Genomic DNA, 61,962 nt, shown 5'->3' with positions numbered 1-61,962 from the left:
AAATTCTCCTTGCAGCCATCCCCTTCTTCAACCTGCAGACCTCTTGGTCCTTGATCCCCAGATTTTCAGCTACTAGTTGCCAAGGATACTCATTCACTAAGCATCAGGTGCTTTGGTATCCAGATCCCTGATCTGGCTTTGTTTGGGTTGCAAAGAAAGAGAAGAAGGAGAGTGAACTATCAGGATGCTGCACTGATTCTGTTCCCTCTTAGTGGCCCTCCTCTGCTGTTTTCACGGCGCTTGCCAAATCTCTCTTTGAAGCTGCTCTCTGTCTCTCCGCACCAAATCCTCCAGCCTTTGATCACAGGCATCAGATGAATGGAAGAGTACATTTCATGGGCATAGCTGCCAGGGCAATTGCAATCTCTGAGTACAATTGCAACCAAGCCGAAAAAGAAACCTAACCCAATGCCGGGTACATTGTGCACTGAATTCTCAGAAAAGGAGGCCTCCAAAAGAAGGAACATTCACAAACAAAGCAATAACACAAACCTACATAATTCAACCGTCCCAGTTTGGCAGGGACTGTCCCAGTTAATCTTCGGTCATTCTTTCTCAGCTGCTTTTAAAATGTCCTAGGATGTTCGATTCCCAGTTCGACTATGAAATCCAGTGGGCTGACGTTGGACACTCTCTCAGCTTCAGGGGAAGGCAATGGCAAACCTTCTCTGAACAAATCTTGCCAAGAAAACCCCAGGATAAGATCACCTAGGGTCACCATAAGTCAGAAACGACTTGAAGGCACACAACCACAACAACAAAGGATTCATCTACACTGTAGAAACATAAATAATGCACATTGGCACCACTTTAACTGCCATGGCTTCATCCTACAAAATCTTGGGATTTGTGGCTTTTGTGAGGCACTAGAACTCTTTAGCATAAATGGCTAAAGGCCTTTTAAAACTACAGATCCAAGGATTCTATAGCATGGAGCTACAGCACTTAAAGTGGTATCAAACTGCATTATGTCTGCAGTGTACATGCAGCTGCTGCAGAAGTAATGCAGTTTGGTGCAAATTTGTGGCCCTATACCAATTGATGATGATGATGATGATGATGATGATGGCAGTGCTGAAAATGGAGAAGGTATCTAAGCTTTCCCTCTCCAGCTTCAGTCCTGAGGCAGATCCCTCACTTACAGCCAATATTTGCTTTTTCCAGGCGACATGGTGGAAAGTCCTCCATGCAAGGCAATGGAAAGTTTCTTTGCAGGGTAAACAACCTCAAGACTCTGGATGTGGGATCCTTTCTCACAACTCTTTGGGGTGGATTATGTGGGGAAGCAAAACTGGGCCAGGAGTTGCTGCTGTTTTATTTATTCCTCCAATTGCATTGTATTAGATATAGGGACAGACTATGCGGCAAGTTGGATTTTACATCCCTGGGTTTTAGAATGGTGTCCCATATATAAAATGGCAAAATCAAGGTTTGCCTTTTTGGTGTGTGTATATATATATATATATATATATATATATGGAATACTTTCAAGCCATGGATGATTGTATCCGTGGATAATTAAAACATCAATGGATAAAAGATCTGTGTATATAGAAAGTGCGATTGGGACCCTGGAGATGGAAGCAACAGCTGACAAAACCTGTCAAAACCCAAAGGGCTCTATACCTAGAAATCATGCTTCTTGAGATTGTGAAAGAGTCCAAAATCAGGGATTTGTCAGCTTCGCTCGCTTGGAAAGGCAAGATCTGGTAGATGCTGAGGACACCTGATGGCCTTTGCTGTGAATTGCTACTCAGCTGAGTAGATATGTGCATTTTCAGCCTCTTGTAATGGTTTGGATGTTGGACTAGGACACTGTGGGAGACCTGGGTTCGAATCAGTGCGCCAGTGGCCTTTGGCCTTTGTATGGGCATGGAATTCCTAAAAAGGATTTCCGATCCTTTTCAAAATGAAAGCATGGGCTTTGCATAAAACAAGATATGTCTGCACTTATGCATGCATTCATTACAATATTTCAATCCTGCCCCTCTGCTGTGAGATCAGCATATAAACAGTTTGAAACCTGTCCAGACAGAAGGAAAAGCGTATCTGAAATAGGATGAAAGCATATGAAATAAACCACCGGGTTACAATGACAGAAAAAGCTAAAACATTTAAAACCATGTGTACGAAACATATATGAATTTTGTGTTTAGACTTTAAATCTCTCTCTCCAGTCATCTTCCATGCCTGAAGTTCATTTGCTTTTCCATTCCAAGAGAATAACATTGGAGATCAAGCATTCTGTGCCCTTGGCTTCCAGAAGGACATTTTAAACATGAACTGCGTACAAAGAACCTCTGCAAAACATCAGGAGAACCACACTGAATTTCGACGCTTCGGCCAAATCCTGCCAGAAAATGAAGCTGTTAGATCCCTCAAGTCTTGGAGTAACGTCCATTCCTCCATCACGGTTCCTCCAGTTGTGTCATGGTTTCACTGGAAACACCAGACAAGTCTGCTCCTTGGCGGAAGTGCTGCCATCGATCAAAACCAAGGGATGCTCTGTGTAGTTCTGGATGATGCTGGCGACGCTGTCAAAGAGCTGTCAAAGGGGGAAAAGGAAAGAAGAAAGGAAGAGGAGATCAGTGTCTTTCCATTCTTTTGGCAACTCACTTTATCACTCTGAAGTCCAGTTTTCCTAAAACTAGAGGAGAAAACTGATAAGAAGAAAATCAACTCCTTTGAGATGTGGTTCTGGAGAAGAGTGTTGAGGATATCACGAAAAGCCAAAAAGACAAAGAAATGGGTCCTGGAACAGACGACGCTGGAAATTTCCCTGGATACCAAGATGATCAATTATTATTATTAAGCTTTATTTATATAGTGCTGTAAATTTACACAGCGCTGTACACAAAATCAGTTAATACAAATACAATTGATCAAGTCCTTTGGCCACATCATGAGAAAGAACAACTCACTGGTAAAGGCAATAATGCTAGGAATATTTTAAAATACTGACGCAACACTATAACATGGTGTAAAAACTGTAAAGTTATAAATACACACACATATACAGAGTGAGAGGGGAATGAATTGTTCAATTCTGGCTTGCAGCAACAGAAACTGATATTGAAGCAATTCAGAGAGTCAGTTAGTAAGGCTCTGGAACATATAAAGTACAGTAGTGGCAAGTGGTCAATTGGGCAGTGAATCCATGCCAGGTTCTGGGTAACTTTCAAGGAGTTGTCCAAGATGCTGAAGTTATTTGTGGGAAGGAGAGTTAAGCACCTTGGATAATTCCTTTAAAGCCTTGGTTAAAACCCAGAGTGGATTCATTATCCCACTGATATGGGCACTATTTATACTGTTGCAGATATAAAGTGAATGCATGGGGACACAGCTTCTGAGTTGTCCCTAGGGTGCCAGATATAGTTCTCCTGATGTGGCAGCTCAGCTCAGCACACACACACACACCAGAGACTACAGACACAGTTCCCATCAGAAAGGTCCCTCGTGGACCATGCTGGCCAAGGCGCCTACCTCCTCATGGCTCTTGCCATCCTTCCCAAGTGTGTACTGATGGCTGCTCTCTATGTAGCGGATGGGGATGTTGTAGACGTGGCTCTTGTAAAGGACAGCCAAAGTGAAGGGCTGGTTCCAGCCGTGTCGCGAGCTCCGTCTCACCAGGTAAGCGCTATCCTGCCATAAGGAGCAGAGAAGAGGGGCAGAAGATCAGGGCCAAAGAAAGGGTTTCCAGTTCATCAAACATGCTTTCTACACAGGAGAAAGAAAACCATTCTCTGCAAAGAAAAAACCCATACAGTTGGCCCTCCACATTTGCAGCTGTCACCTACTCTATGTGCTGCAGCTTCCATCTGCAAAACGTTGGAAGATATGATCTGATAGACCAACTGGCTCCAGAGAGTATAGGGATTTATAAATGCTTTCTGGGAAAAAGACATCAAATTCCATGGCATTTGGAGGGACATATACCCCTTTACCTTATTATAATGGAGAAGGGCAGCCTCAGCTGTATGTCGGTCACATCTGCCTGCATACCAGGCCTTGTTTTGCATGCCACAATCCTAAGGGAACACAACAGGGATGGATTCCTGTACAGTACACACACCTTTCTTCTGTTATTTGGGAAGTTAAAATGTTAACTGCAAACAAGGTGAAATTTGAAAGGTAGCGAACCACCTGGCATAATCCTCATACTTTACCTCTGGCAAGGATCCACTCTTTGGACAGCTCCCTGGAAAGAGACAGAACATTTCAGGATGTCCGGATTGTATTTTGGTCAGGCAAAGATTACCAAAGAACTACATTAGTGCGTAAATTGCAGACACATTCCCTTCATCAAGATCAGCACATCACTATGCATGTTAACTGTTGTATACTGATTCTGCAGAACAGCACAGCTATATCTTTGAATTCATAGTAATGCTCAAAATGGAGGACATCTTGGAATTCCTCCTGGACAGAAGGTTGAAATGGAGGACATGTCCTGGAAGTGGAGGAGGCCTGGTCACCCTCCTTAGGTGTCTCTGATGCCCCTTCAATTGCAATCTACTAAAATCACACCAATAGTGTGAAACGACAACCACAAACAGATGTTTCAGAGGGTGGCACTTACCATCGGGTGAGTTCTCTGTGAGTATCTAGACAGAGAGGGCACAGAGAGCTTTTGTTATTCACCTATTTGTATATTTATATTAGTATATTTTTATCGTATATGTACAGTTGGCCCTTGAAACTTGTGGGCTATCCTTTCTGGACACACACACGACTTTCAAAACTCACACATATTCAAGCCCCATAGGTTTTAATGGGGTGCGTACATGCGGAACATGTGTAGAAGTGAGCAGATTTCTGCCCATCCCAAGAGACTCTGGCAAAAGCAAGCTGCTGAAGCCTCTATTAGATTGTGTGCCCTTCCTCATTAATGCATCTTGCTATGCTAATTGCATGGTGATGTTACTCAACCCCATGCGTCTCATGTTCATGGATGTGCCACATGTACTCACCTGCTGGGCTCCAGGTGGGGAGATCTTTGGCCTAATGTGAAAGACAAAAACAGAATGAGGTTTGGGTGGAATGGGATGGGATGGACCAGCCCTGCAGTTTGTTGGGCATAGCAGCATAGTGTAGTGGTTTGAGTGTTGGATTACAGCTCTGGAGACCAGGGTTTCATTCCCAGCCATGAAATCTATCGTGCCGTTTTCTTAATTCTTGTATGAGGATGAATTGAATCACAATTTTCCTTCCTACTTTTGCTTTCCTAGGTTGGTGCTGTAAAAGTAATTGAATACAACAGTCCCTGTTGTGAAGCATTTAGAGACATGGGTTGGTTTCCTCCTTCCTTCCTTGTAATATGAATTAAAAAAATTAAAAGCAGTTAAATTCTGAATAAAAATCAAAAGAGACAACATAATTATTATGATTTTATTAAAGAAAGGATGCATTTATATTGCAGAATTAACGAAGAGTAACTCCGCTTTAGCTGCCATGGCTCCATGCTACAGAATCCTGGGGTCTGTAGCTTTGTGGTCTATTCCGCCTTCGCTGTCAGAGTGCTCTGATGCCACAACAAACTACAAATCCCAGGATTCCATGGGATGGAGCCATGACAGTTAAAGTGGTGTCAAAGTACATTAATTTTGCAGTGTTAATGGGTTAGTCCTTTCCCAGTAGTTTCCCCATGTCTTTTTTGGTCTACTATAGCTCTCTGGGGGGAAAAACACACTCACTTGAGTTTCTTCAAAGGGCGAGCCGGCGGAGTGGGAAATGCTCTGCAGGGCAGCGAGGCTGGAAAGAAACATGAAAGGAAGAAAAAGACCTAGGGAAAAAAGTGGCATCTCTCTTTCCTGGCCTTGGTATCAGTTACCTTCTGATACATGAATGAACCTAGCAACACTGATAAACAGAAGAGGTGCCTGCCATTATAACTGATAAGGCGACCCGTTCCTCCAATCCAGAATGGTCTATTCTGCATGGAAGCAACTCTGTAGGATTCCTGTCTCAGGTCCTTCCCATCCCATTCTATAACCCTTTAGCCTTGCACAACCAGCCCTCTGTATCCATGCATTCAACCATCCATAGTTTGAAAATACAGTTGTCCCTTTGCAATTTTACTTTTGCGGATTTGATTATTTGTGGGTTTGATTAATATATTCTCCTCCGGCGCAACTCTTCCAGATGTTGAACATAGAGTTGTGCTGGAGAGCCTAGAGAAAACACTTCTCTAGATTTTGGTATCTGCTGGAGGTCCTAGAACCAAACCCCAGCAGATACCAAGGGCCAATGTACTTGCAAAGCATATGCTCTACCACCGAGTCGTCATGCCCCTTTCCCTGTGAATCGGAGGATGTGGGGTACATAGGTGTCTCACCGGTGCTGGGCTCACACTCCACATAAATCGACTCTTCCTGGGACTCCTCCTGGCAGAAGGAGAGAAACCTTTGGATCAGCGAGAAGCATACAGTATTATGGTCATAGTCTTGCAGTGGATGAATGCAAGAAAGAGGGACTTTTCAGCCTCTGGTCTGTGAAATCGCCTGTCTAGAAAGGCCCTTCTGGTTCCTACATAAAGGTCTTCTCAACACCAGTTGAAAATCTCTTTATGCTCCCAGGCATTTCAAGCACTATTTTATTAATGTTAGATCTTAGCACCACTCTGTTTTGCTTCTGGTTTCACTTTCTTTCTCTCTGTCTTGATCCAGATTGACACCACTTTAACTGCGCTGGCTCAATGCTATCAAATTCCAGGAATTGTAGTTTGCTGTGGCTCCCGCTCTCTGACAGAGAAGGATAAATGTCACACAAAACTGCAGTTCCCATAAATCCATAGCATTGAGTTAAAGTGATCTCAATCCAGATTAGTTCTGATGTGTGAATGCAACCAGAGTATTTTACATTATGAGAGAACTATGATCATTCAATTGGCCTAGAAGTGCGACGAGTAAATGCGCAGCACCTCCTTCTGTTTCCAACCGGTGCAAATGTTGTGTTAACAAGGTGCAATTAAATTCATTTATTACAGTAAATAGCCAGCATAATAATAAACAGAATAAAAGCATTACAAGACGATCAGCTGGGTATGAAATATACAATTGAAAAGGTACAATAATCCCTGAAATGGCAAATGTTCTTGACAGGTGGAACACGTCTCCAGTTGGTAGGACTTTAGTTACCTTGTCGTCTTTCAGGGACAGAAAAGGATCTGCAAAGAGAAAAGATATAAATCAACACCCTCCAAAAATTCCTATTTCAGGGAGCAACACAATATTATGGGGAACTGAGGAAGAAAGAAATGCTAGGAGGGATAAGAAATATAGCAGCGGCTGGGGAACTATAGGGCTTGGAGCCACATCTGATCTTCTTTGGCACCAGACAGATGTGCCACTTTCCCACAACCCCATTGTTTTCTCATTTATGAGTTTCTGGTTGGGTTTTTAACCCATTCTACATTACACAGCTATAGCCTTTGATACCAGTTTAAGTGCCATGATGACTCCATTTGTTGGATAATTGTGATTTGTAGTTTGGTGAGGGACAGAACTGCCTGCTAGAGAGATCAAGTCCATACCAATAGAGCATTTAAAGACTCTCATTAAACTACAGATTCCGGGATGCCAAAGGACAGAGCCATGACAGTTAAAAGTGGTATCAAGTTGCTATAGTTATGCGGTGTAACTACAGTACATACTTAGATACTAGCAGTATGAGATGCAAGCAGAAATATGCTAGTGTTTTCAGTCTCATCCTTTAGACTTTGAGGCTTCCCAAGAACTAAAGCAACCTTTGGTCTGAAGGAGGTTTATCCCACTTTGCCATTGAGGTACAAATGCTGCCTTCAACAGATTAGATTGTTTGTCCATTTAGATCAGCATTGGCTCCTCTGTCATTGTGTAATGCTTTCTTACAGTCCCAGGCAAGTAAATGAATACCAAAGAGGAATTTTTAAAACCCTTTAAGGCTCATGGTTGGAGTCTGATAGGAGAGTGAACCCAGCGGTTTATTTAATGGCAGAGCAATGGTTTGCTTTGGAAGCATAGGGTTCCACCATGAACAAGCAATTTTTTTGCACATGTTTAACTTAACTGGAAACCACTTGGAGGGTATGACATTTTCTAGGTCTAAGCAGACAGCTTTCTTCAACATGGTTCTGTCTCCTTTAGGCCTCCTTTTGCCACTGATGTGCGGTCCATGGACCAAACCTGGCCACTAATTACACATACCTCTGTTTGCGGCAGCATTTGTTTGGGGTCCAGTGGCGGGTAGGACTGGGAGAGACACTCGGCGAGCTGAGATAGGAAGCGGCGGTCCCAGCGGGGCTTTCATCATCCCTTTTTTCAAAGCTGGGAAGAAAATAAACCCCAAAGTAACCTTTGGTCATCCATTATTGATCCAGATGGGATTGCGGAGGCCAGGCTTTGGAAGGGGGACATGATGCTGCTGGACCAAAGGACTAGGGAAAACAAAGTTGTAATGAAATGTTGCAGTATTAAGTAAGGAGTGCCCACCCTCCTGGCATTAGCCTCACCATCTTCCAGGGGCACAGAGACACTCCGGACATCATGGTTGAAACCTGGATATTTCATTTTGCAAGTTTCCCTTCCTCTGTCCCTTTGCCCTCAGCTTTTCCAGAGCCAGAAAAGGAGAAAAAATGAGTAGCAGTCTCTTTTCTTAGTCAATTTTAACATGTGCAAACCATCTCATGATAACACCTCATCCCCTACATTGACTCCTCCATCTCTCTCCAGCCTCTTTGTCTTACCTCTCTCTATAGCTTGGAAATTGAACGCTTCTTCATCATTGCCTCCATCGGCCCCAGAGTTTGACAGAAACTGCAAAAACAGGTTTTAAATTTTAGCACCCGCCTAGTGCAAAAGGTCTCTCTCTTGCTCTCTTTCTCTTGCACATATGCACACTCACTCACAGACACACACACAAAACTAGAGCCAATGTTTTACTTGTAAAGTCCCACTGCCTCAATTTCAGATACAAATTTCATCTTTATTTATTTCCCTGACTCCATAATGCAATCGAGAAGAGGGCAAGCCCTACAGCTTCCTATGTTTTTGCAGAATGGAACATACCTACAGAAATAATGCATTTGAGCTTCCATGCCTTCCAGCATTTCACAGATGAAAACTGGGACACATGCTGCCAAACACCATCAGCATATGCTTAGGATGGCAAGAGCACACTAAATACTTTTGCACTTTGGACCCAGTTCACAGCAATTTAAGAAAGCTGAGCACAAAGGGAGAAAGTGGTAGGAGAAGACAGAAACTGGGGCATTTTAGCAGCAGCGCAGAAAGTGGGACAGCAGAGAACTGATTTGGTTCCTCCCAAATCTGAACAGTTGGAAAGTTATGGACTTGCACCAAATGCTTCCCCATCTTGGGGGAATGTCTCCCAAGACAGAGGTCCAAAACACACTGCAGAAATAATCCAGTTTGGATCCCTTTCCCAAACTCAAATGCACCACTCACCATTTGGGTCCTAGGCTGCAGGAGGTTGTTTGGTTCAGAGAAGCGTCTTAGGGCCGGGCGATCTAAAGGCAGAGAAACAAGCAGAGTTGGCATCCAAACTGGAGCCTTGGTCACTAACAATGTTAGAGAGGGAACCAGCATACATGTGGCTGAGCAAAATGTGGGCAAGGTGGCAATTTGTATTAATGAGGAAGAACAGAGAAGCTAGTAGATGCTGCAACAGTTTGCTTTTGCCTGTGTCTACAGGGAAGGGGAAGACTTTCTCTCTTTCTCTCTTAGAAGCCCACAGATGAAAAGTGGGCTTCTAAGCATCAGGAAACCCTGACAAAGAGATGCCTGGACAGAAGGGCTTGAGTTCCTCCTATGTTCTTCTGGTAGAACTGACTTCAGGCATCCAAGGCCTGGAGAGATTTCTCTCCAGCATCCAACCGCTAGGATCATTCCCTCGCCAGATCCAGATCCAGGTCTCCCAATGGTCTTACCAAGATATAAGTTATCTGGAGTTTCTTGCTGCCTGGCAGAAGCCAATGTCTTGCCTTGTCCTTTACTTGGGGGGATTTCATAGGTATACTGGTCCTCCTCCTCCTCTTCTTCGGCGTCATCATTCCTGTGAACCTAAAGGAACGCTCTTATGGGGTGATGCTCTTGCACATTCTCATGCAAACGTTGTGGCAGGGGATCCTGGTTTGCATGGAGAAGTTCCCAAGTTTACCCTTGCTTTGCATGCAGAAGTTCCCAAGTCCAGTTCCTGGACTTTACAGATAAAGCTGGGAAAGACCTCTAGTTGGCATATTGGGAAAGTATATAGACCAACCCACTATGCAATGGTTGCACTAATACCAAATTACCTGTCAAGGTTGCATCCAAAAGAATACTGGGCTTTCTAGTTTGGGGAGGCACTAGGGTCCAAGACAGACTGCAGAAATAATCCAGTTTGAGACCACTTTAATTGCCCTGGCTCAATGCTAGGGAATCCTAGGAATTGTAGTTTCTTGTGGCACCAGAGCTTTCTGCCAGAGAAGGCTAAATGTGTCTCACAAAACTACAGCTCCCAGAATTCCCTAGCATTGAGCCAGGGCAGTTAAAGCGGCTCAAACTGGATTATTTCTGCATTGCATTTTGGACCTGCACTCTGACTGAAATTTCTAAATACCTTACAAAACTATGAAACCCAGGATTCCAAAGGATGGAAACATAGCATAAAATGTAGTATGAAAGTGCTATAGTTGTATTAGTGTGAAAAGATCTAGAGCCCATGGTCTCACATTGGTTGGGGATAATAGGAGTAGGAGTAGTTGCTGCTAACTGTGCCAGTCCACAGGCTATTGGCTTCTGCTCCACTTTCCAGGAGAGAAAGAAACACTTGTAATCAATGGGTACCAATAGAAAGGTTGGCCCTGGCATGTTGCAAAGAAGGACCCTGCCAGCCCCTCATGCCAGGTAACTTTAGAAGCACTGGCATGCATTACTTACCAGTGGCGGCTGCTTTTCTGGAACAGACAAAGAGATTGGTGTCAGTCAGATTTTTAGAGCAAATAGATCAGCCAAACTTCTAACATAAGGCCTTCAGTGGAGTGGGGCAAAACAACATAAGAAAGGGACTCTCAGGATCCCGACCCTGTCCCCCAGTTAGTCAAAAGGGATTTCATATAGGGTACATCCACACTGTAGAAAATATTGCAGTTTGACTCCACTTTAAGTGCTGTTGCTCCATCCTATGGCATCCTGGGATTTGCAGTTTTACAAGGCCTTTAGCCTTCCCTGCCAAAGAGTGCTGGTGCCTCATAAAACTGCAAACCCCAGGATTCTGAAAGATGGAGCCATGGCAGATAAAGTGGTATCAAGCCGTACTATTCCTACAGTGTAGATACAGCCGCATAGTCTGTGACAAAGAGAAGACATCACAGGCATGCAGTTGTGATACATTTTGTGGCTTACCTGGTCTCTTTGGAGGTATTGGTGGGACCTGAGACCTTGGAGAAGAAGAGAAGACGTTGGCAAATCTTAAGGTTTTATATTAATCCGGTGCAGTTTCCCAGCTCCCCTGGGAATATATTCTTTAAAAGCTTTCTGGAAAGCATAGGATGGTTGCTTATCTTCCAGGTTAATGGAGTGGTGCATCTGCTCTGGGTTCTAGTATGGTGAGCTACCCAAAGTACTGACCTTGCTTTGAATGATGGTAAGCCTCAGCACCTTGGATCATTGCTTTAAAACACAGGCTTAAATTTGGAAGGTTCCCCACTCCACCGATTTGGAAGAAAAGGCTAAAGGAATTTGTATTCCAAACTCCAAAATATTCCAGTATCCAAAGCTGTCCACATCGGTGGCTGAGATAGTGACACCTTTGCTTTCCGATGGTCCAATGCACACCAACTTTGTTGCATGCACAAAATTATCAAAAAGACTGTAAATAAAACTACCTGCAGGCTGTATGCGCAAGGTGCATATGAAGCATGAATTTCATGTTTAGACTTGCAAAGGGATCTTGTAGCACCTTTGAGACTAACTGAGCGAAAGAAGCTGGAAGCATGAGCTTTCGTAGACTTGAGCCTACTTTCTACTTCCCTCCTTGGCCCTGAGGCTCTGGGACTTTGCTAATGGACTTTAAACTATATTTCTTGGAGTTTAAACTATATTTCTTGGAGTTTAAAAGTATTGTGGATTTGGGTTGTTATTGTATTTTCTGAGCTTTTTATCACTTCCAAACCTTTCGATACTACCCACTTTACACACTGTACCCACTTTTCTGCTGGCATTTGTTACAAACCACAGAAGATCCAACACAACCGGCTACTCACGGGGTCTTATTCTTCCCAAAGATATTCTGCAAAGGAAATAAGTAACTTTGAGTAAAACGACAGCACTCTCTATCCAAAACCAGCTTTATTTGGTGATATCTGCCACTACCTTACTGACATGAATTTCCCTGATCAACATTGATTTCTGTACGGTTGGATATTATTCCTCCTCTTCCTAGCACTAAATCTAGAAACGTAGATGCCAAGTGGAGTTTGGGACATTGGCCGAGAGTTGATCCAGGTACAGCTTTGAAAAGCTGGGTACGCAATTTAGCACAAGGGGATAGACAACACGTTGAGTAAGCAATGCTTACTCAAACATAAGCTCCCCTGGGTTGAGATGGGCTCATCCCTGGCAAAACATGCCTAGAGAATTGAAAATGAATCCAGAATACAACGCAGCCCAGTTAGATTCATCCTCTCACCTCCAAATGTACTTGCATACAAAACGTGAACGCTAGGGACTACAATTGTAGTTATGGGATTCTGGGAACTGTAATGCAACATAAAACCCTAGGATTCTGCCACACTAGAATCAGTATACAGAGAGATCTCATAGACTAACTCAAAGAAAGAAGTGGCAGCATGAGCTTTCCTAGACTTCAGTATACTTCCTCAGATGCAATTGGCACATATGTGTCTGTCCCTGGTTTCCACTCCACTAAATGCATCTGAAGAAGTAGACTTTAGTCTAGGAAAGCTCATGCTGCCAACTTCTGTCTTTCAGTGAGTCTCAAAGGTGCTCCAAGATCTCTCTGCATACAAGGTATTCATGACAAAGAAGTGTCAAACTGCCTTACTTCAGTGGTGTGGCTACATATTCTCTTTCCCAATGAAAATGTTGACCTGCCTCTTTAGAAGTATTCTTCAGTCAGATATTCACCCCCAAAATAAAGGCCCAAAGCAACAAAACTGCCAGCTTACCATCCTGAAGGGCACACAGGTTCCTCTGCTCAGCTTGGTCTCTGGGTGCCACGCAAATGGGGATCCGGCTTCCCAAGGCAGACACAAAACTCTATTGTACTTTGGATTTGCATACGCCTTTATGGAAATAATGACATAAAAACGGCAACAGCACAGCTGGAGATTGTGAGCCAGCACTGTGTAGTGGTTTGAGCAGACTAACTACAAAGGCACATACAACCAGACTACTCCATTGTGTTTCCTTTGTGAATGTGTGCTTATCTTCATATAGATGTAGCTTTGGAGAGACAGGAATTTTTTACAAATTATGTTCGGCGCAAACTGTGAAAACCCTCAAAGAACCCTGCAGGAACCATCCCAAACAAGATATAATAGTGAATGAAAACATGGGTCGTTACAAGCTGTTTTGTTGAACCCTAGGCTTTGGGAATCTGTCACTTACCTACATATAATTCATATTCTTTGACCTTTACTTCTGGACCCTTTCATTGCCTTCCTTAATGTTGGTTGCTTACAATGCAAATTGGTGTGAAGGTATAGAGATCCTTGTAACAGCAACTGAGGTTGATAACACCCCAAAATGATAAAGGGACTTTGGCCCTGGTGCAATGTTGCAGCTTCCACAAGCAATGCTTGCGGTCTTATTCACTTCTCAGAATTGCAACGAGGCCTTGAAACTGGGATGGTAGGTCTTTTCAACCAGTATAAGAGAGAAGGAGCAATTCCCTGGCTTCTGACTTTCTGCATATGCAGAGCAAAGGCCAGCAGAGCAAATGCAAAAACGAGAGCATCTTTCCTAACAAACAAGTCCTTTATTCCATTTCTTTTCACAGTACTAAAGGAGAGAGACGCACAGTCAGGGCAACATAGCAGCTGCCAGAGCCACTATGGGCCAATTCTGTGGTTCCCAAACTTTGTTCCTCCAGATTTTTTGGTCTGTAGCTCTCAGACTTTATTGGCCAAGTTGGCTGGGACCTTCTGGGAATTGAAGTCCAAAGTACCTGCAGGACTGAAGTTTGGGAATCCCTGGGCTAACGGAAGCAAACCTTCTAAGTGGACAGTGGAGTTACAAGACACAACATTTGTGCAATAGTTTCAGCAAGAGAAAAAGGAGGCTATGACAAAGTTATTGTGCACAGATTAGTGACTAAACGGGGAAATGAATCCCTTTCCACATCCAGGGTAGGGCCAGAGAAGGAAAGAGAGGTAATCTTGCCCATCTGGCCATGGCACACCATTCAGAGCAAGGTTGGCATACTTCAAGTAGGACTGGCCTTCCCATGAGTTGGGATGAATTCCTACTGGATCAGGCACCACTTCAAATATGCCCCAAAACACTGCCAACTCAACCCTACCCCTGTGGTGAATGCATCCCACCAGATCACTAGAAATGTCTTGCTCCGAGGACTATTCAGGGTGAGATATTGGGTAAGATGGAGCACATGCCCTCCTGGCTCAGGCAGACTGGCATCTTGCATCTCTGCCGACTTGAAAGGTATAAGATCCAAGTTTTTCATGTGCATTTGTGTGTTGTTTTAATTGACCCCTACATTCATCAGTTGGAGAATGGTACGAAAGACACACACTTCAAATCAAAGAAGGTGGAACCCAGGAATTTGTTTCCAGTAGCAGGACTTAGCTGAACTCAGTGAGTCCATCCATGCAAAGACCTCAGTCCATATTGTTGTTGCTACTGTTCAAAGAATGGGCTTCAGAGGTCCTTGCAATTCCTCCAGAGATGCAGTAGATCCTGGTCTGTATTCTGCCTTGGAGTAGGAGGTCAGCAACTGATGCCTTTTGGGCCAGACCTGCCCCACCCTGAGAAGTGAAATTTGACCTGCTAATGGCCAGCCCCCATGAGAGGCAAATGAGAGGTATACGTGAGCCCCAAAATACAAGTCAGTGGAACTTGATATCTAGGATTTTTCATGGCAAAAGTGTATAGTGCGATGGTTCCCAGTCTGAATCCCCAGATCCTGTTGGATTACAAACAGTACAATCCCTGATCATTGGCTGCTGGGACCTGAAGTCCAACAACTTCTGGGGTCCCATATCTGGGAATCATTGCTCTAGAAACTTGGCATCCCATCTAATCCTTCTTCTCACTCTTTCGTCAACTTATCCCTCCCATCAAAAGTAGCTGGCGACCAGGGCATTAAAGTTGTGGGATCCAGGACATGAAAATCAGCCCAAGAGTGGAGAAAGGAGGAGGTGAGGCTGCGGTCATGGTGAGATCCAGACCAGACTCTTTGGGGTTCCTTGGCAGTCAGTGAGAAAGAGATGCCTCTGGGGTCCCTAGGATCGGCAGCTGGCGCCTGAACAAGCCTGGAACTTAATCAGCCTCTGGTTCATCTGCTCCAACAGCGAAGGGTCTACAGTTTTGGCCACATTAAGGAGCTGGTGTGGATCTGAAGTCAGATTGTAGACTTCTACGAAATCCTGAAACAGAAAAGAGGTGGTGTGGGAAGGGGAGAGAGGAAGAATCTTCCTCCTACATGGGGAAGAACAGGAGTCCACCCTAAAGAGTAGAAGACCAAATTGTCTGCAAATGATGCCCTGGGGCTGAAGGCTCCAGCCTCCCTGGATTGCCCCCTTTTCCTCACCCACCACCTCCTAAAAAGGTGAATTGCTTCTTGTAGAAGCCTCAAGGAGTAGCAATTTATCTTACAATGGGTACACTGTCCAACATTAAGAAAAAACTACCACATTTTGAGGGGCCTCACAGGCAGAGCAGAATGGGTCCAAACTTACCTGTGCATCAGCAAATTCACAGTACTGTAAATTGATGGGGTTCAATGTGCGCACGCAGGCATAGGTATTATTGAAGGCATCCTCACAAACACAGTCAGGGAAGCATTGCTGTCAAAAAAATAAAAAAGAAGTGGAGTAGAAGAGAGAAATTTATACACATGTACAGTGTGCATGCACCATACGCGAGCTCACCATACGCAGACTTGAGGTCACACGGATGGCAAGCCCTAATAAGGTGAATGGGGCATGCACCATGGGGGCGTACCCCATTCAAATGAATGGGGCATGAGCACACACAGGATTTGCCTTATGTGGAGTGGGGGTCCGGAACGAGGGCACACTGTATTATCAACCCAAGACTACATGCATCAATCCCTTTAGTAGTGAATGTCACTAGTAAGTGCCAACAACAAAATGGAGCAAAAGTGTGGCCACTGAGAAACAAGAGGACACACAGAAGTATCCAAGTTTTGCAAAAATAAAAAAAGATTAGGTCAAAAAAGCCCCTGTCCTTAGAAGCCAAAAGGACTAAATTTTGAGGCTATGGTATTTTGGACACATCATGAGATGACATGACTCTTTGGAAAAGATGATAATGCTCAAGAAAGTGGAAGCCACTGGGAAAATAGGAAGACCCCATAAAACATAAACTCCACTTTCTTCCCTACCAAACCCTTGAAAGTGTGTCTGATTAAGAGGGTAGATTTCACACCATCCCTCCTTTGAGTGCGTTGTTCTGGGGAAAAGATAGCATTTCTAAAACGCACAATGGCCATTATGAGCATGGCACCTGAGGTTGGGAGACCATCTGGATCAATGAGGAAGGAGAGTGAGAGCACGAAGGAGGGCCAAATACATGGCTTCCCTCCACTTTGCAGGAAGCTGTTTTGAGCCTGAATGGGCCTTTATGAAAAGGAAAATAACAAGAAGGGCTAAAAGCACATCCTCTTTGCATAGGCAAATACTGGACCCAACAAGTCTCAGAGCAAAATTCCCCCGCGGAGACAGACAGGAACAGAGGCGGCCACAACTTATGCATAATGCCTATCTGCAGTACTACATTTCTGACAACAGCAGAGGATGGCTGTGTGTTTCTGCTACAGAAAGCAGCCTCTGTTCAGAAGCCAAGCTGGGGCAATGTTTATTTATGACATTTTTATCTTAGTGTTCCTCCATGAAATCTTGGATGCGTATGGGGAACTGGGAGGCCAGGATGCTATCATTTGAAAAGCTGCCATCATCTTACCTCTTAAGTTGCAGTACTTATCTACTTGCATTTGCATGCTTTTGAACTGCTAGGTTGGCAGAAGCTGGTACTAGTGACAGGAGCTCACGCCCATCATGTGCCACCTGGGCCTCAAACTGCCAACCTTCTGATCTTCCGATCATCAGAAGTGGCGTCTTAATCATTAAGCCACTGAATCCCTCTGTTTGTTGAAGAACCTGAATATTTGTTAGAAGTGCAGAGGATGCACTCAGCTCTGGTCAGAGATGCCCCATGAAAGCACTTACTGACACTCCAGGTCCCAAGGCAGGACAATGTGGGTCTTTGCCACTGCACCCTTCTCCTGTGTATTGCACCAGGAAATCTGACCGCCAGCCACTGCTGTGCGTCTTGTTCACCTAAAGCAAAGAAAACACATTTCAAGAGGAATCCTGTACCCACATCTGTCTGCCATGCTCTCCAAACTTGCTGGCTTGGAGTTGTTTGGTGGCAAATGTTGCTCCACATCCTTCCATCATCCCAGTTGTTATTACCAGGAGGGGCAAGAAGGACTGTCCATCCATGGGAGTAAGAGATATGTTAACCCCAGCAATGTCCAGGAAGGTGGGTCCCAGGTCAATATTGAGAATAGGTTCCTAAAGGGAGAGAGTAGAAGAAAGAGTTAATGGGGGTTGTCCGGATTATCTAGTTTAGTGCTATGGCTTCTCCATCTTAAGACAAAACCTCAGGCTGCCTTCCTCAAAACATCACTGACTTGAGACACTTTTTGACATGAGAAGCACTACTAAAATGGATAAATCTATTAAACAGGGTGAAGGATTCAAAAATACCAGTTTGCTCTCTGACATGCTACTTATAATCCTTGGGTTTGGAGAGAGTTCCTTGGCTATAAGTATCAGTGTCCAGGTGGCCACTAATGTTTTGTGCAAACTACTTTTTATTGCTTTGATTTTGCAAAACCCATCAAACCCCAACACACACACACTAGTGTTTTGCCTCTTGCCAAAGGATGAAAAACCTTGTGTCAGTCTCAATGTGAACAACTGCAAATATCCTTTACATCCCCCAATACACAGGGGAGCATGGAAGGAAGAGAAAAGTTCACTGACCAGATGTGTCTGGTTTGCTTTGATGCCAGGGCCTCTCACCAGCAAAGGCACCCGGATGTCGAACTCATAAAGCTGCCGCTTGTCGATGGGCAGAGAAAACTGACCTGGCAGAGTTCAAAAAAGAAAAGGTGTCTGCTGTTGATATTTAGCTTTTAATAACTACCATCTGTACAAAGCCTGGGAGTGGAAGAACATGGAAAGTGAGGAATTGAGTTGTCACAGTAACCAACACAGCATCCTTGGAGAACATGAATCAGATGAATCAGTACACTTTACTATAACTTAGCACAGTGGATAATTGTAGCTTAGAAAATGTGCTGGCTTCTCACACAGCTTAACAAGTGCTAAGCAATTATTTTGAAAGAAACACTTTATGGCTGCTTGGCTAAATCAGTTTATCACACACCCTTTTGAGCGAAGGATGTTTCGTCCTGTTCTCCCATGGGAAAAATCTGAGCTCAGTGCCCCACACTCCAAATGGGAACATTGAAGCCTTGATTTGCAAGGAGGGCAATTCACTTCCCAGTTTCTTGCCATTTCTAGAAATGAGAAGAGACTTTGCAATATTCCAGTGGAAAGGCATTTCTTAGGTCTCATCTTAGGGAAGGAGAAGCATGCCAGTCCAGAGAAATCGATGAATTTTGGTCTGCATCAGCAGAGGCACATGCAAAGGGATCTTATAGCATCTTCAAAACTAACTGTGCATAAAAGGTTGTTGCATAAGCTTTCATAAACTTTGTCTCCTTCCTCAGATGCACCATAAACACAGCTATGTCCCTAAATTCTAACTCCAGAGGCACATGTGTAAGCTTTCTTTCCATTTGTCATTTTAATTTTGCATCAACATAACCACGGTGCATCACAAATCAACTGCACATTATCCTGCTACTTGCATGCGACTTTGCTTCATTTTGGTAAGCACAGAATCTGGTTTGGCTGGGACCTGAATGGGTTAGACACTTAAGAACTGCAATATAAAGTAATATAGTGACCTAGGGAAAATGTATTTCCTTCTGCTGTTCCTATTAAACCATTGCTGAGTGTCTTCAAGTCATTCCCAGTTTGTGGTGACCCTAAGGCCAACCCATAGCAGGGTTTTCTTGGCAAGATTTGTTCAGAGGAGGTTTGCTCTTGCCTTCCTCTAAGGCTAAGAGTGTGACTTACTCAAGATTACTGAGTAAACAACTGAGTGGGGATTTGAACCCTGACCTCTCAAAGCCCTAGTCCAGCACTCAGACCACTATGTTTGTGCTGGTCTATGACCATAATAAAGATGAACTGAACTGAGCACACCATTATATCACATTGGCTCTCCTGATAAACCCAGAATCAAGAAATCCTTACTAATCTACTACTGCAAGTCACACAGAGATCTGCAAAATGATCCTGATTTCTGCCCAGCTCTGGACTTGATGATCCCTTGTGTGTTCTTCCAATACTCTTAGGAAAAAGACACAGGAGTTATCCCTCCATCCTCTTTCCCTTCCAGTTTGCACATAAGGTCTCTTAATGGCAGTAGGCTTTGACTCACCGGTGTGGTACCCATGATCTGATGTATAGAAGACATATGTGCTGTCTAGCAGGCCAAGCGACTTTAGTTCAAGCATCACCTTCTCTACCATGTCATCCACAGACAACAGGGTCTGCCACCTGGAATCAGAGAAAGGGGTCAAGTAAAACTCAGATCTCCCCACAAACATGCCTAAAAACTGTGACACAAGTTTGTATTGTTGGTCACACCACATACATATTTGGGATAGAGTTCAGCCCAACTGTGGGATTCCCATTGGCAACTAGATGGCTATTGTATGAGCAAAGTCCTGGATGAGATTGCCCCTTGACTCTTCTCAGGCTTGCTTGCTTATTTCATTTATACTGGTAATTCATCTTTCTCCCAATATGGGACCAAAAGCAGTTTATGCGTTAAAACAAATTAGCTATTAACTTTCTGGTCCCTAACACATCAGATAAGTGGGGCCCCACAATTCATCATTCCCATTCCAGACCCCTTTTTACCGTTGTCTGTAGACATTGTCCAGGAACTCAATGGATGTGTTGGACATAGGGGACTTCGCTTGCCGTATCAACCAGTGCTTGTCCTAGAAAAGGAAGAGCTTCATGAAGGGTCGACCCACAGACCCCAAATAGCTCAGAGGCACATATCGATTTTGCAGGTAAGGGAGGTCTGGCAGGCCTTTCCCAGTATTATCTCACCAACCTTGTTGTCCCACTTACCTTTGAAAAACTTCATTATGATCTACTATTTTTATAAAGTACAAATAGAAAAAAGATGTGGCCATGTGGGTGTGTGAGATTCTCCCCTGATCCCACTGTGTGAAGCTATGGACTGTGGCAATGCCCCTGAAATCCCTGGGTCCCCAGCCAAACCATTGGATGGAGAGACCCCAAAGGGGACTTCACAACTCCATGTTCCCTGGCCTTAGGATTCATTTAGCTTCTGGGAATGCTGGCTGTGTTCGTGGGCAACTTTGCTCTGTCCCTGATTTCCCTATAGAAGGAAGGGAAAAGTATCTGCAATACAGTATATAGGGAAGATATCTGCAAGATACACAAGGAGGAATCTGCAATAAGTGGTTGGAAGTAAGAGGAGGATTGCACTCTCTACTGACATGAGAAAAGGTAGGGTCTGGAAGTGGTGCAGAACTAATGGAGGAGACTTTAGATGGGAACCTCTGTGGGCACCATTGAAGCCACTGGATGGAGACTCCCAATCCTTGCTGCAGCTATAGCTAGGACTTTCAAAGATATAGCCATGTTAGTCTGTAGAATCAGTATGTATCATGTAGCACCTTTGAGACTAACTGATAGAAACAACTTGACAGCACGAGCTTTCATAGGCTTCAGTCTACTTCCTCAGATGCTAGGACTTTGCATTGGTCCTGGAAAAGGACAAAGGCATCGGCCCAGAAGTTGGCACATGGCTATCCGGTGGAACAGTCGATTCCACATCCAGAACTGTGAAGGTACCTACCTTCCCATGGACGTTGAAGCTCCCATTTCGGGGTGCTTTGACGTTGCTGTAGGCCGACTTGTAGTGGGGGGCGGCAGTCCATGGGGAGTGAGCGGCCGGAGGGGCCAGCACCATGAGAAACGGAGGGCGGGAAAGCTTCTGCAGGAACGTCAGGCTCCGGTTGGTCTGCAATAGGGGATGATGGGAGGTGGAGTGGGCAGAGAAAGAGGCAGGTAAGGGGAGATGATGCAGAGTGACCCAGACATTAATGCTATGGGAATGTGTGTGTATGGTGATTCAAAAAGAATGGAGGAAAGCTGTTCTTATTCAGTTTTGCACCATTCTTTTCTAATCCCTTGTATATAGTATACACAGAGAGATGCAGAAAGGGGTAGGAATGAGCACTATATGCTACATTAAAGCCACCTCCAGATGGATTTAAAAACAAACAAACATGAAAGTCCTGGGTTTTATACCCCTGCTTTCCATTTTTAATCTGGGGATCTAAATGAGGTTTATCTCGCCCCAAAGTATCCTTCAGGTTATGTTTATAAGGTGTATATGAAACAAATGCATTTCATATTTAGACTTGGGTCCCATCTCCAAGGTCTCTCATTATACATATATATGCAAATAGTCCAAAATCCAAAACACTTCTTGTCCCAAGGATAAAGGAGACTCAGTATGTATGTGCATTGGAGACATATAGCTGTAATGGAAATTTACAACTACGTAAACTGCCAAACAACCTTGCAGACGTTTTAAAAAGCAGTCAAGGATGATAGTCAGCCTTGAAACGAACAGTGCTTTGAGAGAGGTACTACTCTGGCAGCAGGAAAAGAAAGATAACTTTTTGTTATTGAACAAAGGCAAATTCATAAATGAGTTATCGCTGTGCTACTGATAAAAACGAGGGTCTCCTTCGTCAAAATGAAATTCAAGGCTGCATAATAGCTTGGTTAGGGTTTTCTGTGGAACAATGGCCACTGATACAAGGTGTAAGGAAGAAGGAAAATATGTTTTTAGAAAAGGAATAAACAGTTGGCATCTCAGAGCACATGGAGCTTGTCTCCTTAATATTTTCTGCTTTCAACATGCTTTTTGGTACTCTCTTCCTTGTAACTGTAAAATACGCCTCAAAAACCCCTTAAATAACCATTACTTTTGATGGTGGGACTCCATGTCTATCCGTACCATTCTATCTCAAAGCCTAAAAGAAAGATGGCATAGAAGGACTTACAATGAGGTCCGTGAGATAATCCTCTTCGTATAGGTCCCCGTGCTTCTCCTCGCGTCCGTTGGCAGAAAGGGTGTAGTTGTAATATTTGGAATTCCCCACCTATGACAACATGCACAAAGGTTCTTATAAGTTTAATTTATTTTTTACTTGATTCGATTTCTAGCCTGCTTTTCTCCCAGTGGGAGATTGTGCCAAAGAGCACTGACGCCAGATTAAACGACAAATGCCAGGATTCTGTAGGATGGAGCCATGGCAAAGTGCTGTCAAAGTGCATTATTTCTACAGTGTAGGTCCATACCTGAGAGCTAATGTGACATAGTGGTCCGAATGTTGGAGTATGACTCCAGAAACCAGGGTTCAAATCCCCTCTCAGCCATGGAAACTCCATTGAGTGACATTGGGCAAGTCACACACTTTCAGCCCCAGAAAATCCTGAGACAGGTTCATCTTAGGGTTGCCATAAGTCATAAACACAGCAACCAGATGCACTGTAAGTGGAAAGACTGAACTATCTGGACAAATTGTCTAAGCCAGTATAAAATAAGACTGAGCTAGGCTGAAAAACAGTACAGTTGGCCCCTCACATTTGCGGCTTTGACTTTTTTGGATTTGACCATTCACGGATTTAATTAATACGTTACCTCTAGGAATCTCTAAGTCCTCCAGCGCAACTCTGCCAGAAATTGACCATAGAGTCACACTGCAGCATCTAGATATTCCCAGAGAAAACACTTCTCTAGGCATTTGCAAGTCCTCCAGTGCAATGCTGTGGTCAGTGTCTGCCTGATGCTGGCTATAGAGTTGCAATGGAGGACCTATAGGCCCGTTACAGATGGGCATAAAGTACGGACTGGGTCCGTATTAGGGTTAGAAAGGGCGTCCCTTCCAGACACCCCTAACCCTAATACAGACCAAGTCCATACAAAATGGTGGCGCCTGTTCCACACGGGGCCCACCATCTTTATGTAGCGGACGCGCTGCATCCGCACGTCACGCAGCACATATGACGCTGCGAGTGCGCCATTGGCACCTCGTGGCGTCATATCCACGCCGCAAAGAGAAGTGCCATTTTGGTGCTTATTATTTGCAGCGCGGAGGAGTCGCGTGGTTTGGATGCTGGGGCTCCTCTGCACTGCAACTGGCAGCGGCGCGAGACTGCCCGTTTTGGGCAGTCTGTAACGCACCATAGATTCCTGGAGAGGTATTTTCTCAGGTAAAAAGAAAAGAAAAGAATAGTTGTTTATTTGCAATTTTGTCACTTTCACGAGGGCCCTGTGCCCCTAAACCCAGTGAATGTGGAGTATAAGACAATTTCCAACATTTCTAGCAGAGCTTGAGAAAATAACTGTTTGGACCACAACTGCCAGAATCCCTCATTGATGGGGAGATTCTGGGAACTTTAGTCTCTTCTAAGTCCCTGATTCTTCATTAAATATTGATCTCACATGATCTTTTCCACTGTAAACCTAGAAGAGAGGATTAAGGTCTGTAACTCACCAGGCCAAGCCAATAGGTCCAGCCCAAGGGGATGTGCTGAACGCCTCCTGCTTTAGGGTCTCCATACTGCAAAAGAAGAGAATGCAAGTTAAAATGCAGAAAGTAATGGTGTGAATATAAGAGGTGAGGTATGACTGAGGGCATGGGAGAAAGAGAGAAACAGAAAGACACATATGCATCACTTATTTATGCATTATTGCAGCCAGGTAGCTGCAGGTTTCCCTCTTTACCTGGTTGAGGTATTTGCCGGCATAGAAGGTCTGGTAGCCTTGCTTCTGCAAATAAACCGGGAAGGTATAGGGCTCCTGAAACTTCTGCCAGACTGGGCTGCTGCAGTTGCCCTCCAAGGAGTTGTTCCTCACCAGATGGTTGTGAGGATAGCAACCGGTCAAGATGCTGCTGCGACTGGGGCAACACAGCGGAGTGACTGCAAACTGAAAGCCAAGAGGTCAGTACATTTCTCGTCCCCAGATTAATACTTCTTCCATCCTTTGGGGCTGTTCCAGTCACCTCCCTAAACCAAAAGTGGATGCACTCATGTCCAAATTGGAGAACCATTTTAACATGGAAAGGCTAAAAGGTGTGAGGTAGACCCCATCAGTTCCAGTCAGCATGGCCAATGGTCAAGCATGATGGGAGCTAGAGTCCACCAACATCTAGGACAGTCATTTCCAAACCTTTGTCTTCCAGGTGTTTGGGGGCCTCATCTCCCAAAAGCCTCAGCCATCTTGGCCAATGGTCAGGGATTCTGGGAGCTGAAGTCCAAAACACCTGAATGACCAGGGTTTGGAAGTGAGTGTAGCTTTGGCGGTCAACCAAGTCTGTTCCAGAATAACAAACTCCGCAAAGCAATTCCGAGTGGCGTTATCGGGGAAACGTACCGCGTTGGCAAAAGAGGCACCCAACTGACCGATCAGGGACTGTGTCTTCTTTAGAGGTGTCTGAAAATCAAAAGAAACCAACAGTCAGATCAGGCTGAAGCCTTGAAAAGCAAGTGGCAAAACATATCAATAGCTCCACTGCCCAACGCCGCAGGGATTTGCAGAAGCATTGCTTAGAGCCAGAGTGAAGAAAGTGTGGTTTGAAAAATATAGACTATTCCCTGCTCTGTACATGGGAATACAGATCCCTCCAGCAAATGAATTACAGGCCATTTGTGGGCTTCATTCCCAGAAGTGAAGGAAAGGTCTGGGTGAAGCCCTTCCAAGCTTCTGGCCTTCCAGCTGAGGAAATCTGGTACAAAAATCCTTAAAAATCCTTAAACGTGTTCAGACATTAGGAGTAACTGACTTGTAAGAGAGCCAGCACATTGCAGTGATTTGAGTGTCGGACTAGGACTCTGGGAGACCCGAGTTCGAATCCCCACTTTACCCAACTAGTGTGGTCTCTGGGAAACTAGACTCTCTCAGCCTCATTGGAAAGCATGTTGCTGAGAAAGCCCCTTGATAGTTCCGCCTTAGAGGTGTCATAAGTTGGAAACGACTTGAAGGCACACAATGACAGCATTGACACATGATCCAGAGGAGCATGAAAGTCCCATGACTTCCACCCCTTTCTTTGTCATTTCTGCCTCTGACTACAATATACAGAACAAGGGTCACTTTGCAGATGGCATTTTTCCTCCCAGCAAACTATCACTTTAATTTCCATTCTGGGAAATAGGGTTAATTGTTGATTTGAAGACGCCTATTGCAATTTTACAAAGGAACCAACTAGATTAACCCAGGCTATGGAGGCTGAGTTTTTGAAGAGGAAAGCCTTGCATATTCTATAGAGACGTAATATAGTCATTCTTCATACTAGAAAAGAGCTGAGCTCCAAAAGGATTTGCTTGGAAAAGCGGTATACAGAGGTTTCAAAAGATAAATGAAAGGGACATACAAGTGTTAGAAAGGATAAATGAAAGTGGCATGCAAGTCTTTCAACAGAGAAATAAAAAGTGAGACACAAGTGTTTTAAAAGATAAATAAAAATGGTATATAAATGTTTCTACACATAAAAGTGGTATGCATCCGTTGCAAAAGCTGAATAAAAGTGGTATACAAGTGTTTCAAAAGATAAAATAAAAGTGACATGCAAGTGTTTCAAAGCTCAATAAAAGTGGTATACCTCCAAAGGATAAATAACAGAAGTATGCAAGTATTTCAAAAGCTAATTAAAAGTGGTATGCAAGTGTTGCAGAAGATAAATTAAAGCAGTATGCAAGTGTTGCAAACGCTGAAAGCCAACGGTTGCCCAAGCTGTTGCCAAGGCTCCCTGGGCTTCCTTGGCTTACCATCCCTCCGAGCTGGAGGTCCTGGTCATCGGCGAGGAAGAGGAGGATGTTGTCCCTGCCCTTGGTGGCCTCTGTGAGCCCAAGGGCCAGCAGCAGCAGGAGCCAAAGGCCAGGGGCCAGCAGGAGCCCTCGGCTGCCCATCTCCCTGGAGAGCAAGAGCTGCCCCTCTGGCCCTGCTTCTCCTTGGCCACCAGCTGCTCTGGGGATGCTTTGCAAAGAAAGGTGCCAAGGCAAGAGTCCAGGAAGTGCCACTTTCCCCTGGGTCATATGATGCCTGCAAACCCCACCTGCTGGCCTTGGTCCTCCCCTTCCTCCGGCCCAAGAGGAGGCTTTCAAAAAGGCTAAACCAAGCCAGGCTTGGGATGGGGAAGCTCTGGAGCCATTGCACTGGGATGCACCCAGGCGCCTCGGTTGCAACACTTCCCCCCTTTTTGTCGCTTTGCAAAAAGTTGCAGCAAGTTTCACTTTCTTTTTTGTAGCAAGAAGGCAGAAAGGGGAAGGGAGGGGCCTTAAGCCACGCCTTTAGAACGCGGGAGATTTGCATAAGAGGCGGAGCCTGATTGCGTGTCAGGCGTAACGTCTGAATGCAGAGTGGTGCATGTGTTTGCAGCTTGTTGCCCCCAGGTTTTAAAGTCCAGAGCTCTACTCTTCCTGCTCTTTCAAGGTAAGAGGAAAGCAAGGGTCAGCCTCCTTGGACTAGGTCCTGCCTAGCCAAGCCTGGGTAAGTCACACTCTCTCAGCTTCATCTGAAAGCCATGGCAACGCTCCTCTGAGCCCATCTTGCCAAGAAATCCCTATGACAGTGATCTGAAGGCACACAAGAAACCCAAGTTGGACACAACTTAAAGGCACCCGAGAACAAAGTCACGCGTGTTCCCTTCTGAGTTTTGGGTTTACTTGTGAGTAAAGCCTCCCCCCTTCTTCCCCTGCATGGTTTTATTGCTCCAAACAGATGTGGAGACTGAGGATGCATCTGCACCGCAGAAATAATCCGGTTTGGCCCCGCTTTAGCTGCCATGGCTCCATGCTGCAGGATCCTGGAAAGTGTTGTTTGCTGTAGCACTTTTCAGGTAGAGAAACATTAAACTGGATTATCTCTGCAGTGCGGATGCTTTGTCCCCTCTTCTGCAATGCTGGAGTTGTGGTATTTTGTTGTAATAATTTAATACCATTTTAAGTATCAGTTTTGTAGGTTTTTAATGGCACAGTGGGCCCTTGGTATCCGCAGGGGTTTGGTTCCGAAATCCATGGATGCTCAAGTCCCATTAAATACAACGGCACAGTAAAAGGGTACCCTTTATATAAAATGGCAAAATCAAAGTTTGCTTCTTGGAGTTCGTATATTGTTAAAATATTTTCAAACAGTGGATGCTTGAATCCTTGGATAAAAGAAATCCTTGGATATGGAGGGCTCACTGTATTGTGTTTTTTAGACTGTAAGCTGCTTTGGGTCCCAGTTTTGGGAGGAAAGTGAGATAGAAATAAGCTTAATAATAATAATAATAATAATAATAATTGTATTTTGGAGGGGGGGAAGCAGAGGCTGTTTCCATGAAGCCACGATGTCCCACCTTCCTGTGAAGAAAAAGTGCCAGCAGCCACGCAACCTTCCAGCTGACCCGCAATATTGTGTGCGCTTCCCTGAAGTGGTGCTCTGTCTGGTGGAGAAGAAGATGGGCATCAGCCGTAAAACGTTCCTCACTTCTTTGGCCCGCTGCAAGGGTTTCTGCGTGGAGGATGCCAGCAAGTAAGGAGATGCCCAGCTTGAATTCTGGTGGGCATCAAGCCATGTTGTGCGGCAGCTAAAAAACCCAGTGCAATTCAAGGCTGCATCAGTCAAAATGTAGTGCCCAGATTAGTGCTTCCCAAACTTTGGTCCCCCAGATGTTTTGGACTTGAGTTCCCAAAATTCCTGATTGTTGGCCAAGTTGTCTGGGGCTTCTGGAGGGAACGGAGGTTCAGAACATCTGGAGGACCAAAGTTTGGGAACTACTGGTTTAGATCAAGGGAAGTCATAGTGCCATTTTATTCTGTTTTGGTCAGACCTCACCTGGAATACTGTGTCCATTTCTTCTGTATAGTAGACACAAGCTTCTGACTCCAGAAAGTGATGCTGTGATTGATAATGAGGACTGAAGATGCTGCATGTTGTCTCTCTCTGTGTTTGTGATACCTTTGACAGGGCAGTTGTGCAGCCAAAAGACCTTTCTTTTTGAATTCATGGAGAGAAAGGATGTTAGATTGGTTTATTTTGGGAACAAGGGAGCAAATGTGATTCTCCGCAACACCTGCATTGTTTGTTGGTGCAGTCATTTACCATCAACTTGGCTTCATAGTTTTTTGTGGGTTTTTTGGGCTATGTGGCCATGTTCTAGAAGAGTTTATTCCTGATGTTTCTCTGAAGATGCCAGCCACAGACGCTAGCAAAACATCAGGAATAAATTCTTCTAGAACATGGACACATAGCCTGAAACACCCACAAAAAACTATGGATGCCTGCCTTTGACAACTTGGCTTCAGCTTAGAGTGGCCCTAATGATGTAGAGGTTCAAGTGTTGGACTATGACTCTGGGGAGCTCAGAAGATGGCAATGGCAACCCCTCTCCAAAGAAACTTGCCAAGAAAACCCTGTGATAGGATCACCATAAGTTAGACACGGCTTGAAGGCACACCACCACAACACATGAATGAGATACCTCCAAGACTTCAGTCCATCAACAGCCCCGCTCATGCCTTGCAAATCCATCTGTGGCTTCCTGGACTGAACTGATCCATCTATAATGTAGTCATTCTCTTTTCCTGCTGCCTTCCACATGTCCAAGCATTATTGCAGGACTATTGCATAGCAGGGCTATGTTAGGAGTGGTTATCACAGGCCTTTCTCTTGTTCTCGCTCACCCCATTTACCCTGTATGGTGATGCCTCCCAGCGAGAGAGTGACCCACGTCGTGTCGGAGGGTAACTCGGGCAATGAGGTGGTCGAGTGGTTGAAGCGGAAGGGGAACCGTTGTGTGGACGCTTTGGGGAACGGCCTGGCCCTCCTAGATCTCAGCTGGTTCACGGAGAGCATGAGTGCCGGCCGGCCGGTGGAGATTGAACCCAGGCATCGCCTAATGGTAAGAAAAGAGACTTGCTGGTGAGGAAACCACCTCAAGCAGCAGAAGTGAATGTCAAGAAAGGGCAGGGGGTGGTTAATGATTTAATGTATTATTCTTGTAGCATCTATTTTCTTCCAGGGAGTGGTAACAGGTGCTTATGAGATATTATGTCACCTTGAGTCCCTATACCAGGAAGGAGGCCAAATATAAATAGTGTCATTGGGCCCTTACAGACAGGCCAAAATAAAGCTGCTTTGGGTCACTTTGGGGCTATGCTGTTTAAATGACACACACATCTTAAGAGGCCAGAAGCTGTTCCAAAGCAGTGCTCCAGTCCTTAGGAGTGGAGCATGGCTTTGGTGTGGCTTTTGGACTCTTAGGCCACATGCATAATTTGAACAGCATACCTCCAAAGTGACCCGAAGCAGCTTTATTTTGGCCTTTCTGTACAGACTCTTAGTTCCAAGATGTTTTTATATCTCTTCTTGAAATGTTGGGACCTAGAGTGTACCTAAAAGCTGAATGGAAGGTTATTAGAACTCATGTTTTTGACTCCTGAACTTCTGACACAGGGCTGCCTATAGATTTTGACAACCTTTCATCTTCTCTGTTTTTCTCAGGTGACTGCCCAAGCAGAGAAGCTGGAGCCCAAATGCCAGGTGGCGGCCTATGCCTGCCAGCGCCGGACTCCGCTAGAGCAGAAGAATCAGATCCTTACGGTAACCTTTGGTTTGGAAATTGAAGGAGATTGAGCTTGGCAGCAGTGTAAGCGGGGCAGAAAACCGGACACTAGAGGCTTGGCAATGCTGGCTGGAAGACTCTCTGTGCTGTGGTAAAAAAAGTACATGTTCTAAGCTCTGGCCTTCACTGGTCCCAAGATATTTGGCTGCAGAGAATCCAAACGGTACCCCACCAAAATGATCACCCATTACTATCTTCCAGAAGGCAAAGGGATCTTGTAGCACCATGACGACTAACTGTGCCATAGAGTTTGTAGAATAAGATTTTGTAGACTAAGGGGATTATCAGATGAGTGACATCTTGTCCCTGTCCTGTCATGTTCGCATCATATTCCCATCCTTCCCATGCGATTGTGGGAAGGACTTTCAGACAGGATACGTGCTTTTTCCATCCGTGGCATGAAAATTCATGCTATTAAAAATAGGTGTCAGCACTGCTCACAGGAGCAGATGGAGGGTTGATCCAGACTGAGGGGCCCATGCATTGTGAATGGACTGCAAATCAGGTCTCATAGGAAAGTAGAGGGATTCATCGTCCCCTTCGTGTGACAGTTAAGAGAGTGAGCTTTGAGCCCTGGAAGTGAAAGGAGGGATGCTCACCTTGATCGTAGCACATCCAGAGCCTCTGGCTTTCCTCAAGGCTATTGAGTGGTTTTGCGTGTGTGTTTACATGTGCTGCACATGGAGGCCAAGAAGGTGCAAGTGCATTTCTCATTTCCTGCATAGGGCTTGCAAACAGAACACTGACAGCTATTTTTGCTGTTCTTTCGGGTAGAACAAAATTATATTTAGTCCACCAAATCTAGCTCAGTGCAATGACACTTTGGTTCCTACTATATAGGCAATTTCTCTGCCTCTTCTTCTTTGTGACATTAGAGGGTCTTGATCTATTCTTTGTTGGAAATAATAAAACTTGCCACTCTTCCTTCTGGCATCTGCTGTGTTTCGAAAAACAGACTGAAGCTGAGAGTATGTGACTTGCCCAAAGTAACCCAGTGGGTTTAAAGCACTCTTTTAAAAAAGTATTATTCCAGTAGGTACTTCTTAGGTCCCAGACCTAGTGTTGAACATGGTTTCTAATCTAAGCCATGATACTCCTGACCTTGAGGTGGTATGGTTCCCGTCTCAGTTGTTTAACTCTAGTTTTGGTAGGATTTATATTTCTTTATTTTCTTCTTTCAGGAAGCTTTGGAAACTCTTGCAGAAGAGGCCCGTTTCTGTGGCAGCGATGGACGCAGCCTGGCTTTCTCCAGGGCTGCCTCTGTGCTCAAGTCCTTGCCCTGGAAGGTCAGAAAAATCCAGGAGCTGAACTCTCTTTCTTGCATCGGAGAGCATTCACGGAGAGTCCTCCAGGTAATGAATGGATAATTGTGGTGCGTCTGGGGACCGCATGCACTGCAACCTTTAAAATGTGAATGGCTGCTCCTGAAGGTTTCTAGGGCAGGCAAAATTCACATCTTTTATTTTGCTGGAGAAAGAGTGGTCTGGGAGTGAGGGGGACGGCATGCTTTTGCCCACCCTGAAATAATGTAATCCCTGGGTTGGCATCTTATCCATGCTCAGCCATCTCAACCTCTGCCCCTCTTATAGAGAGATCTTGCAGCACTTTGGAGACTAACTGAAGAAAGAAGTTGGCAGGATGAGCTTTCATAGACTTAAGTCTACTTCCCCAGATGCATTTGGTCTGAAAGTAGACCTCTTTTCAATGTGACATTCTTTAAGAGTCCAGAGTAGGAACAAGGAATGCCAGGTCAGACTGTCCCTTGTCATGTAGTTGCGCCCAGTGTATTTGTCAAGTCAGCGTCTGCTTGAACGGTTGTGACTAAGTGGACTCCAAGAGGAGCCCCTTTGACCATGTTGCCTAGTGACCCTTATCCTTCTCTATTCCCAAAACAAACAGACAGCTGGAAGATTGCAAGGTCATACTGTTCTGTTTTGCAAAGCAGTGCCCAGCAGATTTCACAAACATGACTCTGCTTTCCAGAAAGGAGACAATACCAGATAGTGTAACTTCTGATAAGAGAAGTCTGTTAAGAATTGGGCCTGGAAACAAACTGGTTGAGCCAGTGTTGATGTTTCAACAAGGGAGCTATGCTTCCTCCATCCAACCCTAGTCAGTAGCTTGGCTGCAGCGTTTTGGACCAGCTGCATTTTCAGAAGTGTTTCCAATGGCAGCCCCAAATATTGTAACTGCATATTCCTATATCTTTGTTGCCAAAATCCCTGGGAAGCGGAGGGTGGACCACACATTGTTCTATATCCTTCCCTGGCTGCTGTATTCACATGATAACATACTCACTGTGTGGAAGAGAGCAATTTTGGTGGATGCTGCATGGATTTCAGAACTTCTCTTTCTGCACAGCTGTTTAAGAAACCTTTGGGACACGAATGCAAAAAGGTTGGGGAGCCCTGTCAGGAAGTGTGTCAGCCCTGATTGATCAGTGGATCAATTGATTGATTGATTGACTTTGTCTTTCAGGAGGTACTAGAGGATGGTGTGTCCGCAGAAGTGGAGAGAGTCCGACAGTCTGAGAGATACCAAACTATGAAGGTAAAATGGGAAATCTGGGATGGGCAACATGGAGAATCTTTGGAGTTTATCACACGGACGGTGAATTGGGAAAATCCCGTGCAGAAACAAAATTTTAAAATCCGGGTGTTGTTTGTCCAAACGGAAAGCACCTTTGTACTTTTGGGATTTAGCAGAAATAAAAAGGAGCTGGTTTTAATGACTTTGCATTTGGGTTATTTTTGCGCAAACATTGCTGAAAAACATCCCACAAATGTTTTCCATTTCTGTTCGGGTTAACCCTGAACGTCATCTGACTCAGTTTAAGTTTAGTTTCTGCATGGGATTCAGCCCATGTAATAAACTCTAGTTAGAACCAGGCATTTGGAGCATAATATGATGGGAGCAGTCACACTCTTTGGGGATCTAGGCTATTAAAAATGGAGAGAACAATCTATTTGCAGGAACAGGCCTATTAGCTCTAGGAGATGATGGCGAGGTTGTAACGCATGACCTTTTTCTCCCACAGCTTTTCACAAAGATCTTTGGTGTCGGAGTAAAGACGGCCAGCCGGTGGTATCAAGAAGGGCTGAGAACGCTGGCTGACCTGCAAGTGCATCACGCTAAGCTGAGCAAGGAGCAGCAAGCCGGTTAGTAATCTGCAAACAATAGCAATAGGCGGTACATGGACTGCAAATGGTTGGAAGGTAGATGGGAAACCCCCATCAGAAGCTTGAAAGTATTCCAGAAATAGATCCATTCCAAAGGGCAAACCCTGATTTTGCTATTTTATATAAGGGGCACCATTTTACTATGCCACTGTATATAATGGGACTCGAGCATCCACAGATTTTGATATCCACGGAGGGTCCTGGAACCAAACCCAAGCAGATACCAAAGGTCCATTGTACTTACAGGTTTTATTTGACACTACCTTTTGCTGACAGCAGCTCAGCCACGCAACCCTTATCAGATGCCTGTTTCTAAAAGGGTATACTGCCTGGCACCTTGTTTCTCCTCCAAAAAGTGTTTTTAAATGAATCTGGAAGTGGAATTCCAGCCATAATTTGGGAAGGAATGGTGAAGCTGGTGGGGAAGGAGCTGGTCTTTGGAGCTTGATCACTCTTGTTCCAAAAAGCCATGGCATCAAATGAAAAAAGGCCTGGAGGAGAAAGGAAAACAAGGAACCCTGAGCACTAGAACTTGAATGAGGAACGGTTCATGGAATGACCTGATTTAAGACATGGCCGTAATGCTGTAATGCAGCTGGACTTTGTTAGTCTTCTTAGCAGGACCACCTAAAATAGAAACAGCTCAAAGAGAGGAGGGACCGAAATGGCTTGATCTGTCAGCTGAGCCAAGAGGTCAGTCCTGTCTCTTGGCTTGCTCTCTTCTACAGCCCCAGTAGAGATTTGGGTGGGATTTGTAATTTGCTGTGGCACCAGAGGTCGCCTCTGCACTGCAAAAATAATCCAGTTTGACACTACTTTAACTACCATGGCTCAATGCTATGGAATTCTGGGAGTTGTAGTTTGTTCTGGCCCCAGAGGTCTCAGACAGAGGCGGCCAAATATCTGACAAAACTACAGTCCCCAGAATTACAAAACTGAATAAATGTCTTATGCCTTTAAAGTTCCTCTAAAGTGGGGGTTTTACACTTTGGCGCTGCAGTTAAAGTGGTGCCAAAATGGATTATTTCTGCAGGGCAGATGCAGCCTAGGAGTCTTTACTAGCATCGGCACTGAAAAGTCAAATTCTTTCTTCCTCCTTTTTCACTCCTGCCACTCACAGTACAAAGCTTCTGACCATTACACTCCTTTTTATAAAGTCTTTTTGTGCCTTATCCTTCTCATCCTCTGTCTAGCTAGAAGTGCTTTTGTTATGTGTTTTCCCCACATTCACAGAGTCCTGTGCCCCTAACCCCAGCGAATGTGGAGGGACGAGGGTAAACTTGTCATGGGTCTATTTTCCTGGCAGGACTCCTTCATTATGAGGACCTCAACACCCCGGTGAAGCGCTCTGAAGCAGAGGCCATTGCCCAAGCGGTGCGAGAAGCGGTCGAGCGATGCTTACCTGATGCCTCTGTGACTCTGACCGGTGGCTTTAGAAGGTAGGTCCATCTTCTTGAAAGATGGACTTGTGTCTGATGAGTTAGGGACGTGGTCCCAGAACACACCGCTATGGTGTTTCTCAGCCGTTGGTCCTTTACATGCACTTGGATTTCAGCTCCTGATTCCTTGCTGCAACTTGCAAAGATTCTCCGAAGAGTCTATATATTTATTTACTTACTTAACTTCTTCCATACTTCCCAGTTGTTGTGGCACCAGGACTCACCCTCCACAATGCTCTGCATCCACCATCTGCCTAGAAGCAAATAGGTTAGACTGAAGGTTTGGATTATTTTAATTGGTTTTTCCCGCCTTTCTCCCAAGTTGGGATCCAAAGTGGCTCACAATCCCCTCATTTCAAATTGATCTGGAAACAGCCATAGGTCAGAAAAACGACTTGTAGACAAACAACCCAATGATGCAGGAACCTGTTCTTTCCATGTTATTTCTGCCTCTAGTACCAAACTGATCTGGAAACGGCCACTTTAGCTAAGATTTCTGTCCGTTTCTAATGCGGAAAATGAGTTCTGTGTCTATGTTTGAATGGCATAGTCTGTGGCTAGTATGATTATATAATGTTATAAAATATATAATTATGTAATGCTGAATGGCATCACTGGGGGTCTCAGGTTTTGGCCTGGAAACCTCAGGGCCTGGGATGATCCCGAACTGGCAAACCCAACTCAGTGGCCACAATTCTTCCCTTCACCAATAGAGGAAAGCAAAGTGGCCACGATGTGGACTTGCTCATGACGCACCCCATGGAAGGCCAGGAGGTTGGACTGCTGAGTAAAGTCGTTGGGTGGCTGGATCAGCAGGTAAGAGGAGATCTGGGTTCAGGTGAGAAGATTGGGAAGAAGGTTGTTCAGAGATGATGCTGGAGGCAGTAACACTTTCTGGGAAAACTCTGTGCAAAATGGTTTGGACAATCTCTGGAGCAGAGGTGGGATTTGTACAGTCCATGGGCCACATGTGATCCTTGTGAGGCCCTTGGGCATTCCAGAAGATCCCCCAAAATCCTGTTTAAAAGTTCAAAAGTTCAGTTCAAAAAAGCATCAGGGCACATTGTTTTGCACTTTGGCGCTCTTTGGGATGAGCACCCCAAAACTCCAGAAAAAAACCCACTCTAGAATTGACCTGAACCTCCACTTCTAGGAAATGTTGCCTGCTGTGGCATGGATATGCAGGGATTAAAGGTGCCAAAAAAGACCCTCCAGCATGTGCCCACCCCTGCCCCCTTTTCCTTACCAGCACCCTTCAAACGGACTAGACTATATCTCCCATCATCCCCAGTTAACATACCTGTTGTTGCTGCTGGGTGGGGATGATGGGAGTGTAGTTAGTCCTCTGGAGGTACTCTAAAGTCTTGCACCACTAACGTCCAAGCTATGAGAAAGTAATTGATCCTGAAGTGCATTCCTGCAGATGAGGTTCCTGGTTCATCTCTGCATTGACCCATTGCTCCAGAATTCTCTGTTTTCCATCAGTTACATTGAAGTGTGGAAAGCACAGGTCATTCTGCTGTGTTTTCTATTTTGACTCTGCTGCTGCTCTGGAGGGACATAACAGTGTGACCTACCTTTGGAGGATGCTCCTTGTCATATCTCTGCCTGTGTATCTGATAAAGATCTAATTGATTGTCCTCTGAATGCAGAAGCAGGGAAATCACACAAAAGATGTATCTCAAGAGTATTTTGTCAGCTGCAATGCGTGTCATATCTTTCCTGCATGAACACTCTGCTGTAGTTTATCCTGTGCCTCTGCTTTCTTCCTAGGGTTCCTTGCTCTATCACAGCATCCACAGAAACTCTTTCCAGTCCTTCGAAGACGAAGACCAGGAGATCGCCAGTAGTGCAAGCACCATGGACCGTTTTGAGCGATGTTTCTCCATCTTCTGCCTTGGCTCTCTTCCTGAAGGCATCCCCAAAGCTGCTTCTGAAGCCCAGGGGTCTGGTAATTCAGTCCCGGTTTCTGGGATGTCTAGTTCCTGGAAAGCTGTGAGGGTGGACTTAGTGGTGACCCCCTTCAGTCAGTTTCCATATGCTTTGCTTGGCTGGACTGGCTCAAGGGTGAGTTCAGCTGATGTCTTGTTTGGGGTCAGCTTCTGGGTTTGATATAAGCTCTAGAATATTTCCACTTAAATCTTCCTAAACCTAAAGTGGGCCACAGGTTCAGTGTTACAAATGTTGTTGACTGTATTACATATGTTTGAGTATCCTCTGGAATCCAAAGGGGTGGCTGAGATAGTGACACCTTTGCTTCCCGATGGCTCAGTGTACACAAACTTGGTTTCATGCACAAAATGATTACAAGTATTATGTGTAAAATTACCTTCAGGTTATGTGTATATGGTGTATACAAAATATAAATGAATTTTATGTTATAGGCTTGGGTTCCCATCTTCCAAGATATCCCATTATGTATATGTGCATATTCCAAAATCCAAAAACACTTCTAGTCCTAAGTATTTTGGATACGGGAGACTCAACCTGTATTATTTATTACAGAATGGAATAAATGTCCCATACCTTTAAAGTTCCTCTATCTTCCCTGTTTTGCTATTACAGTCTAAATAGGGAATGCCCCTAAAACCAAAGAGAACAAGGATTGATTTAGATTAGAAAGAGGCAAGGAGCTGAACTACTGGGTGCCAATGAAACTGTAAAATTGGCAACTGTTTTATGCGCCTAACCATGCCAATTTCTGGAAGAAGGGCAGCGAACTTGGATGATTACTTCCAGCAATGTTTTGGGAAATTTACTTGTAGGGGACTATAACTCCCAGAACCTCCCAGCCAACATGGCCTGGGAAGATATTTGGGAGCTGTAGTCCCCAAATGTGATCTGCATTACCTTCTCTCACAGTTAAACGAAACAGTGGTCTCTCTTCCCTCTCACTGTATGTAAGTGTACAATGCTTTCTTGGCTGCCTCCATGCAAGAGGAGGGGATTGTATTGTCCACTAAAACTTGGTGTAGAGTTGTGGCATGCCTTGCTATAGAGAGAAGGAGCGGAAGGCGCTGAATGTTTCAGAGATACTTTAGGCTGACTCCTCCACGCATGTCTACTTCTGAAGTTCACAGCAGCCTTTTACTCACTGGCTGAATTTGATTCTCATGACAGACCCATTTGAAAATGGCTGCCTTATAACCCATCTCTTCTGTTTTCTTCTCGCCTCCCAGAATTTCGAAAGAGACCTCAGGCGCTTCTGCAAGCATGAGAAGAAGATGGTCCTCAACAGTCATGCTCTCTATGACACAGAGAAGGTACATGGCCTTTGCTGGAGGAGGACAAGAAGGAGACCAGGTCTCAACAGCTGAAGGACTCTGGCATGGAGCCTGGCACATTATATTGGAATATTGTTAGTTGTGTTTTTGTCATTGTTCATTGCCATCAAGTCAATGAACAATGAAACCTCCACATCCACAATCCAGCTCAGGTTTTTGAGACTCAGGGCCATGGCTTCCTTGACTGAGTCCATCCATCTGTGATGTGGTCTTCTTCTTCCCCGTCTACCTTTCCAAGCATTATTGTCTTTTCTAGGGAGTCACGTCTTCTCAAGATAAGTCCAAAATACGACAGCCTCAGTTTAGTCATCTTGGCTTCCAGAGAAAGTCCAGGCTTGATTTGCTCTTGGAGCCATTTATTGGTCTTTTTAGCAATCTGCAGAACTCTTCTCCAGCACTGCTTTCCATTTTGTGTGGTTTGCAGAGTTCTTCTGTCTCAAGGGGGAAAGGCAAGATGTGGGGAAAGTAACTTCGATCTCTGATGCTTTTGTGTTGCTGAATTTTTGGATTTTTGCATCTTTTTCAGAGAACATTTTTGACTGCGGCCTCAGAGGAACACATCTTCCAGCATTTAGGTCTGGAGTATATCCCTCCAGAAGAGAGAAATGCTTGACCCTCGCAGTGAGAAGAACCTCCTTGGTCTTCATTGAACTCACTACCTCATTCAAATGAAAAAGACACACACAGGTTACTTCCTTGCACCGAACATGGATTGCGTTCATCTTTTTATGAATTTCTTGGTCTCACTTGTTGCTGTCAATACATAGAGACCCTGTTATCTTTTCCCAGATATTGGAGAATGTAACCAGTTCCTGAATGTTGCTCACATTGCTTATGGAAATTTTAAAAAGCACTTTTTCCACATTTTGGCTCTTTGTTTTCTGTCTGGATTTTTCTTTGCCTAACAGTGAAGTTGCAGGTTAGCATTCCCAAAGCACTGCCCTATGACATCTAGTAGCTTCTGTAGCAATGAAATAGTAAACCGATTTCAGGTTTTCCTCCGAATTTTAAAAGATCTTGCCAAACTGGGACAGTTGGAGAGTATGATGTTCACTGCAACCTTTGCATCTACTGCTGCAAGAAGTGAGGAAATGTACAGTTTGTCAAAACTCTTGGCTTTGTCGAACGTCACACTCTGCTGAGCCCACCTGCTTGCGCTGAAGTTTGCTCCAGAGTTGTACAGTTGCGTGACTCTGTAGCCAAGTGTCGTGGCTTCCGTGCATGGGACCAAAGTTTGTGCGTCGGACCCGGTTCCCTCTCCGCCGGGGACTCTGCCCAGTCAGATCCAATCAATGTTCTGCACTCTTGGTGGGCATGAGCTTCGAGGGGGGCCTTGCATATTTCATGGTGGCTCCCGCCACGACCCGAAACCCCTGCCTTCTTGACATAATCCGCTCCTTGACTCTCCAATGGATTATTTATGGCTATGCACGCTCAACATAATGGGGTGGAAGCGATGGGTTTTCCACTACGGCGCCTTTGGAGAGTACAGGAATGTTTTGGCTTCCCATTCTTCCTAGCTGTGAAAGTTTCCTCGCAGGGTCAGCCAGAGTTTAGCACCTTTCCTGGCAAGGCAGAGGTTTTTTCTGGAAGGCAGAAGACAGGAAGCCTGGTTGATGGTTATATGAAGGATGTTTCAATGCAATGCCTCTGAGCTAACTGGAAAAAAATGGTTGTGGCAAGTCAATAAACGGAGATCAGATTGTTTGTTGCATACAATCTACTCTAAGTACTGTCCTTTCATTCCACTCTGGGACTGCTTTATATATATACTTCTGTTGAGCAGGATACATAACTGGCATGCAGTCATTATTTCCATTATTTGCATGCATTCGAAAGGTGCGTGCCTTTCTCTTATATTCAGATGTGTGTGATTTTCACCCCCAGATTTCTCATCAGCCACTGATCAGTGTAAGGATTGTTTATTGTGGTGTGTCTTCAAGTCATTTCCAACTTATGGAGACCCTAAGGGGGAATTTATCATAGTTTTTTTGAAGGGCAAGTTTCTTCACAAGGGGTTTGCAATTGCCATTCTTTGAGATTGAGAGAGTGTGACTTGCCCAAGGTTTCCAGAAGTCTATGCCAGTTATGTCCTCTCCATAAACAGTCTGAGATGTTAATACCCAAACAAGCTTGGACTGAAACCAGATTCCTCCCACATTGCTATTCAAAGGCCTAAATGCTAGATCTTGGAAGCTAAGCAGGGTGAGCTCTGGTTGGCACTTGGATAAGGTACCACCAATGAATACCAGGTGCTGTAGGCTATATTTCAGAAGAAGGAACTAGCAAAACCACCTCTGAGGATTCCTTGCCTAAAAACCTTATTAAATTCATGGGCAGAATGCAGAGATACAACCTTGTTAGTCTGATTTGTATTTGTTGGGACTGAGGCTAAAGAGACAAAGGCTAAAGAGAAGGTGGAGCAAAGCATTAATGGAAACCCCCCAGATTATGTCATCCTGACACCAATTTGTAGCCTCCTTTCATTATTTAGTGCTCTTCTGATGAAATGCCAGCTACCTCTGGGAGGGTGAGTTTGAGGTCAGTGGATTATGAACTGCAAGTGAACCGGTTCCCAGCATCCATGCGCAATGGGGAGCATGTAAAGTAGGAAATGCAACGGACAACCATCCCGCCTCCTTGCCACAAGGGACACAATGCACAGACAAGTTCTCCAATGCAATCCTCATGTTGGGGCTTGGTGTATGCTGCAAGAGAGGATGCAGTGGGTCCGCTGTATCCACGGATTCAACCACCCATGGCTTGAAACTAGCCGATTCCAAAATGCACACTGATTTTGCCATTTTGTGGCTGGTTGACCCTGGGCAGATCCCATTTCAGATCCCAGAAGCCTCAGCCTTTATGGTCAATGATATAAGATCCTGGAAAGTGGTCCGAAACACCTGGGCCTCATTCCCAATTAGAAATAAATCGGATTGTGGTCTGAATCGATGGATCAATTCGACAGTGGAACGTGGTTCATGCTACATTTGCCCTGATTGCATTTCCCCCCCTGTAAAATAATCCACTTGTCATTCACATCAACGAATGAATCAATTCAAGATGGACCCGCTTCAGCCGACCGGAGGACAAATTTAAATCGCATCTCATTCACACTCGCATGGAATTGATTTGTCAAAAAAGACGGCATGAAAAATCAGCACCAAAAAGACGCACATTAAATGGGTCTAGTGCATGCCCCCCCCCTCATCAAACCACTTCAGCGATTCCGTTCAAGTGCGAACCAGGGTCATTTAAACCACTTCAGACCAGTTTGCAAACTGGTTTAAAATGTAGTGGGAATGAGGCTCTGGAAGGCCAGAGTTTGGGAGTCACTGCATAGTCCAGACCATTGTCTGGCAGTCCTGTTTCCATCCCCTGAAGACTGCTAGCATCTCTCTCTTTCTCTCTCTCTCTCGTTCCCTCCCTCCCTGGAAAGAAAGGAGGAGGGCATGGCTGGATTGCTGATCTGAGAGAGTGCGCCCATGTGCTGTAGGCGGGCAGGAGAGGCGGCACAAAGAGGCTGGCTTTGCCTGGGCACAGAGAGACCCAGGAGAAGGAGGAGAGACCTGTCAGCTCTCCCAACCTGTGCTGCTTCTTTGCCTAAAGCTCGACAGGTAAGAATTTTGTAAATTCCTGCAAAGTAGTGGTAGATCATCTTATGAAGAAGCATGTTGCAAGGATGGGCTAAGTTTATTTCTTTAGTCCATAAGGAGTGGTTTTTTTAAAAAATAAAGAACATTTTTTTAACCTAGTGCACTTTTCCTTTTTTTTTAAAAAAAGAAAAGATGTCCAGTTTGAATTTTGGAGAGGCTGCCACTTTGCTTTTCCTTGTTTTCTTCTCTGTGCTTCGGAGACTGGAGTGCATTTCGGTGAGCGCTTAAGGTGGCACAGAACAAAAATTAGGTTTGTTCAATATTCAGATAAGTAATGTTTACAATCATTTAAATATCAATTAATAGACAATTTCTTTACTTGGGGAGGAATAGAGGGTCTCTCTGAGTAGTGGAAGCATCTTACAGTGGGGTAATCCACTTAGAAAGGTAAATCCCATCACATCTGCAAAATGACACCTTTATTGCAGCCCATTGTAACTGAAGGGTTGGCTTGCGAACTGGGCTTGGACAAATCCTTGCACAATCCTGGCTGAATGTTTCTAGGAGCTTTCTTCCCAAATTTTACTTTGGCCAAACCCTGGGTACAACTTATTCTGCCCATTTGTCATTTCTAATTCACAATTTTCACTCCATGCATGATGGCGATTCCTGGAGAACTTTAAAGCCTCCTCATTTGCTCGGTCTTAACACATTGATCCATGGGTGGGGGTTAGGTTTTTCCAAATAGCCAAAATGGTTGGCTATACCTTTCCCCCTTATATTAAAATATTGAATGTTAAGGACTAGATGCTGTGTGATACACACATATTGCTTAGAAAACATGTAATATCACTAGCAGGGGGAGAACAACTTACAAAACAATGTTGCAACAGGGGGAGGAAATACACATTCAGATTTAATAATTTTCATATTTCCAAGAACTAAAAGATGCCCAGCTTGACTTTTGGAAAGGCTACAAAAAGGGGGGATATCGCCTTTGCATCCAAGGTCTTTGTTTTCTTTAGAGATGGGATCACATCCAGATCTGCTTTTATATCTACATCTGAGAGACTCCCTGAGGTTCAAGGAGGGACAGCATGGAAAGGATTGGGTCTTTGTTTTTGGCAACCAGGTTCCAAAAGAAAACCTGTCCAGATCAGGTGCAAACCATCTAATCATTCACTACTAGACTCAGAGTAGGGGATGATAGAGGGTAGAGTCCCAATCTCTGTGCCCCCCTTTCCCAATTGCTCTTCTACCTGAATGTAAAGTACTGCCCTCCCTGCCCCATTTCTTGTGCATGTCCTCAGTATGACATCCCTTCAAATCCTTAAACAGGGCTATCATATCCTCTCTTAACCTTCTCTTCTCCGGGCTGAAGATATCCAGAGTTCCCTAAATCACTCCTCATAAGGTTTCCAGACCTTCCACCATTTTATATGCCCTCCTTTGGACATGCTACAGTTTCTGAACATCCTTCATGAATTATGATGCCCGGAACTGGATACAGTATTATTCCAGGTGAGGCCTGACTAAAGGAGAATAGAGTGGCAATATGACTTCCCTTGACCTAGACCCTCTACTTCTAGTGATGCAGTCTTGTCTTCCATTACATCTGGTCTCCCATCACATATTAGTCTGCTTTGTAGTACTCTCTTTTGCTACATGGAGCACTCTAATACTTCTTCTGAAATCCGTTCCTCTCACAAAGCTTTTCCTTCATCGTGTTCCTTCCATCACTTCTCCTGCCTTCCTGGAAGGCGCAGAAATGTCTCTCCTCAGTCCCTGTGACATCCCTCTTCAGGTTACCCTGGAAACCCCTTGTATGCCTCTCTTTGCCCACTCCTGGGACCCCAAATGTGTCATGCCCTGTCATTAGCAAGCGTTAGGAAGTGGAAACCGTACCCACCGGAGAAACCTTGCTCCCCCTGGGACCAAAACAACAAGGAAGGCAGGTGGAAAACAACTGGCAGCAAGTGCCCAAGGCTGCTCTTGCCATCCAACCCACAGACCTGGCTGCTGCAGCAAAACAGACCAAGATGGAGAAGAGGCTGGCATGCCCTGTCCTGGCTTGGAGAGCATTCATGCTCACAGGGAGTTTTGGCCATTCGAATGGAAGTGTCAAATGAAACAGTAAGACTGGGTTTGAGACAAAGGTAAATACAATGAGCCCTTGGCCTCTGCTGGGGTTTGCTTCCAGGACCCCTCATGGATACCAAAATCCGTGGATGTTCAAGTCCCATTAAATACAATGGCACAGGAAAAAGAGTGTCCAAAAGAAGAGCATGCATTCTGAGTAAGAATCCCCCCTCCCATGAATTTTGTCCTTATTCCCACCACTTTTTAGCATCACAGTAACATAAAGCTTCACCTGAGCATTTAGAGGTTTAGTCTAAGCATCTGGGGCAGGAGGAAGGAGTAGGCAGGCTGAGGCTGTTGTACTTTGGATCAATCATAGAATTGGAAGGGACCCCAAGGGCCATCCAGTCCAACCCCATTCTGCCATGCAGGAACTCACACTCAAAGCACCCCTGAGAGATGGCCATCCAGCCTCTGTTTAAAAACCTCAGAGGAAGGAGACTCCTCCACACTTCAAGGCAGCCTATCAGGAGCCTGAGATGACGTAACTCATTGGAAGATATGATCATGCTTGAGAAAGCAGGAGGCAGTAGGAAAAGATGAAGAATTGCATTGCAGGCGGCTTTTTTCAATCGAGTTTGCAAGACCTGGGCAGGGCAGTTGATGACTAGAGGTCTCTGCTTCATAGGTTTGTCAGAAGCTGAACTTGCTTTGATGGCAAATAACATAACAAACCATTATCAAAGCAATGTGATTACAGTAAATAGGTGTGAATGGCTTTCAGTGTTTCATTCCAAAATGCTAGAAATCGTGGAACTGAAAGAAAATTCATTTCAGGGTGGCAGGGGTTTGGGGTTGTTTTTTTTACCATAGGGGCAATGTCTCCATTTGCCCCCTCTCATCACAGCTGCGCTCCAGCTCCAGCTGAAGTTATGCAGAGCTGTAAGAGTTTTTGGCCCATGGATTTTGTTCATTTTTGGCCAGGCAGCCGTAATCTTACCTTGGCTAAAACTCTGGCCATCCATCCAAGCAGATGCAGTGTGAAATTTGCTGGAACTCAGCCTAAGCTTGGTGCTGGAGCAGAAAGTGCCACTGGGGACTTCCACCAGAGTTGAGATCAACCTGCTTCAAGCAGCCATGAGGCACTGAGTGACGTCTCCGTGAATCCCAGAGAGGGATGGAGGCAGACGCAGGCAGCCAGAATCCTGCCCTCCAGCCTCCTGAGTCTCATTTAGACAGAAGAGACCTGGCATTCTGGAAAAACGCAAAGGAAGGGCTGTTTGCAATGGATCAAGCCAGCGCAGCCTAGATTTACCCTTCTGCTGTTTCTAATCCACTGAGCTGATCATGACAAAGGCTGAAGAAGAGCTTGTTCCAAGGCAGCAGCAAGTTTGGCGCTGCAATCTCAAAGTTCAAAGTATTATTTCTTGACTTAGTCTCCAGGCCCTTTCAAAGCAGAGCAAACAGTGAAAAGAATAAAATACCAGAAACAATATACCATTAAAATATTTAAAATGCAGTGGGTTTCCACCCTTTGAGGACCGGTTGCTTATGTGGGGGGAAAAAGACTCTCATTATGTCTTGCATTGTGTGTATTTTTCTTCTTTTTAATGGGAATGCTTTTAAATTCTATTGATAGCATCATTATAGTTTATCTTTGGAATGATGCACAGTTTCAGCTGTATCCATTTTAATTTTTGTAAGTCGCCTCCGATCCCGGTTCTGGGGAAAAGATAAATGAGCCAGTGAGGTACAGTGGTTTAAGCTTTGGGAGTATGATTCTGGAGACCAGGGTTTGCATTCCCACTTGGCCATGGAAACCCACTAGGTGAACTTAGGCATATCACACTCTCTCGGCCTCAGAGGACGGCAATGGCAAACCCCATGAAGAAACTTCCCAAGAAAACCTCAGGATAGGTTCACCTTAGGGTTGCATTAGCCGGAAATGACTTAAATACACACATGCATGTACATATGTATGTATGTAGTGGTTTGACTGTTGAACTATGAATCTAGAGATTAGGCCAGCTCAACCATGAAAACCCAGTCTGATCAAACCAGCTAAGTTAATGCCAACACACTCCTTCCTCCTAAGCCTAACCTTTTCAGACAAGAAAAGGTGCTCAGTTTTGTGCTAACCAATGGTTAGGGGTGTTTTTTGTTGTTCAGACTTCAGAGTTATTGAGATGTAACAAGATACAAAATAATGTCTTTAACTACCTTTTGCCAAGCCCATTCTAAATAGACACAAGTGCCAGGAAAGTTGCATACTTTTACTTTATATCATCTTTCCTTTCTTAGTCTCGGGTGTGTGTTTAGTCTTGGTATGTTTAATAAAGACCTACAGACAACATCTGTTGATTTTACTCTTGTACTAAACAATACTTTGTGAGCCACCTACAATTATGCTGTCATTTCTCCCCATCATCTACAATGACTTTCTTATTTTTCAGGCAACTTCCTTAAAGCAAAAGTCTGTTTTCTGAAGCAGTTTGGGGGATCTTTGTTCCAGGCAGTTGGATCCAAAAAGGGGACAAACCCACAAGCTGTTGTGAGTGGACCAAAGGAGCCTTGCAAAAACCCACTTTAAAAGCCCAGCGATGGAGCGGCTGAGTTAAAGAGACAAGAAGTAACCTTCTTTCACTCCATGCTTACTCAGCCGCTTCCCATCCCAAAGGAGGTTCAGAGATGACTGGGGCTTGCTTGTTGCTCTTGCTTCTGAAGTTGTGCCAAGTCCATCCAGAAGAGGAAAGGAAGAATCCTGAAGGTTTTGATGGCAGACAGGAAAGAAACAGTTCTTGGGCAATGCATGAAGACTGGAAACAACGGCTGCCCAAAAGCATCATCATAGGTGTGCGGAAAGGGGGCACGCGGGCCTTGCTGGAGATGCTAAGCTTGCACCCGCAGGTGGCAGCTGCCCATTCTGAGGTACATTTCTTCAATGTGGAAGAGAACTACCACAAGGGACTGGACTGGTACCGACAGCAGATGCCAGTTTCGAACCCTGATCAAATCACTGTGGAAAAGACCCCTGCTTACTTCTCTTCTCTCAAGGCCCCCGAGAGGATCCATGCTGTGGACAGCGCTATGAAGCTCCTCCTGATCGTGAGGGATCCTGTGGAAAGGCTGGTGTCCGATTATACCCAGATCCTCCACAACCGCAAGGCGCGCCACAAGCCTTATCAGTCTCTGGAGCAGATCCTCTGGAGAGGCCAGGAACTCAACACCAAGTACAAAGCCATGCAACGCAGCCTCTATGCTCTGCACCTGGCGCAATGGCTGGAGTTCTTCCCTGCAACACAGATACACATTGTAGACGGGGGCGGCCTAATCCGGGAGCCACTCCCCGAGATGCGCCAAGTGGAACGTTTCTTGGGCCTGGAGCCCTACTTAGGGCCAGACAACTTTTACTTCAACCAGACAAAGGGCTTCTACTGCTTGCAGGCAAGAGGGCTTCAACATTGCCTGGACCAGTCCAAAGGGCGACCCCATCCCACGATAGACGAATTACTACTGGAACAGCTCTGCACATACTTCAGTGCGCACAACGAGAACTTCTTTGCCATGGTGGGACGGACATTCAACTGGTGCTGAGCATTTGAGGCTCGCTGGGGTATTCAGATACTGACTGAGATCCGATAACGGGAATGAGCCTCCGATGGGTTTAGGAAAAGGACCAAAGTAAAAGGACGTCAAAGGAGCTGCAAACTGAGTTTTACTATTATTGCAGTCAGCAATATACAAGTTTACAGGAAAATATCAGAAAAATAGCTTATATATTGAGAAATGCCCAAGACAGACCTTTTCACCATTATTGAGGGGCACTTTTCTCAAATCCAACAGCAAGGAAGACTATGTCCTCTAGAAATGTGTGCCCAAAAGGTGCTACAGAAGATTCAGCCGACAACTGATCAGCAATTGTGTGATGGGTCCAAAACAAAAGATAACAAGCCACCTGCCCTTAGTATAACCTTGCCCCCTGTATTGCCATAGAACACAACCTGTTTCCAGGATCTAAATCCCAACCTTTCTGTTCCATCCACTTCATCTGCTATACCTGAAATCTGAGGGATTCTACTTGTCTTCAGCAGAGGGCAGCATGTCCCCATTTGATAAAAGTGCTGCAGTACTCCATTGAGATCTAGCTTGTTGAACTGAATACTGTAAAACAGAATCCGCCCCTCTCCTATTACAAACAAATGAAGTTGCCTTAAAGACCCAGGCCACTGGTCCAACCAGCTCAGTCGGCTCTTACTAGCAGAGGCTCTCAGGGTCAAAAGCGGACTTCCTTTCCAGCCAAAGAACAGAATTTTTTAAAATTAGAACATGGGATTTCCTGTTCCATAGACAGAATGTTTACTTAAGAATATAGCATTATAAGCTCAGGGTACGATCTTCTTGTCACACACATAACCAAGCAGAGATACTAAGACTTTGGTTGCAGGCACACCAAAGCACAGCACAAATATCCAAAAACCCAAGCAGAGATACTAAAACTTTGGATGCAGACCTGTAGTAGATATGAGGAAATACCTGGATCCCGCAGGCAGCCCATTACAGTTGTAATTGCTTCTGTGGGAACCCATTCATTTCATCTCCTTAACCCTGTCACCTTTTTGTGTAGAAAACATAAATGCAACTGCAACAGGTGTAAGACTGGACCAGGCTGAAGATACACAGAGAAGGGCCCAAAATTTTGAATTCATATGTAAAGATGGGCACACATTATCCCTGAAGTCTACTTTAGAAAGACAAAGTCCTCCAGCCCCCCAAAATTCTCTATTGCTCAATTTTAAATGCAAACACAGTAGTCCTTTGTGGCAGCACTTATGCAGACTGGATCACTGTGTATCTAGAAACCTCAAAATTAGTTCTCTTGAGTTCCTAACAGAAATGGAGACCAATTCTTCACTCATTTATCCCCTCTGAATGATCCAAATACATGACCACAAGTCTTCTTTTGCTCTCTGTCATCTTACCTTCAGGGGGATAATCCTTAATAGCAATTCATTCACTGATATTTTATAATCCATCAGGGAGAAGAAAGATTTGTAGCAGACTTCATTACTCAAAACTGCTGCTGACTGTTTTAGCTGACAATGCCAAACTAAACATTCTGATAACAGCAGAAACATCCTCTGTCTCCCAGATGTTTATCAATCCAAGTTGTTGAGTTATATAGAAGTGACATTCTCAGCACCATTAGTCAATAGTCACTATCACTGTAGCATTTTGTCATTACATTCTATACTACCAATAGTAGGCATTTTCTGCTCTCTGTCACTGTGTAATTCCACCTTGGTAGCGAGAGGAAATCTAAAAATAAAGCATGGAGTAAACTAGCCCCTATTTGCTTGTTTATCTGGTTATCACATCCATGGTATCACATAAATCTGGATAGTCAGACGCCTGTCCAGACTACCACTCACCTCAGGATCAGGACTTATCACCTCAAATTCCAGTCTATGTTGACAAAGTGACTGTATCTCACCCGTCTAAGCTATTTCTTGCTTTATTCGTCAACTTGACAGTAGAGTTAAAATGGACCTTTCTTAGAGAATAAATTCCACAGGAATACAAGGTACCTATCCAAATAGTAGGAACTGGAAAAACAACTGTAGCCTAATTGAAACAAGCCTTTTGCTTCCTAAAACAGTCTTGTTTAAGGGTTGCAATGGGGAGAAGGCAAAGCAATTCTTTACATCAGTTTCACACTGAAACCATAACTCAGAGTGTTTGTACAGATTTACTTGAGAACAGATACAGGCATACCTGGAAGATGCTCAAGCAAACACAGGTTTATAACATTTGATGTCCTTCTGCCATTATGGCTTGTTCAGCATTCTGTCTCAGACTGTACTGTATGAAGCAGACCTAACCACAGTGGAAAGAATATTAGTTCTCAGGCCTTGCTCTTGTGCAGTCAGCTTATGAACTGCTGCTACCCAGCACTCAGTTGACCTGCCCAGTCTAAATCTGGGCAGCCTTGCTAGTCTGGCATTCTTGTTACAGAAAATCTTGTTCATTACATTGAAACAATCAGTGGCAATTGTGCTGGGTCAAGAACACAGCAAATTCAATGTAAAGGCACCAACCACAGGCAAACCACCAGCTGTGAGCAGCAAAACATGCTGTTGGGCATTCTTTGCTATTATTTACATGGCTATATCTTTACATGAGAGCCCTGGCATTTCCATTTCATACATGAGAAAGCGAGCTGAAGGCAAGCTAAAACAGTATTTTAAAGCTGCATTATTAAAACATTATACTCTTAGGTAGTGACCTCCTGATATGACTACCACAATGTCAATCAACAGGCAAGAGAAAAACAAATTTAACCATGAATGTGGCCACATTAAAGTCTAAATCTATCAAGTTTATTTTAAAAATATTAATAGGATTTTAAGGCATCGGCCTTTTTACTTCACTGACTTTTTAACACCAGAATGACACACAAAAACAAGTTTTGTAAAAAATGGTTTTATCAGTTCCATTTTTGTATAAAACACATGGGAGAAACCTAGCCAATCAACACACAAATTGCTGCCACATAACAAGGTACTTTTTTTTGTGTCAAACTTTGAATCTAAAGAACATACAAATGTTTTAAGTCTACAGTCAATTGTCTATACTCTTCCATTTAACTATGTTTTTAAAAAATTCCACATATCCCCATTTTTCTTCTGTCCCAGTTACAGTACAATGACAGGGAGGAAGAGGGCTGCTTTAAATTCCTCTCTATGCAGTTTTCTGCTGTCCCTTCTTTCCAATCAGAGACTTGTGGATGTGAGGAATTACACCTGAAAAGAGAACAATAGATTAGAACGTAGGCAAAATTGCAGTTTAATATTCACAAGCCATCTGCATCAGTATTCACTCGGCTGTGGAGCTATGCAGCGCTTTGCAGCAGTATTCACTCCCCTTATGACTAGTCTCCTTTGAGGGGGAAAAATCTGGATTTCCTCTCAGCTTAGATTTCCCTCATGGCACCAAGAAAGAGCTGACAATTACTGGGACATATCTGAAGTGACACTTTTAATTCTGGTAATGTAATGTATATGCCTTCAAGTCATCTGTTGACTTATATAGCATGGATTTCATAGGGTTTTCTTGGGCAAGAACTATTCAGAGGTGGTTTGCCATTGCCTTCCTCTGAATCCAGCCTACAGCATCTGATATTCCCTGGAGGTTTCCCTTTCAATCTAGTTCTGGAGCCCTAATAAGAAAATTACTTTTCAAGATGAAAGATGTTAACGAAGGATGAAATATCTTTGAAAAAATTTAGAGAGTAGAAAAAAACACTTTTGTGATATTTGCACCATACTTCTGTCAAGATCAGCACCATTTGGAAGCAAGCAGCTGCTTAATAAATTAGCATATTTCAAAAGATGAAACACCCAATTTAGCAAGAACTGCAGCAATGACAAAGGCTCATAGCTCGCTATTATCAGAGCTCTTTCTAGATAAGTTAAATAAAAACCTATGTTAATAAATATGTTCAATAACCTTTACAGTTGCAGCTGTTATCCCAATCTAGCCACCTCAGGAGCACAGACACTACATACCTCCACCAGCAATGGTAGCTTTAATAAGGGAATCCAATTCCTCATCACCACGAATAGCAAGCTGCAAATGACGAGGAGTGATACGTTTTACTTTGAGATCCTTGGAGGCATTACCTGCCAATTCCAAAACCTGTTGGGAAAGTTTCAGTCCTTATTAAATAATTACCCATGCATTTCACATCACCCTTCCTTGATTTCTGCAAACTCTATGCTCATACATTTAGGTCAGGGAAAACATTCCCCCTACAACTACTTCTTCACAATGTTATATGTGTAATATCACTGCTGTAACTTACATGGGCAATGAACTTGTCATAAAACGACAAACTTGTTTCTGCATGTAATAAATACACACACACACACATCCCTCCGAGCTGGAGAGGAAATACCATCCAGAAAATATGTTAGCTATTAAAGTTCATGCAGTATTATTTGATCCAAACAAGTAATTGACAGCTTTTAAAGAAAGCAGGAATAGCGAGGTTATGCTACTCTACACAGAGAAAAAAAAAAACCTCATCAAGGCCCAAGATTATCTGACAATAATGCTTTGCAAAACCTACCTCAGCAGTAAGGTATTCGAGAATTGCAGCACTGTACACGGCAGCTGTAGCCCCAACCCGTCCATGGCTTGTGGTGCGAGTCTTCAAGTGTCTATGAATACGACCCACTGGGAACTGCAAGTAGAAGGACCTGTTCAGCATGCATGATCTGAGCCAACTATGAAAGACTGCTTTGCAAAGGATGACCGTCTCTATCAGTGAACTGTTTCCAGAGGGAGAAGCGGTATGTAATACTGACATCTCTGTTAGTGCTACTGTCAGGATCTGAGTGAGTTTTAACAGTACAGGTCAACCAAGTGCCGAGTCATACAAAGTCTTTGTACTGTAATGTATCAAACTGGAAGCGGAAAGAAGGTGAGGATAATGTGTTTTCAATAGACTTTTATAGCCCATAGCTCCCTGGGGCCAGACCTACTGCCCATACTAGAAAAACAACACTGACCGCCATAGAACCACTCATTAATAGAAAAATCTTTCAAGTGCTCTAGAAAACAGCTTACCGTGTTTCATAAAGTATATGGTACTACAGCCTCCCTTGTCCAAAATGCTTGGGACCAGAGGTGTTTGGGACTTTGGAGCTTTTGGAAATGTGGAATAGTGTATATACATAATGGAGATGGGACCCAAGTCTAAACATGAAATTCATTTATATTTTCTACGCACCTTATATTATAGCACATTGGACAGGGACTACCCACCCAAGAAAAATACGAGAACCAATCCTGAAGTTTTTTGGCACCAAGTGAAGATTCCCTCCAACCGCACCAAAGCATCCCAGGGCATAGAGGACAGCTGGTTTCTGACCAGTTTTATAACTCTAATGCATCTTGGTTAGTTTTTGCTACAGCTTCTGATTTTAAGTTTGAAATGTTTTTGTTCTTGTGTGCTACTCTGACTGGTCTGTTAGTGAAAGATGGATTATGAACCGGACACCTGCCCAAAAGAAACTTGGAGGGCACCAGTTTGTAGAAGGCTGACTTAAAGACTGCCTAGCTCCATGGAGCCAAGCAAATCAATATATGAAGAGGGGCCCTTTTTATAGCACAAGAAGAGCTCTGGGTGATTCAAGAAAGAGGGAAAGAAGACACTTAAGGTCTTAACAGGTTAAGAATGATAATAAAGTTTTAAATAAAGCAGCTTAAGATGAGACCCTATTGAGTGTTCAACTGAAGAACAGACTTAAGAACAAGAGAAGACAAACCACCATAGTGTTAATTAAAGATGAAACAATGTTGCATGCAAAGAATAGAAGAAACCAAATCCCCAAATTTAAGAGGGAGATAGTGCCAGGAGAATAGTGGGATATGAAAGACAAACAAACAGACTTATCTGAAAGAAGAAATTAAACCTACCTGGAGTCCAGCTCTTTGTGAGCGGGACACTGCCTTTGCCTTGGCCTTTCCACTGTCCTTGCCAGCTTTGCCTCCAGCCTAAATGACAAAACAAGAGATGAGTTGGATCTACTGCTTAACAGATCAGCTTGCAGGAGGAACAACAAATTCAAAACTGTTATTTTGTCGCCATTTAAAAAAATAATAATTGCTACAGGGCTAGGATTCAGTAGTATCACATCTCCTCCTCCCAATAAAAAGGCACCAAATGTCACCGCAAGACTCTACCAAGTTTCTACAGACCCCACCTGAGTGTTAGAGCATTTATGAACCCCCCCCCCCCGGTTCTAAAGCAAATAAAGCTAACCATTTAAATTGTCCATACAGATGTAAATAATCTGGGCGTCTCCATCCTAAGGCAAAACTGTAGCGTTAGTGAGATGACATCATATGACCTGAAGAGCAAACCCAAGAATAGCTTTCATTCCAAGTGCATTTGCCTGGACAAAGTTATATACTTCCTGTGTCACATGGGGCCCATATAGCATGCTCAGGTCTGCTGCCATGTATGAGGGACAACCTGATCCTATAGATCTCACCTAGCTACAATGCTGAAAATACAAACACTATTATTGTAACTAACGCATAGTTGCCTAAACCAGCGTAAAAGTTCTCCCAGAGAAGGACTGGACAGTAACCCTGTCCTTTCTCCACTTTTGAAAGCACTATTACAGACAGAAGAGTTTCAGCGCAGAATAATGCTAACTATAAACATGATCAGTTTTAGAACCTCAGTACTACTGAAATAGTACTAAAAGAAACTCAGATCAATCATAGAATCAAGATTTGTAGACCTATTTGTATGATGGCTCTTCAGCACCAGGAACTATCCTTCATCTATTGATACAGGAGATGCCAACGTGGCACAGATATCTTTGGCAGCAATAGAGGTCTTTCCCTAGAGATTGTTATCATTTTAATTATGACAGGCCAGATTTTTGTGTCCCAGGATTTCAGAAGCAGTCAAGTTGCCACATGATTCAAGACTACAACCTCCAGTAACCATTTCTTGGAAAGGTAGAATAGTCCTGCATCCACCAAAATAATACTGATTTCAGTATGGCTTCAGCCCAGTATCCTACATCTGCTACAACAAGCTCTTCAAAATCAACAGAGGCGTGGTAGGAATATTTGCATGCTTTATAAGCACTTCCTTGCAGGCTTTGGATAGGGATAGGGGTGGCATGTAAACATGAAGGGACCGGGGGTCTTGCCCACTGCCTTGGCATTGCAGCTGCATTATAGTTTTGTGGTATCATTTCTTAAAGATAGAGGCTCAGGCTTCCTGGAAAATGCTTCTTAGGAAACATATATTTCACCATGTGGTAACATGCTATTTCTGTGTTGATGTCTCCAAATCATCTTTGACTTATGGCAATCCTAAGGCCAGAACCTTATCATAGGGTTTTCTTGGAAAGTCTCTCCAGTGGGTCTTTGCCATTGCCATCCTCTGAGGCTGAGAGTCTGTGACTTGCCCAAGGTTTTTATGGCTGAGCTGGGAATCAAACCCTGGTTTCCAGAGTTAAGGTGGCTGTTGTGGAAGAAAGGGATTTTAAGAGGAGGCTAGAAAGGGAGACAGCTGAATTGGGCTACACTGCAAGCACCAACCAACATAGTTCTGTACAGAGATAATGGCTTTCTAGCAAGTGACACATATGGATATGCTTGTCTCCACTGCAGCCCTATGTGCACAACCAGTCTTCTCTAGGAGAGCTCCGTCTTCTGCTTTCTAACAAGGTTTGGCTTGTTTCTGCAGCACTTGCAAGACTAAGACTTTCCCTGCTTATCTCTGCCTGCATGCAAAACCTATCACACTCATTGATCCCTTTAAGTACTCTTTATAACCACCATTAAGACGGTACTTGTCACATCATTAACTCACTTAGTGTCCTCCCCCCAGTTGACACAACTGTCTACATTCAGAGGCTTGATCTAAAGAAGCGCAGCCCACAAAAGCTGATGCTGAGATGAATTAATAAGATTTAAAGACTCCTGACTCTTTTAATAATAGAAGAGCACCATTCCTTTAAAACCAGGATAACTGCGGTGTAGACATTTAAAAGCTTTCCCACTGAGAAAACAAATTCCATGGGTCTTGTTCTGTGTTCAACTAACATAAGTGCATACGCTTCATCTATATTGTTATAGTTCAAAAAAGTAAAGTTTACTGGATGCATATGACAGTTTATTTACTACTAGATGTCCCAACACAAGGGTGAGTAGGAAGGAGATTGAGATCGATAGGTGATTTACTTAAGGTACCAGAATGTCCAATTCCCAATGGCTTAACAATAGCAAGAAAATGCCCTTTTTCTATGACAAACTAGACTGCTGAAATACAAGAAAGCTGTGGGGGGGGGGGAGAGCATGAGTGGATTTGTGTTCATGCTCTTGTTCTGGGAACAGGCTTCTGAGCGGAGCTTGTGTTAAGAGGCACTTTGTTTTGCATTTCTATGTCTGGCTTCTTAAGCCACCCTCTTGCACCTGGGTCTAGCTGGCAGACCTTTCTTTGGGGGGGGGGTCTGGAATAAAATGAACTAGATTCTATAAGCCTAAAAGTGCCCCCCCCCAAAAAAAAATCCCAAGGCTGGCTCAAAGACTTGATTCTGCAACTTGAATCAAGGGAGTTTTAACACCTGAAAAGTAATGATTTAATTATTTATGTCCGGAATTTTAAAGTGTCAAATGGTTATAAAAGCTTGTCTCAATGATGAGTCCTGTCCAGTTATGCTCAGATATTCAACTTGCCACTTAACCCTAGCATCAGCTACAGCTGAAAAGAGAAGTCCTGAGTTGGAAGGTCAGCTGTGCCATGCTGGCTCTCCCTGGAGTGAGTTAAGAGCTGGACAGACAGCATGGATGACTGCCAAGGCTGCCTTTCTATGCAGAGGGCCCTTGAGCTCTGATGGGGAGGAAAGCCTGGCCAAGGTTTTCACCCAGAAGTGTTACCACAGCTATAAAAACCCTGGCCCTCAGGAAGAAATCTGTTCTAAGACTCTTCCAGGAGGTGAACTTGAAGTGCATTTCAGTGAATTCAGGGAGGGACTTATGCTGAGGAGTGCAGTTTTAGGGTTGTTTGCCTGAAGCCTTTCCTCCATCAGTTCACAGCCTCATTATGTACAACTCTATCCTTCTTGCAATTCATCTACACCTTTTCATACCAAATCTTGTCACCTGACATAAGTCAAGCCTTAACTGTCCTACATCTAGCCCAACTACAAACTTTCCAGAGGTTTGTTTAAGTTTCTGGAAAGAGAAATCTAAGAGGGTAAAGAAAACTGGCTGTAGATGAGGCACATCATCAACAATAGGAAACAACCGTTTCCCTATTAAGGCAATGCAGCTAAGCCAAGCAACTGGGGAAATTCGAGAGCTTCTTGCTTTGCTCCTGTGAGGCATCTATGTCAAACTTTCATCAACTGGACAATGCAGTAAATATTAGCAAGACTTACACACCAAAAATACTTTACAGATACAGTATAGCCTGTCTGTAGTGCCAACGTTATCTTTACTCTATTTGCCCGCCTCTGTACCAGCTCTTCCAGATAAGATCCACAACGGGGATAACCATATTGTAAGAACTATTCAGCTAAAATATCTCCCAAATTATATGGCATTAGACTATTATACCAAAGACAACAATATCTATCAGCTCTATCCAAGGTACCAATCTGATTCACTGCTTTTTGAACCTGAAATACTGCATTCGGCTGCATCTGCCACTTCCTAAGTTCTTCATGAAGTAGTGAAATATGCCAGAACAAAATGCTTATTCCAAACAGTCCTCTGCAGTTCTCTGAAAGACTCTCTAGGAATTGCATTTATAAACCAAGTCAAGATGCATAAAAACTCACCATGACATTACGCTTACATGGCATACCTTCAAGCAAGACCTTAACCATGTTTCACATGCAAGCCACAGTTCTTAGAACTCAATCAAGTCAGAAACCAAGGAATTTCAAACTTACACAATAAACAGAGTATAGCCTAAAGCAGAGCCATAAAATGAGATTTTAATCTATTTCCAAATGATAGATGGGAGCGCTAATCAGAAAACCCTCTCAGCATCACTTCATTGGGATAGTTACTGTTGGAAGTTTGTTACAATATTCATGTACTTGTAGAAAAAGGCCTACCTCACCTCCAGCTACAAAAGTCTAAAAGTATACCTTGTATCCTTCTTGGCTGTTTTATGGCCACAAATAAATATCTTTGAAGAAATTAGTTGCAGTTGATTTCAATACATGGACAACAAAGTCATTTGAGGACAGGAGCAGGAACAAGGTTCCAACTCCAGATGAGTTCAACTACTGGAAACTCTTCCCTCAAGAAGGACGAACAAGGAATGCATTAAGAGAATCAATGTTTGGAAAAATCAGGTTTGTCACAAAACAGAGCTGCAGCCACAAAAGCTGTCAAGACCAAGAGTGTTTCCAGGAGTGGAGATCTTTAGTTTGAGACGATGGCTGACAGCTTAGGATGCCAGGCAGAAGGCAGCAGCCCCATCTTTGAGTGAATGTCAGAGGTAAAGGGGGGAGGGACCCCAACCTTACTGAAGCCAGACCCTCTGCTGCTTTACTTGAAAGTGAGTCCTACGTGGTGCATACTGTGTGCCTTCAAGTTGTTCCCAACTGATGGCGAACCTCTCACAGGGTTTCCTTGGCAAGATTTGTTCAGAGATGGTTCACCATTGCCTTCCCCTGAGGCTGAGAGCAAGTGACTTGCCCAAGGTCAGCCAGTGGGTTTCCATGGCTGTATGACATTTGAACCCAGGTTGCCAAAGTCCTAGCCCAACCACTATGCCATGCTAATAAGGGTGCATGTAATAAGGACTGTGGCTCCCATCCTATGGAATGCTGAGATATGTTCTTTAAGGCCTTTTGCCTTCCCAAAGCAGGCTGGTGCCTCACCAATGTACAAATCCCAGAGTTCTGTGAGATGGTGCCATGGCAGTGAAAGTGGTCTCAAACCATATTATTCCTACAGTGACCTCCTAGTAAGTCAACCAGACTAAGGAATGACAGACATCATTTACCTAGAAGCTGCTCCAGGCAAACCAGTTGTTTTAAGTTTACTCCCAAGTCCATGCACACAGCTTTTCCCCAGTGCATCCGCTGACCAGCCTCTCCAGCATCCCTCGCCCACTGCCTTGTTGCTCAAAGGGAGTGAGGGAAGGAAGGAAGGGACACTTCCAGCAAGGGCTCCAGGGCTGCCGGGAGTAACATAATCCTAGAGTTGGAAGGGATCCCAAGAGGTCATCCAGTCCAACCCCATTCTGCCATCTAGGAAGACACCATCCAAGCCCTTCCTCTGAATGATGGCCGTCCAAAGGAGGAGAATCCACCACACTCCAAGGCAGCGTCTTCCGCTGTCAAACAGCTTTTATGGAAGTAATGTTTAGGTGGAACCTCTCTTCCATTGCTCTGTATCCTGTTCTCTGGACCAGTAGAAAACAAGCTTTCTCCCTCCTCAACATGACAGCCCTTCAAATACTTAAACAGGGCCATCATATCATCTCCTAACCTTCTCTTTTCCAAGCAAAACATTCCCAGAGCTCCCTAAGTCTCTCCTCATAAGGCACGGTTTCCAGACCTTTCACCATTTTAATCACCCTCCTTTGGACACTTTTCAGCTTCTCAACGTCCTTCTTGAACTGTGGCGCCCAGAAATGGATGCAGTACTATTCCAGGTGAAGCCTGACCAAAGCAGAATAGAGAGGTACTCTGATTTCCTCTAAATCCCAAACTATGACCTTCCAGGTGTTTTGGACTTCAGCTCCCAGAACCGCAGACTATTGGTCAAGATGGCTACAGCTTCTGGGCGCTGGTGTCCAAAATACCTGGAGGACTGGAGTTTGGGGATCACTAATCTAGACACTATCCATCTATCGATGTATTGACATCTAGTGACGTCTAGAATCGCACTGTTGGCTCATGTTCATCTTGAGGTCTGGAAGAAGAGAGTGGCACTATCCTTTTATTCCTTCCCTTGAAGCAGAAATCCGTGGATGGCAATAAACCCGCCTTGGCTTGACATTTAGGTACCTGCCTTAATGTTGCTAGGAAATCTCCGCCTGGAAGGAGAAGCAGCGCCACAGGCCTAGATGCACCACACAGAGAGCAACCCAAAACACAGCCCAGGAGAAGGAAGCGCCAAAGGCCCTTCGCCTGACAGTGACAGGCGACTCGGGTTTCAACAGGGAAAGAAGCTGCCTGCTCTTACTGCAAGTCTGTCTGTGGGACGCACTGAAAGAAATGACAGCCCTTGACCACAGGGAAACTGTACGTTGCCCATAGAGGACCATGAGAGAATACGTGCCCATAGGGAGCCACAGAAGGGTTGGAAGAGACACAAGGGCCATCCAGTCCAGCCCTTTGTCATTGGAGGATAGCTGCCCATAGAGAACAAGGGGGGAATGGTTGTCCATAGGGAAACACAGGGCAGTCTCTGAAGATGAAACGTCAGGAGTAAACTCTTCAGTCACAGAGCCTGAAAAACCCCATTAAAACATAGGGGAACAGTTGCCCATAGGGAAACATAGGGGACTCCTTAGCCCTTTCTTGTCCATAGGGAAGCATTGGGGAATACTTCCCCCTAGGAAAACATAAAGGGATCCTTGCCCATAGGGAAACTATACTTGCCCATAGGGAAGCATAGGGAAATAGCTGACCATAGGGAAACACTGGGGAAGACTTTCCCATAGAGGATCACTAGAGAATCCTTGCCCATAGGGAAACATAGGGAAGCAGTAGTCCATAGGGAAACATTTCACCATAGAGAACCATAGTGTCTCCCTGTGTTTCCCTATGGACAGGCATTCCCCAATGATTCTCTACGGACAAGTCCCCTGCAATGGCTCCCTATGGGGCCAGTCCTGTCATTTGTTTAAATGTGTCTTGGCCCAAGGCTATGGAATTCTGGGAGTTGGAGTTTGCTGTGCTCCGCTCTGGGCCCCACAACAAACTCCAACTCCCAGAATCCCATAGCCTTGAGCCAAGGCAACGAAAGCGGTGCCAAACCGGGTTATCTCTGCAGTCTAGATGCAGCCTTTTCCTCCCTCGGAATTTAGGCGGGAACTCCCCCGAAGCTCCCCTCGCCCGGCCATTCCCTTATTTCCGCTCCCGGCTCACCATGGTTCCGCGAGGTCCCGATTCGGAGCTAAAAGGCGCCTCAGAGAAAGTCGAGAGACAATAATAACCCGCCTGAACGCGAGGAGGGAGCCCTGGCCTGCCGCGGCCCAGGCGAGCCAATCAGCGCCAGCCGTGCTAGTTTGAACCTCCCGCCTTGGCCAATCAGGGGGCGCCTTGTTGCTTCCTCGGCTAAGCCACGCCCCTCGGCCCGTTTAACGGCTGTTTTTTTACCCCCGCCAATCACCCCGTCTCCTTTTTTGCACACGGCACGTCAAGAGTGAGTGTGAAGAGGGAGGGATAAGGCGTGGAGTGACAAGGCGCTCGACCAATAGAAGAGAGGAGGCGTCGTAAAGGAGGCGGTGCTAAAGAAGTGACGGCGCTCTGAGCCAATGAAAAGCGAAGGGAGTTTTCCCGCCCATATTGGCTCCCCCTCCCCCACTTGTTTGTTTGCGCGAAGAGAGAGTGAGGGGAAAAATGGAGTCAAAGGCCTTGAATGGCAGATTAATTGGCCTCGTAGACATAAATGGGTCTTTTAATAAGCTGTGGGCTGCGCTTCATTGTCACGTTTCCCGTCAAAAATTGTGTAAACACACGCACACACACAGAGCAAAAACATTTTATTTCTTCCTGTCACACTGAGGAAAAAGGATTTAAAAAAGACACTTCTCCACAAAGTATTAGAGCTTTCTCAAAATACGCTTTTAGGATTAAGGGATGCCAGTCCTGAAAAAAGGCTTTTTAAAACGCCTTTAGATGTACAAATAAAACTGTGTTGGAGTTGTGCACTGCCATCTGAAGAAGTGGCTTTACAGCCACAAAAATGTGTGTCATTTGCCTTCAAGTCTATGAGGACCCTGTCACGGGTTTTCTTGGCAGGTTCCTTCAGAGAAGTTTTGTCATTGCTGCCCTCTGAGGCTGAGAGAGTGTGACTTGACAATTCCAGGGCTGAAAGGGGATTCGAACCCAGGTCTCCAGAGTCATAGTCCAATGCTTAAACCACTACACCATCTTGGCACACTCTCTCTCTCTCTCTCTCTCTAGATAGATAGATATAGTGAACCTATTGTGGGGTTTTCTTGGCAGGATTTTTCAGAGGAGGTTTGGCATTACCATCCTCTGAAGCCGAAAGAGTGTCACTTGCCCTAGGGCAGTGGTGGCGAACCTATGGCACGCATGCCAGAGGTGGCACTCAGAGCCCTCTCTGTGGGCACATGACGCACCATAGTTCCAACACAGAGTTCACTACAGTTTGTCACTAGAAATCCAGAGGGATGTGGCACATTGCGATAAATAAATGGGTTTTGGGTTGCAGTTTGGGCACTCGGTCTCTTAATGGTTCTTCATCACTGCCCTAGGGTTTCCATGGCTGAGTGAGGCTTTTAATCCTAATGAGCTATAGTCCAGTGCTTGGGTTTTTTGGGCAATGTGGCCATCTTCTAGAAGAGTTTATTCCTGACATTTTGCCATCATCTGTGGCTGACATCTTCAGAGAATGGGGGCATGGAAGAGAGTGGGGTATATATGATATATATAGGTTAGGAATGCCTGTTATCAGCTTCGGCTGATATGCCAGCTGCGCCCTTTCCTGGAAGCCAGGGACCCTGAGACTGTAGTACATGCGCTGGTAATCTCGCGCCTTTATTTCTGCAATGTGCTCTACATGG

The 61,962-nt window shown here is 44.5% G+C and overlaps 5 protein-coding genes across 6 annotated transcripts; 2 read left to right on the top strand and 3 right to left on the bottom strand.

The window, feature by feature from the left end:
• Positions 1-1,952: 1,952 nt before the first annotated feature.
• Positions 1,953-11,746, bottom strand: SH2D6 (SH2 domain containing 6). Its single transcript, XM_042475158.1, has 14 exons — positions 11,382-11,746; positions 10,917-10,933; positions 9,444-10,058; positions 8,723-8,792; positions 8,184-8,303; positions 7,137-7,165; positions 6,335-6,383; positions 5,694-5,751; positions 4,971-5,001; positions 4,580-4,604; positions 4,167-4,198; positions 3,945-4,028; positions 3,484-3,642; positions 1,953-2,545 (listed from the first exon to the last, which is right to left on the bottom strand). Exons 3-14 carry the CDS (start codon positions 9,582-9,584, stop codon positions 2,429-2,431), a joined length of 915 nt encoding a protein of 304 aa, XP_042331092.1. The 5' UTR covers positions 9,585-10,058; positions 10,917-10,933; positions 11,382-11,746; the 3' UTR covers positions 1,953-2,428.
• A 2,211-nt stretch (positions 11,747-13,957) lies between these two features.
• Positions 13,958-26,648, bottom strand: LOC121934559 (N-acetylglucosamine-6-sulfatase-like). The gene is made up of 13 exons (XM_042475147.1): positions 26,234-26,648; positions 24,840-24,899; positions 24,189-24,392; positions 23,959-24,024; positions 22,462-22,560; positions 21,243-21,407; positions 20,267-20,349; positions 19,782-19,900; positions 18,251-18,354; positions 17,675-17,776; positions 17,429-17,539; positions 15,917-16,024; positions 13,958-15,604 (listed from the first exon to the last, which is right to left on the bottom strand). Exons 1-13 carry the CDS (start codon positions 26,498-26,500, stop codon positions 15,461-15,463), a joined length of 1,632 nt encoding a protein of 543 aa, XP_042331081.1. The 5' UTR covers positions 26,501-26,648; the 3' UTR covers positions 13,958-15,460.
• A 68-nt stretch (positions 26,649-26,716) lies between these two features.
• Positions 26,717-38,836, top strand: POLM (DNA polymerase mu). 2 transcript variants are annotated; one of them, XM_042475144.1, is made up of 12 exons: positions 26,717-26,897; positions 27,762-27,980; positions 29,163-29,349; positions 29,952-30,050; positions 31,254-31,424; positions 32,551-32,622; positions 33,110-33,230; positions 34,558-34,690; positions 35,404-35,506; positions 36,464-36,757; positions 37,870-37,953; positions 38,501-38,836. In XM_042475144.1, exons 1-12 carry the CDS (start codon positions 26,818-26,820, stop codon positions 38,585-38,587), a joined length of 1,650 nt encoding a protein of 549 aa, XP_042331078.1. In that variant the 5' UTR covers positions 26,717-26,817; the 3' UTR covers positions 38,588-38,836. The 2 variants fall into 2 exon arrangements, with proteins under 2 accessions (XP_042331078.1, XP_042331079.1); XM_042475145.1 differs by lacking the exon at positions 26,717-26,897 and adding an exon at positions 26,909-27,132.
• A 7,361-nt stretch (positions 38,837-46,197) lies between these two features.
• LOC121935028 (heparan sulfate glucosamine 3-O-sulfotransferase 1-like) lies at positions 46,198-47,243 on the top strand. Its single transcript, XM_042476032.1, has one exon. It carries the CDS (start codon positions 46,338-46,340, stop codon positions 47,241-47,243), a length of 906 nt encoding a protein of 301 aa, XP_042331966.1. The 5' UTR covers positions 46,198-46,337.
• Positions 47,244-50,113: 2,870 nt separating this feature from the next.
• On the bottom strand, positions 50,114-60,454 carry LOC121935029 (histone H2A.V). The gene is made up of 5 exons (XM_042476033.1): positions 60,299-60,454; positions 53,130-53,207; positions 51,778-51,891; positions 51,215-51,344; positions 50,114-50,449 (listed from the first exon to the last, which is right to left on the bottom strand). The coding sequence occupies exons 1-5, from the start codon at positions 60,299-60,301 to the stop codon at positions 50,388-50,390; spliced, it is 387 nt and encodes a 128-aa protein (XP_042331967.1). The 5' UTR covers positions 60,302-60,454; the 3' UTR covers positions 50,114-50,387.
• Positions 60,455-61,962: the final 1,508 nt, after the last annotated feature.

This window comes from Sceloporus undulatus, chromosome 6 (assembly GCF_019175285.1).
Source record: "Sceloporus undulatus isolate JIND9_A2432 ecotype Alabama chromosome 6, SceUnd_v1.1, whole genome shotgun sequence".
NCBI classification, from domain to species: domain Eukaryota; kingdom Metazoa; phylum Chordata; class Lepidosauria; order Squamata; family Phrynosomatidae; genus Sceloporus; species Sceloporus undulatus.
The sequence above is the reverse complement of the archived record's forward strand: the minus strand, read 5'-3'. Positions and strand labels throughout refer to the sequence as shown.

What these genes read in the sequence shown, in the direction of transcription:
- SH2D6 (XM_042475158.1), bottom strand. Translation starts at nt 9,584, where the DNA reads ATGCTGGTTCCCTCTCTAACATTGTTAGTGACCAAGGCTCCAGTTTGG. An exon ending in TTTCCAAGCTATAGAGAGAG is followed by an intron (nt 8,304 to 8,722) that starts GTAAGACAAAGA and finishes TTTTCTTCCCAG; the next exon opens with CTTTGAAAAAAGGGATGATG. An exon ending in CCCCACCTGGAGCCCAGCAG is followed by an intron (nt 4,605 to 4,970) that starts GTGAGTACATGT and finishes CTCTCTGTCTAG; the next exon opens with ATACTCACAGAGAACTCACC.
- LOC121934559 (XM_042475147.1), bottom strand. Translation starts at nt 26,500, where the DNA reads ATGACCCAGGGGAAAGTGGCACTTCCTGGACTCTTGCCTTGGCACCTT. An exon ending in GTGCCTCTTTTGCCAACGCG is followed by an intron (nt 24,393 to 24,839) that starts GTACGTTTCCCC and finishes CTTGGCTTTCAG; the next exon opens with TTTGCAGTCACTCCGCTGTG. An exon ending in CCGGCAAATACCTCAACCAG is followed by an intron (nt 24,025 to 24,188) that starts GTAAAGAGGGAA and finishes CTTCTTTTGCAG; the next exon opens with TATGGAGACCCTAAAGCAGG.
- POLM (XM_042475144.1), top strand. Translation starts at nt 26,818, where the DNA reads ATGCAGAGTGGTGCATGTGTTTGCAGCTTGTTGCCCCCAGGTTTTAAA. An exon ending in ACTCTTCCTGCTCTTTCAAG is followed by an intron (nt 26,898 to 27,761) that starts GTAAGAGGAAAG and finishes TGTATTTTGGAG; the next exon opens with GGGGGGAAGCAGAGGCTGTT. An exon ending in AGAGATACCAAACTATGAAG is followed by an intron (nt 32,623 to 33,109) that starts GTAAAATGGGAA and finishes TTTCTCCCACAG; the next exon opens with CTTTTCACAAAGATCTTTGG.
- LOC121935028 (XM_042476032.1), top strand. Translation starts at nt 46,338, where the DNA reads ATGACTGGGGCTTGCTTGTTGCTCTTGCTTCTGAAGTTGTGCCAAGTC.
- LOC121935029 (XM_042476033.1), bottom strand. An exon ending in CACAAAGAGCTGGACTCCAG is followed by an intron (nt 51,892 to 53,129) that starts GTAGGTTTAATT and finishes TTCTACTTGCAG; the next exon opens with TTCCCAGTGGGTCGTATTCA. An exon ending in TCGAATACCTTACTGCTGAG is followed by an intron (nt 51,345 to 51,777) that starts GTAGGTTTTGCA and finishes CTTTCCCAACAG; the next exon opens with GTTTTGGAATTGGCAGGTAA.